Raw genomic sequence first — 72,089 nt, 5'->3', positions numbered from 1 at the left:
ACAGTGTGAATGTAAAGAAAATAGACTGAATATTCTTCTTTGATGAGAATTGAGTGGAATCTGAGTTGAAGGTAGTCTAAAATGCTTTTCAAAATATGATCTAACATTTTAATATTAAATATTCTCACTGTTTTCTTTCTTGATGAATTTAAAGCTTTCATTTTGCCTAATGACTTACAAAGTTATCAATACGCCCAACCTATGGAATTATCTTTCTTTGTAGTTTTACTTTGAGTAGGATTCTCAGAGTGTTCCACAATCTAACTCTAAAGCGCAAGGGATCATCAATTGCAAACCATTGATTGCTACCTCCACCAAGATGAGGAGCAGCCCAAGTTAAAGAATTCATAGTAAACATATGTCTTTCTCTTTATCTTTTAAATCTAAGTAAATTATCCCCTTTTATATCCTCTGTAGAAAAATGGAAGCAATACAAAAACCAAACTTGTGATTACATCATTAGTGTAAAACAAGGGAAGCTAAAGCTAAATAATCTGAAACAGAGGAGACCTGCATGTCTTATTCCTCCTGATTGGACTTAGGGTGAGTTCACAGTTAAGGGGGAAATATACTTTACTTCCGACTGAATCATTGAGTCCTTAGGTAAATCCTTTTGTAGCATTTTCTTTGTTTATTAATTAATTTTCTTGAAATATTTCAAGTTGTAATTATATGCTAGCCAACTAATAGCCCTGTCCACAAAAATAATACTTACATTTAAAACAAGAAGCTTGAAGTCTAAATAATTGCTTACTGTTGATAATGGGTATGGATAGAAAGTATGTGTTGTCATGAATGTCTCTTAGGAACATTAGACCCTGCAGAGCTAACAATCATCAATACAAGATTTAGTAAAATACTGTGAGAACTGAGATGAAATAGAGTGAGTTCTGTGGAGTTTTAATAAGAGATAAGCCAATCTTCATTTAGCTCTTCAGGAAAGTTATCGGTAAACTCTACTCTCTACCCTTTTAACCCCTAATGGACATATGGATCATGATTTGTGTGTAGAGTTAGTATCTAAAAGCTGCCTGGCTCCAGGCCCAGCTTTTCAGCCAGAGCTTCCCAGTGTAATAACTATTAGGCCTTATAATTTACTTGGCTCTTGTCTTCTGCTGCTCCTGGCTGGAATTCCCAATTCAAGTTCAAGAGTGGTGACACATGAACTTTGGAAGATTTGTAGGTTTGGATCAAACTCCAGTGAGATCAGATCCATATCCACAGTTTATTGTAATTTGTATAAAAATATGTATACAATCTCACTTAAAGGACAGGCAAAAAGCTATTAACAATTAATTTGGAAATTAATTTTTTTTATTGTTGGACAAGGGACAAAATATTACTACATTGAAAATGATAAATTTGAAGGAGATTTCTATTTTAGTACCCTGATAACAGTTCACTGCTATAACAAAATATATACTGCGGGTTATAATATTTTATAACTCATATTTACAAATGACCAAGTTTTACAAAATACTTCCTAAATTTGGGTGAAATTATTACAGAGAAAATAAATTTGGAAGTTTCAATTATCTGTCTGACAATTAACAATCAAGATGTGTAAAATATTTTCTAAGGTTTTGGAACAGGAGATTGTTGTCGTATTCATCACTGTTTCTTGGCTTTTAAATTGTAACATCCTGCTCCCTGTGAGCAATCTAGAAATGGAGGCCCCACAATGGCCTTGTAAATGAATTCATGTGAGATCTTTTGAGTGATGGACAAAACAATGAGTCTAGGCAAGACTGAAATCCCCAGTGGGTTTATTATATGGCTACTATTGTACACAATCTGTAGCCTACACTTGAGATCTTATAAGGTGATCTAAACACTAACCAGACATTCTAGCTCTTTTTAATATGCTCTGAGAGAATATGTTTCAAGGAAATTTGCTACTTGGAGAAAAGCCATTTTTCTCCATTTGCACTGCTTGGGTCTATGCTTGCTCATGGTAGTGATTCCAAAGCCTGGAGCACATGCCATTACAACCATACCACTTCTGTTAATCACAGTGGAAGTCAAATTAAAATGTCCTGGGCAAAGTCATGCTCCTCCTGATTTAAAAAACATGTGCCAGTTTAGTTTTGGCCTGGAAGGGTTTTATAAATGAAGTATTGATTAACTTGGTTGAACAATAGTATTGTGAAAGGGATAGAGTGTTGTGCTTTCTTAGCCATGAGATCTGGAAATGGGCTACTGAGTGCATCAGGGAGTTCCACTGTTTTGTATGAAGATGATTCAGAAACAACATGCTTCAATAATGATGAGAATAAAATGAATAACTTTTTCAGAATTATTCCTTATGGTTAATGTTTTCCAAATATTATGCTACCTGACTGTATAAGATTAAATTGACTTTTTTTTATTTATGTCAGTAGTCAAATGGAAGTGATTTTGTTTCACTTCACCAAAGACACTTATGTATTGATCAGAGCAGTATTGATTAAGTATTGATTCATGTAGGTCAGAAAATAAAAATCTTAGTCCCTGTCACATTCAATAAACTAAAAATGTTTACTCTTTCTATTCTGAAACCATGAGGGCTCTAACAGTATTTCACTGGAGAAACCTTAAAAATTTAGTGCAAAAGGCATGTAATCTTAGGATGTATTCTGACTTTTGATGATGCTAGGACACTGGGTTTAAAACGGCATTGAGCAACACCTCATTTTTCTATTCTCCAGGTTGAATTCTAAGTGGTACGATACAGACACTATTAGAAATGAGCCTTACCCCCTTTGTCTCCGTTCCTCCATCCCCCTTGTGCCCTGTTTCTACTTTACTGATCTTTATTTTCACAAGATCCCCCCATTTTTATTTCTTTCTTCTCTCTGGCATCAGCCTACGGGAGAACATATTTGACGCTTGCCTTTCTGAGTTTCACTTAGCATGATGTCCTCCGGTTTCATCCACTTACCAGTAAACAACAGAATTTCATTCTTTTTTTATAATTAAGTATAACTCCATTCTGTAAGGGGGAAGAACTAGGGAATGAAGTTGATTGAATTATGTGCATGTATGAATATATCACAATGGACTACACTTTTATATATAACTATAATATGCCAATTAAAAATAAATGAATGAATAGACGAAAGACTAACATAATAGAGAAAGGGAACCAGAGGAGGAGCAAGAGAAGGGGAAAAAGAAAAACAACTACAGGGGACTGAAATGGAGAAAACTCTGTTCTATGCATTTATGAATATGTCAAAATGAACCCCACTAGGATATATAACTGTATTGCACTTAAAAAGAAAAAAATAGGATTTATTTTCTGAAACACAAAAAAGAGTTGCTTTAAGGAATAACTTGCCACTCCTAATGATTACCCTTCTTTACCCACCCCATAGCAAAGGAACTCTACAGGCACCAGTGGCAATCATCAACTTGAGAAACTGTAAGGATAATTAACTTAATATTTTCTTTTCCCCACTACCCATCTACACCACTACCACTATCACTGAGGTTAGGACTTCACATACCTTTTACAAGAGATCTTTGCTACCCACATAGCCCTTTCAGATTGATGCTGCTTATTCTTTTAACTAATCTTTTCTTCTAGGCACACTTGTCAGATTTCCTTTTCTTCATTCTGTTCTGCCATTCTGAGATAACTGCATTTTTATAAAAATGTCTGTTCATGACCTATTCCATTGGTCTTTGGGCTTCAATTTCTCTCATTCATATTTTGTTCTTTGAAGATATATGAAGATGACATTGGCATTTGATTGATAACTTTTAAATTTTAAATATTATTATCAGCATGGGTATCTATAATATCCCCATGAACAAGTCTTCCAAAAAGCTTCTGAAATTTTTCTGCATTGATGAACCTCACCTTCATTTTCGTATTACTTCCTTAACGTTGATTGTATCTGGACCTTGTAATTTTCAAGTAGTGTTTCGCTTCTCAAATTTCAAATGCCCTCACTTCTATTATTGTGTTCTCTTCTCTCTCTCTCTCTCTCTCTCTCTCTCTCTCTCTCTCGCCTGAAATCGTACTGAACCTATTTTCTTTATTTTTTTAACTTCGTGGTATTGCTTTCTTCTTTGACAGCACAATTATAACAAACCCAAACAAATACAAGATAAATTATATAGGTTGTTTAAATACTTAATACAAATCCATTTAATTTGTCATAAAAGATGACCAGTGGGCTGGGGATCTAGCTCAGTTGGTAGAGTGCTTGCCTTGCACCATCACCAAAAAGAAAAAAAAAAAAAAAATGACCAGTGGACACAGTCAAGGGTCAGAAGCAAAACAAAGGATTACATTTGGCACAGAAATATTCATAACATTTATATGCTATAAAGATTCATATATCAAAGACATAAAAACAATGTTGAAAGTCATATTGAGAAAGCATACCAACCTTACAATATGTAAGCTGGTCAAACTTATCTATATTTCTATGTATTATTTTTCTTTTTATTTGTGTGTGTGTGTTTGTGTGTGCATGTGTATGTGCATGTATAGTCATTTAATTTACTCGATTCATGTTCAGCCCATGCAGCTCACACCATCATTGCTAAGGTTGAACCCCAAATTCCCATGATTGAGGTTGCACAGAGAATACAAGAATTTTGAATCTCTTTCCTGTTCTTGAGAGTTCCAGTCCTCAGGGCCTGGATATCATTTCCTAAACCACTCATATTAGATTCAGTAGCCTTGTTCTCTGTCATTGGTTCCTAATCAATTACTAGTGTGAGTTATTTCAATTATCTTTATTTTTCCTGTTTCCTCTCCTGGGCTGTATTGCTATTAGATAAAATGTTATAACAGCCAACTCCACAATACAACAGACTTATGCATCTACCACAAATGAATTTTCAAGACAATGTGAAACTACCCATTGTTATTATTTTATTCCAGAAAACTATGAATATCTTGGAACTTTTGTGATTTTCCCCTATTACTTAAAAGCTGTGTTTCATTTTTATTTTTGAAAGACAATATCTTTCTTTCTTATTCACAATTTTGTACATTTGTGATTTAATCCCTTTTAATGGATTAAGATAGCTAAAGTTGTTATTTTTTTCCAGAAAAATAAAGGAATTCTAGTTTTGTGTTTCCTCTTTTATTCATATTTATTTTGCTATCATTTCTCCTGCTTTCCTAATATCTTTCTTCAATGTTTCCATACCTTTACTTAGTAATAAAATCACTTAAAGTCAGAGGTTTTCTTTTGTGATACCTATGGCAGCATTGTTTATATTGTCTTATGCCTTGACTTCATAATCAGTGCTTTCTAATTGGGCTAAACATTTATCTTTTATTTCCTATTTATAGAAGGAGTGGTTATGATGTATAAAATTTCAATTGGTTGCTTGTTGAGTGTTTCAACTGTTTACTGATTTCTAGCTTTATTACTCTATGATGAGACAGTGGTTCATATGCAATTTCAGCTTTTCAGTGTGGTATCAAGTTGATGTGCAAGGATTTTAGTTGTACACACCTACCCTTATACTGTACCCATGACCATGCACTCATACGCAAATTCAAATAAAAAGTAGAACTTTTGAAAATAAATTTACGGTCACAAAGTCAATTAAAGGATATTTGTTTGAAACGTTATAGTATGAATTCCTCACAAACTCACTCACAAAAGATAACTATACCCTGAAAAAATCCAAGAGTCTGGTGATAAAACAAAACACAGGTAACTTACAAAAAAGAGCCCAATTTTGGAATGGTAAGTATCAGTATGTGAGTGTTCTGCGTTGCATTTTATTATCTTTTGCTGTGTATCTTCATCACTGAGCAATATATCACAGATGGCTAAAATTCTAGTAGAGACAGGACACCCAGCATCCTCTGGCTAGAGACCCAAGGAGAGGAGTCTGAGCATCCATGGGTACGGGAGAGTGAGGGGTGAACACTAGCAAAGAGAGAGCTGGAGAGGGGGATGCACTAACTCATACATGGAATTTGTTCAGTCTCAGGCTGACCATGGATTCATGTGCCTATGTGGTAGACTGAAAGGCTATGCTGTTTGAACAAAAAGTTGAATTACCAAACAAAAGAGTAGAACAGACTTAAAGTTTGATTCTAGTGAATTTAATTTCTCCTTAAAACAAAAACATAAACAGAATATCACTGCAGGACCCTATGTTCCTCTATCATAACTTATTGGTGGCCATATAAGTTGATATGAAATAACTTGACATGAAGAGGACTGGAAACAAAAACAATGAAATGATAAATGTTTTGTCCTGATTTGAACACCAAAGTATATGTGTGTATGTGTGTGTTGAAACATCACATAATACCCTATTAATGTGTACATTTTTAATGTTTTATCGTATCAGTTAAAAATTTAATTAAAAAGCAGTCAGCACATAGTTTTGGATATATGACATTGGAATCTAACCCAAAGCATAAAATAACTATCCATGAGTCCACACTTACACAAAAAAATCCCCAAAAGTGCTAAACATTCCCAAGGCAGAGACAATCAGCAGATCCAGTTCAAGAGATGATTCAATGTCAATTATCAATCAAGAACTTTATATAAACTCTTACTGTTAAAACCTTATACCCCCCAAAGTTGTTAAAGAACATTTTAACCGAGCTACACTCTATAAGCAGCAAAATGCACTCTTTTGGGGTTATGCAAATACAGACAGTTACATAACCACTATCATGATCAAGATATAGAACAGTTTTGTCATCTGAAACCAAACCAAACCAAAACAAACAAACAAACAAAAAAAAACCCAAACCTCTTCCATACCTTTGTCAAGCACTTTCCCCACAGTAAGTCCTGGCTTTGTTGACTTGTCTTCCATCCTCATAGTTTTGTCTTTCAAGAATGGCACATAAATCTACAGTGAGTAGCCTTCTGAGTAAGGCTTCTTTCAAAGAGCAGACTGCATTTGAGATCAAGCACTGTGTGATGTGTATCAGTAGCTTGTTCTTTTTTTATTGATAAGTAGTATTCCATTGTATGGATGTGCACATTTTATCCATTCACCAGTTGAAGGATGTTTAGATTGTTTTCACTTTGGTGTGTTAATGAATAAAGCTGCAATGAATATTCACCTAGAGATTTTGAAATCAACTTTTATTTCAGAATAAAATTTCTAGTTTAGTACAGAGTTACTATATATCCCATACCAAGTTTCTTCTATTGTTAGCATATTTTATTAGTAGGGGATATTAGTAAGGTTGGTATACATAGTGGTTTTAGAATAATTAACTTGTGAAACTACTGTATTAATTGAAGTTCAATTTTTATGTGTATTTGTTTTTGCCCTTAACCTTACAGTCTCCACTTACATCTAAAGTTACCTAGCTCAGCACGTTCTCCTTACCCATCTTTAGTGAGTACATTCTGTCATATATTTGTAATCAATTGGTATATTATTTTTATCACATTCTATTTTATATCCTGGTATCTTCTGATCTCCTAAATGATTCAAAGTTTTCATTCCTGAAGACTGATACTTTGTGTTGCATGCTTCCATGAAATTTAAAGAACACGTTATATATACATCATTACATACAGAAGAGTTCCATCACCTTAAAAAATTCCTTGTGCTTCATTTATTCAAATATGCCTGCTCTAAAATTTGTGTCAAACCCTTACCTATGTAAAGTGTTGTGCCTCTATATTTTTGTCTCTTTCAGAATGGCATATACATAGAATAATAGGCAGTGTTTTCACATTAACTTGACTTAGCAATGTGGATTTTAAAACTCATCCATGTTTGGTGTGTGTGTGTTATTCAGTGTCACTTTGTGTCACTGTGACCAAAATGTCTGACAAGAGAAAGTAAAATGTAACTTGGGCTTATAGTTTCGGAAGTTCAGTCCACTGTTGGACAATTTCATTACTCTGAGTTTGAAACGCCACAGAACTTCATGGAAGAAGGGCCTGGTAGAGGAAAGTTGCTCACCTCATGGCAGTTGGGAAGCAGAGAGGCAGAGAGAAAGTTCCACAGACAGATAAAATCCAGGCCATGTCCCCCATGGCCTTCCTCCAGCATGCTCCTCCTACCTGTAGTTACCACCCAGGGGTCAATTCAAATGATTAATCTTTCAGATGGGTTTATTCACCCATGAGGTTATAGTTCTCATAATCTACTTATTTTGCCTCTGAACACACGAGCTTTTCCAGGGATTTTAAAGATCCGAACCACAACCAGAGGGCTTGATAACCCATTCCTTCTTTTCAGAAAATAGCATTTCATTGAATGCATGTCTCATTTTGCAGACTCACTTACTAAGGGACAGCCTTATCACTTCCAGTTTTTGGTGACTGTGGAAAATTCCTATGGAGGATTTAATGTGGATATAAGTATCAACAAATCAGTTAGGTAAATACCTAGAAGCACATTTGATGAAATTCATTGTAAAATTATGCCTAACTTCATGTACAATTCTCTGTGTGGGCATAAGTTCTTAAAGCTGTTTTTTAAATATCTCTGCCATACTGCCTTGCCATCAGCAATGTAGGAGTGTTCTAGTTGCCAGCACTTGATTTTCATTTTTTGTGTATTTTAGGCATTCTAGTAGGTATATAGAAATATCTTATTGTTTTCTGAATTTCATTTTTTTGATGATTAATGACTGGGAATCATTCTATGTGCCTATTTGCCATTTATTTATCTTGTTTGCTGATTTACATAGTCAAAATATTTTGCTCATTTTTAATATAAATTTTCTTATAAGTTTTTAGAGTTCTGTACATATTTTGCTACAAATCCTTTGGCAGAATTTTTTTGGGTTTTATTTTAATATAATTTACCAGTTATAAGTATACAATTTAATAATTCCTAGTTAATTTCTGGAATTAAATGACATTATTATTACTTTATATTAAAAAATGCTCAAACATTTTATTTTTATTGGAAATACAACATACAACTGTGCAATGCAAATGGAGCTTTCTTTTTATTCAAAGATACAAATTTTGTATGCTTTTATGTTCTGCTTCTTCTTTTCATAACCTAAAAGATTTTTATTTAAATTATGGTTTTAAACACAAACTATGAGCTTTAACTCCTTATCATTCAGAAAATTTTTAATATTCTCAGTAAGGCACAACTTTTGTATTGACTCTAAGTTTTATAACTTTAATAATGACTATTGTTACTTAATATAATGTTCAACATATTTTTGTTTACAATTCTTTTATATTTTTGACTTGTCATGAATTTGCAAATTACTATCAACTGTTATTAAACATCACAAAGTAAAGGTAGAATAAAGGGAGAGTAAATAATGATTATGAGTGTAGACTCACCTCCATTTAAAAATTCAATTTTATCTTTATTGGAATATAGTCGTTATGTTAGTTGAATAGAAGTCGGTGGAGAGATTCAATAAAATGTTATTTGCAAGTGAACAGTAGAATAAATCGCAAGTTACTTTTACCAGTTTGAGTGACTGAAACACTAAGGTGAAAATTCCTTCTCCAGTATACACTGATCCGAGCACTCTGGAGTGCTGGGCTCAGTTTTGGTTTGCCATTCTTTAAGAGAGACATTGACAAATTGGAGCTAATACATAGGGCAACCAAGATAGTAAAAGGGCTAGACATGGTGTCACATAAGGAATGTTTAGAAAAAACTAGAGTGTTTAGTCTGCAAAAGGAAAGAATGATGGGGCTACAGATTGGTTGGAGGAACACGATAGCCATCTATCTTTAAACATTTACAGGACCAACAAAATAAAATGGATTTTCTTTTTCTTCTTCTTCTTCTTCTTTTTTTTTTTTTTTTTGTTACAGAAGGACTCACTAGTAGTGATAGATTAAGTTCAAAGGGGAGAAGTCTTGACTGATAAAATGAGAACTTTCTTAAATTTAGAAATTCTGAGATAGAATGCATATTCTAATTTAGATGCGAACTTAGCAAAAAATTGGACTCCAAGGTCAATAACATGCATGAATCCTGTTTAAATATCCTTGAGGTGTGCTAATTAAGTTTGTGAATCTTTCTTCCATCAAGCAGTTTTCTCTATGATAACTGACAAATATATGGTTTTTTTAGTAAACCTTATGATGTTGCAGACACTGAATAGAAATCATGCAGCAGACAAGGGTTAAAGAATGATAAAACCAGTCTTAAAAGTGGGAAGCTTTTGAAGGGGCAGAGAAGCAACATTTTAACTGGGAATATATGTATAAGAGAACAGGAAGAAGCATAAATAAATATGTCATTTTCATAGAACACTAAGTAGTCAAATCTGACTGGAAAAAAGTGTACATGTAAATGTTTATGAAATAGTTGTTTGGAAGGAGAGACTGGGCTTATCATTAATAGTCTTCCAAAGTTTAAATTATATGACAAGTCAACAGTCATAATTTTACTTGACGTATTAGCAGCATGGATACAACTGGACACTTCCTCCTCTTTCAAAAAGTTCATTCTTTGGCTTCCACAAACCATGCATACTTCATTTTTCTTTTTCATTTGGGATCCTCCTCCTACTTTCCTTTACTGATTCTTCTGTACACATTTCCAAGGTAGTATAATTTCAATTACATAGATTTATATATTATTTATAAGCTTATATTTCCCAAAATTGTATTTCTACTCTCTACTTTGCAGTATTTCATATTCAGTTATTAAAATATATATGTAACCTATCACCTATTGAATATTTAATGAAACATGTTGCAAACTGAACTTCTGCTATCTACCCATCACCACCACATTGATCTCTTGTAATGTATTTCATCTCATTAAATTTTAGTTATTTTATTACAGTTGCTCAACGGACTAGATTCATTCTTGATTCCCATTTCCCCTCTTTACCACTTAACCAATTTATCAGTAAATCCTGTTGGATCAACCTTCAAAATATATTCAGAATGTAACTGCTTCTTATCTCCTCTACCAGCACCCCTGATTTCAATTTCCTTTCTCTCTTTCTGGGATTACTACATGACCTAATTTGTCTACTTGCTTCCATCTTGCCCACCCAGTGCATTCTCAGCAGAGCAACCTTTAAAATAAATGTCAGATCATATCTCAACTCTTCTCAAAATCTTCAGTGGGTTCTTTCTAATTAAGAGTAAAAGTGGAATGCTTCATGGTGACCATCGAAGCCCTTGTGATCTAGCACATGTCACCTCTCTGACCTCATCTCTTAGTACTCTCCCCTTCCTGTATCACATTGGATATTAAGTCTCCAATGTATGAATGGGGTGGGGTTATGAACATTGAGTCCATAGATGTAGAATTAAGAAATGGTGACTAGTGAGCAAAAACCTGAAGGACATGAGAATACGTGAAATCATATGGATTTTATAGTTACATAAAAGCTGTTATCCCCCCAATTGGAGAATTCCAGCCACATAATTATTTCAGCATTTCTTATTTTTTTCTTTCAGACATGCAGACAAGTTAGCAGAATGGCTCCTTGGGTGGTCTTGGACCAGCTCGATTACCCTATTTCGCTTGTAGTTCTCACGAATAACTGAGATGTCTTAGGAATGGAGCATCTTAAGATGGAACAGCACAGGTGTGTTTAAGTTCTGCCCTAGAACTGGAAGTCCATTGATATTTTAGCCTCGTAAGTTCTACAGCATTGTGGCATAAGACTTTGGGTGGGCTCCTTTCTGGGGTCCCTTACTTTGGTACAAGTGGGGCACATGCCCATGTAGCCTTCCTGAGCCTTGTGGGACCAGCTCACATGAATCTTAGGCTTCTGTTCTCTCTTATTCCTTCTGTGTGTAATAAAACTGCTTCACACAGCTTGGTGTGTATGGGTGTTCTGGCTCACCAGATTCAGACAAATTGGCAATCAGTGCACAGTGAAGAATCTTTTCATTAGGACCTTTGTGATTACTCTGCTCTCTGTACAGTATAACCCTTCCTCTAGATATCCACATGGTATGTGCTCTCCTTTCCTTCATGTTTTTACTCAATAGGCGCCATTTCTACATCTAAGAACTGTTGACGTCCCAATTCTCACTGTGGTTGTATGTGAAGGTGAGACTTTGGGAGGTAATTAGCCATGAGGCCACAGCCCTCATTTATGGAATTGGTGTTCTGATAAAAAGAGACACAGGAGAGATAATATGTCTCTCCGCCATGTGAGAATGTTATCAGGAAGGTGGCCATCACACCAAGCAGAAGACCCTCATCAGATGCAGTCTGGGGGCACCTTGATCTTGCACTTCTCAACCTCCAACAAATTTTTTGCTTATCTCCCTCAGTCTCTGACAGTTGTTACTGCAGTCTGACATAACACCTACCCTGCATAAAATAATATCCCTTCATCTTCACACTCAATATCCCTTGCCTGCTTTATTTTTCATCCTTAGCACTTTGAATATTTACCTTCTAAATATTTTATTACTTTTTCTGGCCTTTGTGTCACCTCTTCACTAGATGCAAACAAGAATTTCTGTGCATTCTCTTTACCGCTGTACTTTGGTGCCTAGAAGAATACATGGCACATAGTAGTTGTTAAAAAATATTTGCTAAATATATTTTTGGATGTTTTTTGAAAGCCTTTCATATTAGACTAGAGATTTAGAATTGTGCTTTTGTGGCCCTGAGAAACCCATGGGATATTTTCTATTGTAAAGTATTATGCTAAGGATATATTATAATAAAATTAATTTTCCAAATTATGATGAATACAGAATGTTGAAGAACTGCAAAGGTTAAGACCATCTAGGAATGTGTTACAGTAATTTACAGAATCTTGTAGTCATGATGAAATAAACCAGAACCAAGAAAATAAAAATTGAGAAAAATTAATGCTCCATGGCTGGTTATTAAGTAAGAATGAGAAGAAGTGAAAATGAATTCAGGAAAGACATTAGGTATTTAGAGGTCAGTAGAATAAACAAAGATAATGAGAAGAACTCACTGAAAGGAAGAAGAAAGAATAATTTGGAATTATTTATAATAATAGTAGCAATAATAATAGTAGTAGGACTGAAAAAGCACTAGTTTTACTACCAGCAAAATGACATAGATTTGCTGTTTTAAAAGTGTCTTAGTTTTCCAAATGTTTCCTTTGAGTTAATGGAGAGAGGAGGTCTTATGAAATAATCCAGTACATTATTTGGAGATATTAAAGAATCATCTTGAAATGAGGACAAGTTGGAGGTGTTGATTTGTTACATCCTTCAGGTACTGTGAGAATTAAACTGCAAGAGGAGAAATATTCTGACAGAAAGACTAGAAAGAGCCACGAGAACAAGGTGGAAGAAAACAAGCAATTGGGCAGGAAAAAATTAAGGGTGTAAACCAAGAGTAGAGATTTTTTCAAGATCCAGTTGCTCAAATATAAAGTTATGAAAAATTGAAAAATAAAGTCATCAATGATGTTTGAAAAATCATTAAACAAATAGAATAGTGAAAGAAGAAATCAGGTTAGAAAGATTAGAATGAAAATGTTGTGGTGGATGATGTAGTGTAACACCTCGATTCCTTGTAGGACCAAAGCTCTTATTTTTTTCAGTTTCATAACATGTTAATGGTTGACAGATCCCAGCCAAGTATTTTTTTCCCCCAGCAGTGCCCTTTACTGAAGAAAATCTGCTCACCCAAGGCCATCCCCCCTTATCTGGGAGCAGACTGCTGCATCTGAGACTCGTCCATGAGAAGGTCCTTGACTTAAGGTGGACAACTCTGGGGAGGCATCTCAACTCCAGTGCCACATTTTGTGTTTGATTCTCCCTCTCAGGGCATTCAGTCTAAGGAAAATAGTTATTTGACATGGGAGAAATATGGAAAAAACTAAAAAATGAGAACCAATAACAATCATGTTTCTGATAAAGAGATACATTGCACAGATTCGAAAATTGATTCACAATTCAGAATGGATTTATCCAACATATAGTGTTTATAGAATACCATACCGTTTTCTATTGAAAGCATAAGAGCAGGATGGACCTTGCCTCTAGACTCATGAGAAATGCATTAAATTTATGAAAGAGCGTTGATTCAGAATGAGAGTGGAATCCTCCCAGATTACAACCCCACTCATGATGAACAGCCTGCAGATGTGTATCGACTTTTGAAAGGCAGCAGGACTGTGAGGGATGTGAGATGATGCTAGTCTGTTCGCAAGGCATTCTTCCAAAGATATTCGCAGCATCTGTAGACTATTTAGCACTTTAACTACCTTAAGCAGGTGTGCATCTGTAGTTTCAGGAACACAAAAAGAATATAATGATATCATCTTGTAATATTATTCCTTCTGACCTTGAATTAAGGCAGTATGTGGATGAGCAACACTTAAGAGAACTCTGAGACATTAGTTAATGGTTCAAAAAAAAAAAAAATGCCGTGATTTTAATGAATTCTAAAAGAAAGAACACTGAATCAATATTTTACCTTCTTAAAAACAACAACAAAAAACTGACTCTCCCCAGCCCCCCACCCATTGTGGGATACCAGAAAGAACTGCTTCTGAACTATGAGATGTTCTACTCTTGCACAATGACATAGCTATTAGGCTATGTCACTGGGTAGTTAAGGATTCTGTAAATTTGGGTTGCAATAACATACTAGCTGCTAAGTTGAGGAGATCTACAGCAAGGAGAGAAATCACAGGAATATATATACATATATATGGGAGGAAACAGCATTTGCTAGCAAAACTGTTGTAAAATACTTAACACAAATAGTTATTCACTATATTCTTAAGCATTTCTCAGGAAGGAAACTCAAAATTTAATAATCTCTGCCATCAGTCTTAAATAAATCCCTCTATGACAATTGAAGTCCATTTCCTGTTTTTATATCTTTAAAGCTCTCTGTGATCTATATACAGCACTCTATAATAAATTTTTCTCACTGAGCAATGATTGAAATTGCTGTGTTTTCTGTCTTCCTTTTCTGTCACCTCATATTCAATGTAGATGACCTAATTGGATTCTGCCATCCAAAATACACATAAAACATTCTCATCTACATCATTTTTATAGTTCTTGCTCTGAAAAAAAAGTCTTCTGTCGCCTGAACAAAGTGCTCCAAATGGTGATGATTGCTTTATTCTTGATTTTTAAACCAGTTATCATCTCATCTTTTGTTTTATACCTGATGTTTTCACCAACAGGAGATAAAAAGAGTTTCTCCTATTTCATGCTTGATTTTCTCATATTAGTAATGTTCAGACAATTTTAAAGCAATGGTTTGTTGTTAATTTCTGAATTAACTTTTTATTTACAAAAAATACCTGCTCTGAGAGTGAGATGGAATCAGTGAGTTTCCTTGGTGAGTAAGCTTATACGGATCATTCCTACCCAGGATCCACTTTTAGAGGGCATATTATCTTAATCAGTATTCACTATGTGTTTGGCTCTGTAGAGTGATATGGGAAGATTCTGCTCTTCCAGGTGAAAATGTACTGACCATGACATTTCAGCAAGGCAGATGCTTCCTTTATTAGGAATGTTAAGAATTGGGCTTATCATGACAAATGTAAACATTTAGCCCAAGCATTAATTTATAACTTTCTTTTGTGCATATAAAAATGCAATCTTGCTGCAAACATCTTATGGTGTATCCAAAAGAGTGATTAATTAAATTCCATTTGAATTTCCTTATATAATGTTAAGTTTTACAGAAATATTTTACAACAAAATCATGGAAACTATGGAATCTTCATGGCCACTCTACTATCTTTCCTAATCCTGTTTGTTTATCCACATGTATTTAGTTAGAGAATGACATATATCTCTTATGTCTGACTCCATAGCTCAGGAAATAAAAATATTCAAATGGTAGTAGTATTGGTGCCCATTCCTAAAGTTTGGATATAAAGTCACTTCTAAAAACACTGCATATCTTTTAGAAAATATGTATCTAAGCTATGTTATAATCAAAAAGTGAGTTGAGTTTGAAAAGATTGCAAAGGTACAAAAGAGTTTCCACTATGTATTAAGTGACCCTTTTATATAACACATACACACACACACACACACACACACACACACACAACATTGCCTTATACATCTATTAAAGTACCTAAAAATCATAAGGCAGAATGTTCACAAAAATATTGAGTTATTGTTTGTGGGGAGAGAATTGAGACATACAATTTGAAGGTGATATTCCTACCAATCTACATAACTCTTTAGTGTTTAAATCGTTTTTGTAAGATGTATGATAAGTGTTTTAATGAGCATAAAATTGTTTTTATAATTTAAAATATATCTAAGAATGAGGTATATCATTTTGCTTTTCAGGAAATGAGGAAATGGTAACTTCTTGACACTTTTAATTTTTATTTTTATTTATTTATTTATTTATTTATTTATTTTTGGTACCAGGGTTTGAGTCCAGGGCACTTAAACACTGAACCACATCCCCAGCCCTTTTATTATATTTTATTAGAGACAGGGTCTCACTGAATTGCTTAGGGCCTTGGAAAGTTACTGGGACTGGGTTTGAACTCATGATCGTCCTGCCTCAGCCTCCCAAGTCACTGGGATTACAGGCCTGGAATTCACCACCTTGCCAGGCTCCTTGATACTCATTTACATTCCTTTATGGGGACATGTTGGCTAGGAGTCAGTTTATAAGACAACCTTTATGTGTAACCTATTGAAGTATTCTTTTTTGTTAATACAGCTTCTACATTGTTTTCCTAGGAATTTAAAATTAAACTTATTGATGTTATCTATTTATTTTGAAATGAAGCTAAGGAGAAGAGTGTCAATATCTACCAGTTTTTTGAATTATAGATTTTTTTATGGTAAAGACTTTAGAAATCTCCCAAGATTAAAAATTAAAATCCATCTAAAACCATTAGAAAACTCATCTGGAAAATAAAATTTTGCTGAATAAAATAGTAATGTTTTCTAAATTATAATCAAAACAAAACATCAACAATGTGTGAGTCAAAATAATTGAAGCCCTTACAGGCCAGCCCATAAAGTGCTATGAATTTTTTACAGCACCAGGTGTGAACATTATGATGTGGGGAACAACTTCGTTTAGAATTTACTTTGTGCTATTTAATAGGCAATAAAAAAAAATCAATCTGCAGTCTCCTCTTTGCAACTTTTACTTGTAACATTTTTTTCTTTCATGAAAATCCTTTCTGCATCTCTAATTTTGTATATAATTCTTCTACTTTAATGGTAACATGTGGTTGATAATATGCCAGTGATTGAAGCAATGACTCTTTAATGACACATTCAGTTATAAACACTTGAATTTTGGTTCAACAACTCCTAATTTTTTGGGCCATTAGGAAAACATAGTTGGTATTAATGGCAGGAATAATTCTATATTCTTGAATCTGCTGAACCTTTGCAGAGATATTTTTACCTGTAACTTGCTTGCAAAGTCCATGAAGAAGAGAGCCACAGAAGATGAAGTCAGAATTACGGAGATTATCACAACTGGGTGTTTGAGGTATCACCTCAAATCCCCAGAAGAGTAATTCTCAAATACTTTCAAATAAATTGAAAAACATTTCTCTCTGGATATAAAGCCATAACATAGCAAAAATTTAAACATACAATAATGAAAAGACATACTATATATAAATGTGCATGGATTTATATATCTGTATATATAATTTTTTTATTTAATAAAATATAAATTGATTCAGACAACTATTGGCTTTGTCTTTTGAAGTGAACAGAAAGAATGTGTGAAGCAATCAGTATGAAATAGTTATTTTTAAAATTGATGAATTATAATTATACATTATAATATACTTCATTGTAATATATTTATGCCTGCATAGAGAAACCCTTGGCTTTCTGAGTCTCACTTACTTCCCTTAGCACAATATTATTCAGTTGCATCCATTTATTGGTAAAGAACATAATTTTTTTAATGGCAGAATAAATATATATCCACTTAATACACACACACATATACACAAACACACACATGTATATATATATGTGTGTATATATATATGTATGTATGTATATATATATATATATATATATATATATATATACCATGTTTTCTTTAACTGTTTGATGACAGACAGCTAGGCTGGTTCCATAACTTGACTATTGTGAATTTACATTTGTGAAAATTTTTGTATAACTTTTTCTCCTATTTATTGAAAAAAGATGGTACTTATTTAATTAGTGCAAGCATAAAACCTTGGCTTTGAATAAAGCATAGTTTCAGACCCTTTTTCAAATTAATTCAATCATCAATATTGATCACCATATTTGTATACCCAACTGCCCACCTGACAACTTGACTTATAATTAAAATCTAAACTTAAATGCAGAATAAAAACAAATAGATCAAAACAAAAAGACTTCTTGTTTTCAAACTCACGGTCCCAAATCCTTCCTCTATTCCAATCAGTAAATGCTACCACAATACACTGTTACTCAATCCAAAATTCCTAACAGTAATCCTAGATTCCTTCTGTTCTTCTTTTTTAACTTTTTAAATTTTTTAATTCGTTCTTTTTACTTCTACATGATAGTAGAATCCATCGTGGTATAATTATACAAGCATGGAATATATTTTATTTAAATTAGCACCACATTCTGTGTACATGGGTGTTCATGATGATGGGATTCACTTAGATATTTTCATATATGTAATAGGAAAATTATGTCAGATTCCTTTCTGTTATCTTATATATCTAGTACATTATTTCCAAACATACACATTCAGCTTCTCTTCATCTCCTCCACTGATACCCAAGTCTGACCTACTTTTATCCTTTGTCTCGATTACTTCAGGAGCATTCTAATAGGTCTCTTAATTGGGGGCTCCATCAAAGCCTATTCTTCATACAGTAGCCAGAGTGATCTTTAAAAAATATAAATCAGATCATATGATCCCTTTTGGAAACCTCTGATGCCTCCTCACTTCACTTAGAATAAGGAAATGAAAACTTACCATTTTTCCTGCAACACCCAACATGATTGATTCCTTGTCTCTCTCATTTCCTACCAACTCTACATTGTTTTCTTAGGTTATACTGGACTTCTTTATAGCACTTGAACACACCCAACTCATGCTTGGAACTTATTCCATAATAGATTGTGAAATGAATGAAGTATGTTTTGATACAGACAGCACCAAGATAATATGTGGATTCTGCTCTCCAGATACTTAACGTTCTAGTAAAAAAGATATACTAAGTCAACCAGAGCAGTGAATCCTCTGGGTGTGATGAAGAAACTATAGATAGCTTTAAGGACTACAAAGAGAAATGGTCAGATTTACTTGCAAAAAGGCAGCTAAATTAGATTTTGAAAGATAACTTGATCAACATTTGCCTGGAGAACTTATATTGGTGAAGGTCACGGAGGCCGGTATCATACTTAGTCATGAGATCACATGATGATTAAGGGGACACAGCTGGCTAGATAAAAGCATTGGATGAAAACAAGGGCCTTTCATTGCATTTTATTGTGAACAATATAGAGAAGTATAAAAATATTCTGTGAGTCAAACACTGTCATTAGATTAGAAGTGTATTTTTTTTTATACCCAGTCTAGATTCTTTTGTTTATTGAATGGTTATTTACCTAGCACCTAAACTTAATATGTGGCTCGGTTCTAACTGCTGGATATAGAGGATTGAACACAACCAACTAAGTTCCTGTTCTCAGAGATCTCACAGTCTACTGTGGGACATAGATAGGAAATAAGCCAAACATTACTTATTTATTATTTCAGACTGTGATGAGTACTACAAAGACAAAAAAGACATAGTAAAGAGATTTGACCCAGTTATCCCATTCTTTGGTATATATCCAAGGAATTTAAGATCAGCAAACTATAGTGATGAAGTCATATCCATGTTTACGTGCACAATTCATGATAGCCAAACTATGGAGCCAACATAGGTGCCCTTCACCAGATGAATGGATAAAGAAAATGTGGTATACATACACAAAGGAGTATTACTCAGCCATAAAGAAGAATGACTTACTGACATTTGCCAGTAAATGGATGGCTATGGAGAATATCATGCTAAGTGAAATAAGCCAACCCCCCAAAACCAGAGGTCAAGTTTTTCACTGATATGGTTCCTATTAATTTTTTTTTATTTTGTTTGTTTTTGTTTTTTAATTTGATTTTGGTAGAACAAAAGGCTAGATGATTATGCCATTTTCTTATATGAAGAGAAAGGTTTGGAGCTGAAAGTCAAAATTTCTACTTTTGCCATATTAAATTGGTGATACCTAATAAATAAGCAAATAGGTATATTCAGCCCAGAAGAGAGGAGATGCTTTGATAAAGTTAAAATAGTCCAGGTAAGCATGAACAGAACTTTGACTTAAACACTGCAGCTGAGTTGTAAGTCTAAGCATTATGGCAAAAACTAAAGCTGAAAAAAAGAAATTAATGTAAAAATCCAAGTACATACGTACATTCAGGCCCAATATTTATAATAAAAAGAGTAAACTAATTTTTGTAGATGTCAAAGCACATATATTCTATTAAATTTGAACAATCGTAAGTATTCTAGCTAGATTTCCCAACACAAAACTCAGTATGCTTTTATCAATGTATGTGTTTTTAAATTCATATTTTAGGGTAATGAAACTAGAACACTAGGGAAAAAAAATATCCAAACCTCAATAATCTTTCATTATTTAAAGACCGAAGAGATTTCGAACTCAAAGCAATTCAAAAGTCAAAACAAACCCCCCAAAACCCTCACAAGAACATAACTTGAATGTAATTTTAGGTGAATTTAAGTAGAATTTTTAATTAATAATCCTAATGCAATAATCAGGATTGAATACCTAATCCTAAATTAATCACTTAATTCTCTCTAAATCATTGTCTTATAAATTAAAAAATAAAGAAATTGAAGATGATTTCTAAAAATAAAACCATAATAGATGTGACCTTGGAATTTTATCCCTTTCTGTTTAATGAATACAATTAATGTTCTGTAGAGGTAATTTATCTGAAACTACTGTACTCATTATGTTAAATTGCCTCTAATTATTATTTTCAGGCAATTTGGCACAAATAGATCAAATTCAAAATTATAATCTTCACGGAATCTATGGTGTTTGATAAACAGAAAGTTATAACTTTATGTATATAATCATGATGTCAAATCAGCAGCCAGTGCAGCAGCTCGATGGGGCTGGTGCTTTCTAGAGCTGCAATTCTGAAAAGGAATTCCGTAGCTGTGCATTTTATTTTCACTGGCCTCCTTTGTGATACGGAGAACTGCTCTCCTCAAAGGGAACCAGCCCTGCTGCTTTACTCATGTAACTACTAAGATTAGATTCAGTTTTGAACTCATTAGCTGAAAGGAAGCACTTTATTGTGTTAGTATAATACAATTGTGTTCAAAACTGGAAAAAAAAAATACAGCCAATGATATAGATGTGTTTTGGTAATGATCAGTCCCATTAGTAACTCTAGCACTACTGAACTTTCAGAGAAGGAAATAAATATTCTCATTGATTATAAAAGCTCTGGTCTGTAACCTTGATTCACACTTGATTTCATTCTTTTCTTTAGAAGTTGTGAGTTACTCACATTGACAGTGGGAACAAGAAGTCTGATAAAATAGACCTCCTAGAAGAGGCCTTGCCTTCTTCATGCTGAAGAGCATCCAAGCCCTCTGAAAGGTCTTCTTATAATAAGAGCTGGTTCAACAAATGCTTTCTGCCCTAGGGGCCTGTCTTACAAATAGTGTTTCAAAAGAAGTACAAGGAACTGACTGACAGGAGGGAAAAGAATTGTGGTTAGGTTCAAGGGAGGTTATGTTTTGTTAAAAAAAAAAAATGCTAGTTTAAGAATTTCCTAACATGCTTTAGAATCTCAAAATGCTGTAATCAACAGCAATTGCAAAAATTTACTTTGACATTTGTTTTACATTTTGTAATCTTGTGGAAATCACATCTCAACCTTTTAAGATGTTTTTTAATGGAATATACTTTGCCAACATCTTTTGGGAATGAATACATTAAAGACATATTACTACAAGAGTCAGAAAGTCAGAAGGTATATACTTATTCCCAACCTCCCCCCCTCAATCAGTATGGAATCTATTGTTCCAAATCATCCTAGAATTAGAAAACATGCATTGTTCATAATTTCTTTCAAAGAATCTCAACCAGGAAATGAATATATTGACCAGGTTAACATCTAGAGCTGAATTCTAACAGTGACACAGATATGAAGCCAAGTAGAATTCTATCCAAAACATTGGATCTTATTCTCAGTACAGCTGGAAATGTTGGCATTTCACACCAATCCCCATCTGACACAATTCCGTAGTCATTTTGCAAGTCAGAGAGACTCTAGTAAAGACGCTTAAATTATACTTGTTCTCCGTGCATATCCTGGCTGAAGATTCTGAAGAGTTTACTTTTTCCTTTGCAGAGCTCCAATCCAGGGCTTTCAGATGGTGGAGAATTCTCAGGATGGATTTGGTCTGTAATTGAACGCTTCTTGTGAAATCATTTCACTGGAGCTATGGTTTTATCTCCCCAGTGATCCTAAGCCTCACCCTGATCTCAGAACCGCTTGTGAAAGCCACCTTGCCTTAGCCACCTGTTTTAGGTTTCTCCTCCTCCCTTTATCTACCTTTTCCACACAACAAGACAATCCAAAGTGTGTGTCATTTAGGTGTCACCAGGTCTATGAGACGTGAAAAGCTCTGCCAGTTAACATAAAACAAAATCCCGGAGGTTTCAGGGAATCACATTTCCCTACTGCAGAGAAAGTTGAGAAGAGGGGCAAGGTAGCTTTGGAGTGGGAGTTTGAATGAGGACACTTTGTCCATGAATGGAAACTCTACATTCTTTGTTATTTTAACAGGCTGTGTCTGTTCTCCTTGAAAGAATTTGTATGAGAGAAGATTGGATTAAGTAGTTTTTATTTTATTTCAAAGCACTTGTACACTTTTCCAAAGATCAACTTACTTAGCCAAGTAATAAACTCTTGTTTTACAATAATACTAGTGTATATTATATCACTCTAGCTTACTACAAAATAGAGAATTAGAGTTGGGAAACAAAACATTTGTTTCTTTGGTGAATGAAGCATATATCATTACCTATTCACTCTGTCAGATATAACTTGAACCTTCTAAGCTATTCAAAGAAATACCAAATAGTTAATCTGCTGTAGGAAGAAAAGAAAAAAATAGCTTTGCATCTACTCAGACTCCTTTAAAATGATCAGCCTTTTGCAGTCCAAAGGAAGTCTAAGTTTATATTTTCTTTGCATTTGTATCTTTTGAAAAGTCAAAAAATGTTTACATACTTTCTGATTTCACTTTTCACCCTTTTTAGAGGGCCTCAGTGTCAGGGAATGGTTAAGTTCATTGGACCAAGAATTTATCTGGATGTTTACCTTCTCATCACACGGAAACCAGAGAATGCAGATTTTCAAATTGTAACTTGTCTCATATTGCAATATAGTTTATTTTTAATACTGCAGACTACTCCAGCAGATGAGTATAACCTGTTTTTAAAAAAGTTGTTGCTATCATCATTTTTGTCTGTTTATATGTATCTAAATGATTGTGTTTATAAGAGTTTTGGACGCTGTCATACAAAGACAAAGCCTATTTTTTTATAATTTCTGTTATTTAGTACTTCCTTGTTTACAGATTAGTCAAATATTTGATCATTTACTTTGTTTTTTACCTTTGTATAATAATCAGATTTGTTGCAGGAAAATAGATAATTTGCATACCTTTTACTAAGTCTTTTTTTTTTTTCAAAATAGACCATATATTTCTCATTAAAGTCATCTTTATTGAATTCTGTTAACTTGCTCACTAACATGATCCTTAATAGATCAATTATTGTGGTCACTAATATTTTGTCTATAAAAAAGAAAAAAAAAGAAAAACCACTGGGTGGTCTTAGCAGATACATGAGTTAACCACTTTGCTCCCATTTACACTAAATGCTCCAGGTTAAGTGAGTGTTTCAGTCACAGGTGACACTTTCAGACATGTTCCTACAGGTGAGGCAACTGAACTAAGCAATTTGCTCAGTCTTCTCTGCATGTTGCTGGCTGCATAATCAAGCCATGTTAAAACTGTCTAAGTCAAAAATGGTAACAACCTGTAAACGATTCCTAGATGAAACTTGGTACTGGTACCAAAATATCCTATCCATCCAAATTGTCCCTTCCTTAAGTCTTCAGAAAATTTGGGGAATTATTGTGGTTTTGAGAAAAGTGGTCACCCACAGGTCTTAACAGCTTGATCTCACTCTTAGTAGACTGTATTTTCTTTCTTCATTCCATTAAGAATTAATGGGGGGTGGGAGAGGTTAGCGTTTGGGTTAGGGTTAGGTTTAGGGTTAGGGATAAGGAGGGTGGTAAGAATGGAGGAAGGAAGGACTGTATAGAGGGAAAAGAGGGGTGGGAGGGGTGGGGGGGAGGGAAAAATAACAGAATGAATCAAACAACATTACCCTATGTAAATTTATGTTTACACAAATGGTATGCCTTTACTCCATGTACAAACAGAGAAACAACATGTATCCCATTTGTTTACAATAAAAAAAAAAAGAAAAGAAAAAAAAACCATGTAATCCTCCCAACAGTTAGTAAATGTGGGCTTAGAGATTAAAAAAAAATTATAATTCTTTTCATCATATTCTGAAGTAACTTTGTATATTTTTGTTTACTCTTGCCTAATTCCCTAAAACTACTGAAGAATAATCTGTTAATCATTGATGGTTCTGCATCAAGTTCTGAATCACATAGCATTTTACTGTAGGTATGATGGGCATTCAGAGGTATTGGGTGCATGTGCTATCATACTGATAGAAAGGCTTCCTTATGAAACATTATCTCTGAAATTAGTGGGTGGTCTCCCATTGGAGTTAGCAGCATTCCTTAAAAGATATTTAATTCCTGGTACCAAAAAAATTATTTAACCTAGTGACTCTCACTCTGTGATATTGTGAAAAAAATTGGATGAATGAGGAGAAGGTAGAAATTGAAGAAAGAGTAAGGTATAATGAAGGAAAAGAGGGCTGGAGATGTAGCTCAGTGGTAGGACACTGGCCTAGCATGCACAAAACCCTGGGCACTGAAAAGGGAAAATAAAAGAAAATGTAAGAAAATAGAAATAGGGATATTAGTATAGGAAAATCTTTCCCTACCAGTAAGTGGTTTTTGAATTAAAAACAAACAGATTTAGAGTCAATATGATTGAATAATTATGATTTAGAGAAACTCAGAAAAACAAAGACAGGGTCTCTCCTAGTTTCTTAGGGCCTCGCTAAATTCTGAGACTGGCCTTGAACTTGCCATTTTCTTGCCTCAGCCTCCAGAATCATTGAGATTACAGGCATGCATAATTTGCACCTGGCTGGCAGGTTTTTAATAATGAAGAAATAGCATGAGGGATTTGGTGCCATTCTGGAACCATTAGAGAGAAGCTGGGGAAGGCACTGGACTGAGAATGTCCTAAAAGATCCTACTCATGACAGCAGAGGAAGGAATGCTTCCCTGAAGGGCAGAGTGAAGTGCTGCCCAGTTTCCCTTTTCTGAAGTTGTGAAGTCATGAAGCATGTGAGTTTCAACAGCAGATTTGAGGTCAAATTTTGTAAAAATATGATTCCTTTCAACGTACCACTGTAGCACAGACCTCAGGGTACAAGTTCATTTTCGAGGTAAATGAGATCAGATTTGGAGAGAGGACTTCTCAAACTATTAATTGTATTTCTTTAATTTTTTAAAATTCCAGAATGATAAAAATTTAAAAATTTAATTTTAGTAATTTTGTATCAACTTCCAAATATCCAAAATAAAATTAAAAGGAGCCATAGACATTTGACCTGATGTTATTATAGAATGTAACACGTTAGGACAATTATATTTTAAAAGTAATCAAACTTTAACAAATATCAGATGCATAAAATCTTTCTGGATTTTTTTTTTCCTTTTAAGTAGTTTTTTTTAATCTTTTGGAAAGTATCATAGTCATAGCAAATTGAGCAGAAAGTAGAGTTCCCACAAGACCACCCAACCCCCTTGCAGCCTCACCAGAGGCACATGTGTTACAAATGAAACCTACATTGACACTTCATAATCACCCAAAGTCCACCACTTACATTTGGGCTACTCGTGGTGCTACATATTCTGTGGGTTTTGATAAATGAAATATGACACCTATGTACCATTGTATGTTGAATAGAGTAGTTCTGTAAACCTAAATGTCCTCTGTGCTTCCTCCATCTATCTCTTTTCCCTCAACCCAGACAAAAACTAGTCTTTGTACTGTGTCCATATGTGCTGTTTCCAGATGTCATATAGCTGAACCATACAGTATGCTGTCTTTTCAGATTGGGTTCTTTTGCTTCATAAAATATTCAAGTTTCTTCCATGTCATTTCACAGCTTGATAGTACATTTCTTTTCAGTTTTGAATAATATTCCACCATCTAGATCTATTAGTTTGTTTATACATTCACTTACTAATGGAGATCTTGGTTGCGTCCAAGTTTGAGCAATTAATGAATGAAGCTGACATAAACAAGGCTTTCTCTTTAAGAATTCTAATGGTTACAAATAACAAATTCAGTGAAATTCTAAATCTTCAATGAAATAAATTTTGTGCAAATATTTCACATCATTTACTTATAGCAAACAAGTCATTTCAAATTTCTTATATATGATATCGATATGATTTTATCATACTATGAAATATATATTAATATAAGGTACTTTTCTAATACAGGGAGTAGGTTGGAGACATTGTGGGTTTCAATCTCGTTTTTAGCACCACCTCATCTACAAGCTCTTTGATCTTGAATTGTAATTAACCAATTTTCTCATCTGTAAACTGTGTGTGTGTAGGGGTGGTGGTGGTGATAATAACCTCATACAATTACATAGGAAACATTCTGTGGTAGGCACACAGTTCTTAAAGCCACACACACACACACACACACACACACACACACACACACAATTTTATTTCTTACATCATATGTATGATATGAAGAATTAACATCATTATTTTCTAGGAGCAAGAGGGGAGACACAGAGATGTGGAATATGTTGCCTAAGCCTACAGTTTGGCTTATGGTTAATTCTGTGAGCTGTTTTTTCTATTGCCACTAGCATGCTCACATGCTATGATAACGTGGAAATTAAATGACATAATCCATGTAACATGATTAGAACAATTTTAGACTTGCAATCAACTCTCAATAAAGAGAAGAATGGATGCAATTATGTGCATGGCATGTAAATAGTTTTAATATTGATTACATAATTTACTCTTCTACAAAACCTCACAAGGTAATTATTGTACCAATGGGAAATTTAAAACTAAAGGAAATTAAATGAATTATCCTTGATCACATAGCAAGGTTTAACTGCCTTGGGAATTAAATCTCTTCTGACTTAAAATCTCCCTAGCTGCTGGTTATAGCTGTCACTCTCTTGCTATTCTTTTTCTTTTCTTTCTTTCTTTTTTCATTTTTTTTTCCTGAGAATAAGCTGGAATTTGGAAGTGAATGGGTGAATAATGCTCCATGTACAGGTATGCTGATTGTTGAAACAAAGTGGCTGGTTTTACTTAAGAAGGAGTCTTGAGGCAAATGCCTCACCAGGAAAATCTTGGAATGATGAATATTGCAATGTTTGGAATCAGGCAGGTTCAAGGTGACTCCCTTCTCCATTTACTAGGCACTTAATCTTGAGTGAGTTCTAAGTATTCTTTAAAATCATATCTTTTCTGTACAATGGGTATAAGAATACTTTGTCAGAATTTAAAGATTTAGGGTATTTAAATGGTAATTTTTATAATTATGCTTTTCCGGTTTCTTGAAGGAGCCCATATTCCATGGCTTGTGACCTCATCCTCAGTCTTAAAGAACTTCTTCTGTCCTTGCGTTGCCTTGTCCTCTTAACTCTGACTCCTGAGTTTTCCTATAAGGACCTCTAGAGTTATACTGGTCCTCCCCAGTAAAGTAGGATAATCTTTCCATCTCAAGATCTTTAGTTTATCATGTCTACAAATTCCCTTTTGTTATATAAGGTAACGTTCACTGATTCTAAAGATTCTGTTATGAACATATCTGGGAGACATTAGTCAGTCTGCTACAAAGGGCTCATGATAGTTCATCCACTATTCATGTTAGTCAAGGGTTGTTTAATATTAACTTCACAGCAGGAACTCACACTGAAAGTGACCCCAAATCCTAGATACTTTCCATGTGCTACCATTCTAATTGTCAAAAATGAGAAAACCAAGGCACCATGGTTGAATAACTTGCTTATGACAGCATCACTATGGATCTAGGTAAGAACTAGGATTCCAAGCCTGGCAGCAGAACCTAGAGACCCTGTTTACAATGCTGCTCTACTGTCTGTGGATGCATGCGCTCTACTTTTCAAGCTGTTGCAATTCTTTTAAAAATGTTAGATTAACAGTCTGTAGATCATTGCATGAGATTCTTTTTGCCAGTGGACTGGTAGCATGTGGTACCTCTATGTTGGGGCCTCTGGGTAAAAATTCTACCTTTTAACAAATTTAAACAAGTGATGTTTGTCCTCAGCCATCTCCAATTCTTCTTTTATAATACCTTCTTTAGCAGAGGTAGTTTGCATCACTAATGCATGGTATTTTCTCAGGAAATTAGTCTCAAAACTTCTTCCTGCTAGAAACAATAAAACTCACCATGTTCACCTTCTTTCTGAGGACTCTGTTTCTGATACACCTGAACTTTACTCCAAACTCTAGCATTAGATGACAGTTATATTAGTGGGAAACAAGTTCCAGAAGACTGTTGAAAGGGAGAGTTGGCCAAGAATGAGCACTCCAGCAATCACTGGATTTTTTTTTTTCAGAACTAGATAATTTATTTAAAATAAATCTGCTCACTTTTGCTCATGATGCTATTTTTCATTTCCTACCAGATCTATATCAACCTACACTAGTCTTCAAGCACAGCTGTATAATGCAGACAACTCACAACTTTAATTACTCCAGGGTACATTCTTCTGCTCCAGCTGGACCAAACTTGTTGCTTATTCTTACTTGGTGAGATTGCTGGGTTCGTGCCTCTCACTCCTGCTTGTAAAACCAGACTTCCTCAAAAGCCAGCAATTTGACTCCTCTCTTGGCTCTTTCTCCTATTATTTGTCTTCCTTGAAAAATGAACTTGGAAGACCCTAGCTGTGTAAACTCTGGGAAAGGTCATAAGGTACACATAATTATATGAACATACCTTATTGGATAACATATCAAAATATTAACTGCCGCAATATTTGAACAACTTTTTGAAGGAAAGATACATAGAGGGCTAGCAAAGGAAAGAAGTAATATCTAACCTATACGGTTCTTATCAATGAAGATGCCAAATTTTTCTTAAGACATTTTCTTAGGTGGCAGTCAAACAGCTGTCTGGTAACTTCAATTCGGCAATTATCATGAACTATATATATATTTATCCCTTTGGTTTAGATTTTGTTGTGGGAGAATTTGATAAAGAGATATTGTTTATCTGTATAGTGAAGCTGTGCATTTCTTGAAGGTAAAGAAATCAAAGTCTTCCTTTGTCTTGTAAGCACATACTTGAGAGAAAAGTACATGTAGGTCCTTGAAAACATTTTGTACATTTCATCCTACAATTTCCATCACCAGGAGAATGATTCTGAACATAGAGATGGATGGGCAGCTACTGGCGACAAGTATCTCCTACACCTATTAATTTCTGGCAATTGATAGATTTGTTCTGCCAATATTAGTCTCATCCAGTTTCATTGATAAACACAAATACTAAGATTATAAATTAAAAATATAATTGAAGAAACAAATAAGCCCATAATTCCTGACACCAAATGTGAATTTGATGGACCCAATGAGAATTACTTTAACTTGTTACTCTCTCATTAATTATATGATTCACTACTGGTTGCAGTAGAAAGCAGAGCCTAGTTTGATCACTTTAAGAGTTACAACTAAGAGCCATATCAAATTATATATTTAGTGAAAGAGTGAAGCCAATTTAGTGCCTACAATCTATCATGGACTTTATGATGACTATATTGGTGATGAAGTTGAAAAATTAGAATAAGCCTTCAAAAGGAAGAATTGTGTAAGAAACAACAATGTACTTTGTCAGTGGTGTACCAAGGAGGAAGGGTCATACACAATGTCCTTCTTGGTGGGAGGAATACTCAGTCACTAAAATTGTTCAGTATTACCAGTATAATGACTCTAAAATCAGATACAGGTAGGCAGCTATAATTCCCACTATCGGATTGAGCAGTTTCTCCTGCTTCTTCTCTGGCCAGTGTTCTACTTGCCCCTTACTTGGAATCTTGGAATACCCAGGTTGGAAAGAGAAATAACAAAGGAGTCCATACTAATTAGCTCAATTTAATATTATTTCTAAATTCTCTATGGACAATGGAAAGCCTTTTTATATAGCGGTCCCAGTAGACTGTTTTCATTTCTCGCCTCTTGGTACATAGCAACATATACATTTTTTTCTTTTAATTATTCACTTTGCTTTTATTCAGTAAGTATGCACTGAACATTTTAGGAACATAAGATATTTCAAGCAGAGATCTTTCCTCAAAGTGCTAAGAGATGTAGGAAAGTTACCCTATCCAACCCAGAAATCACAACCAGAAAGAAATGTCTGAGCACAAGTACACTAAAAATACCGTAAAATCCAAAGGAGAGAAACCTACTTTAAAAGGAAGAATTTTAAGAGGAATTTTCAGCTCTGGGTTTGGAATATGCATTGTACACTCTAATTAATTGTAAAAAGTAAACAAACATGCTGGAATGTGCTTGCGTGTGGTACATAACTATATTTTTATCATCAAATATCTGGAATTTGTGTTTTCCTGAATTTATGCTTTGCCTGCCCATATTCAGTTCCTGAGTGACTCAAATGCCTTTCCTTCTCTTCTCTAGCCATCAGTCTATATCTCCTTATTTGGCTTTATTTCTCTTCATACCATTTGTCACCACAGGTGGTCTCTGATTTACAAAGGTTTAATCTAATATTTTGTTGACTTTATGATGGTGCAAAATATGCATTCAATAGAAAACATACTTCAAACTATGAATTTGGATCCTTTCCAGGGCTCACCATTTGTAATAGGGCAGTTTCTCACAATGCTGGGCAGCAGTAGTGGGAAGATAAACAACTGATGCTCTAATGTGTACTGCAGTACTCAGCCATGATGCTTGCTAGGTTAAATGTATTAAGTGCACTTTTGACTTGTGGTATTTTCAACTTGCAATGGATTTATTGCTACATAATAGAGAATATAAAGCTGACGGTGGCCAAGAGAGGAATACTTGATTCCGTTTGAGGTACAAATACTGAAACATGTAATTATACTGGACTTTGAAAGGCAAAAATTGGGTTTACCTACTGGAGAAGTGAGAGAAGGCCTTCTGGTTTCTGTACTGACCATTTCAGAAGAAAATAACTGGACAAATTCTTGTATGCTCATGTTTTACCTATTGCAGGGAGAGAATTTGCCTTGCACGAGGACATTTGCAGGTGGGAATATGCAGGCTGTATATATGCAGCCAGATAGTGGCTGTAAATATGTAATATGCAGCCAGATAGTGGCTATCCAGGTGATACTGTAGGCAACTTTTTTTTTTTTAATTTTAAGAGAATATTCTGGTACCCCTCAAATTGTTTTCTGCACCTGATTACTTTTCTGACATATACAAAAGTCTGAGCCAGGTTTGGGTTCTCCAATGGAGACATTCCAGTAAAAAGGAGACATGGGGTCACTTCCACTATACCAATAATGTATTTTTAATAGTTGGAAAAAGTTAATGAACTCAGAGTTGCTTAAAAACGTATGCGTTTAGTTTTTGAAAAAGAAATCACCTCAGTTTCCCAGAGGGGTTGTAAAACAGAAGTACTAGAAATGTCAATGCAGGTTGTAAAAAATTAAGGAGCACTGGAAATTATCTACGTAATCCTGGTTTGCAGGATTTCCATTTCAGGAAAATACCTATTAAGGTTCCTCCAACTTGAATCACCAACACTGCATCATCTTTGCAGTGGCCTTTCTCTGTGTCAAGATCTCAGAATGCAGTGTAACCACCAGCTTACTGGGTCCGTTCCACATTTCTCTCCCAAGTCGGGTGGCCAAGGTAAATCAGTATCCATCTGAAGATAATGACTACCAATATCTGATTGACAGAAAGCGAGGTCTTTCAATAGTTTCTTTTTAATTCTTAAACTTTAATTGACAAAAATTGTATATACTCATGGTGGATGATGCGGTATTTTGAAGTATGCATGAATTGTGAATGGAGCTGAATTGAAGTAATTAATATGGACTCATTTATTTGTTTTCTTTCCAACCAGGGGACTCTAAGTAAGCAAACTCAGAACATTGATAGAGAAGTAGCAGGAGAAACTGTTTAACTCCACCCATGTTGTGCAATTTTTCTCTCCAGTTTTGTCTCCTCTCTCAACTGACTTATGTAATTACTACTGGAGGCAAATCCCACACTTTTAATTCCAGAAAGCCTTTGACAAGTGAAATCACTACTTACAGGCACCTCTACAGATTTTACACTATGGTTATGCCTATGGAGATAGTAGTTCTTGTTCTCTACTCGTTTTCTCATCCTCAAATTCAAATTCATTAAGAATTTGTGATACTTACTACAAACAATTGCTTTGTTGATGCACCAGGGAGTAAATGGCTTTTAAACATGTAATTCTATCCAGTATGTTTCAAAATACCATTCAATGAATGGAAAATAAAAATATTTGTTAATCTAGCTTTAAAGAGGAAAGGAAAACCTTTATTCACAAATTGTTTCCCTTCATCTTTTTCTTGTTAAGATTCAGGTATACCCTTTTGGGCACAGCTGGTTTTTGAGTTTTTGAGGAGGCCTTGCCTCAGAAAATAGACATTTTCATCAAACTGCCATTAAACAGGGGATGAAATTTTATTCATTTCAGCCCTGCGTCCCTCTTTGGGATTGGTTTCATTTTTGTTCAAGTGCACAGTTGTCTGGAGCACTCTTCCAAGAGTTGTAGCAGAAAACAAAAATATTTTCCTATTCAGTTGTAGCAACAAAAGAAAAAGGGAAAGAAAATAGGCTTACCTTCTGCTTTCTGAGCATGCAAGTAGCAGTTCCACACTGTCCCCTCATGGGAGTTTGGCCCCAAATAACACTCTGTAGGCTGAATGCCAACCCACTTTGTGTAGAAGCAGCATTGGCAAGAGTTTGCCTTGGCAAAGGATCTGTTTCTTTCTCAACCTCAGGCTATTCCAAGCTTCCTGTCAGATCTGTTCTGTCCAATTCATTGCCAATCATTCTGCTCTGACCAGGGCTCCCTCTTAATCTACTTAATGTATGAGGGGATATAACAAATCTTTCCATTACTTTATCTTATCACAGGCTGTTCTGCCATTTTTTTTCTGCTTTAACAGTCTATTGCTCCAATATTAGAGTTAAGAACTATTTTAAAAATCAGTCATTTGTTCTGTTCACTAATATTTATCTTCCCTGTAAATATTCATGTTTGAATGCCCTGTGTCTCCTAAATCTGCATGAATTCTTCACAAATTTTCAAAGTAAACTTAGATCCTAAGGTTTGGGCATTCTTCTTGGGGTATGTTGGCAAAATTGTATGAATTTACGTGTCCTTATTTGGTAATATTATGATTAAATAATTTTGTTTGAAAAATAGAAAATATCATACATATATCATTGAGATATTTCTCAGTTACTTAATATTGTAATGTATAAGTACCTGTTTGTTGGAATTGGGTATAACTCTTCATTTTTGGCCCTGTAGATGTCTGTAGATTTCTAATCAACTCTGGGCTAATACTCACTTCTATTCAACTGTGTCATCTCTAAAGATGAGGATAAAAATGAAATTTAATGTTACAGTTCACATGAAACATGTAGTACATTATTAGGCAATTTATGCTCAACAAAGATTGTGAAGACGATGATGATAATTAAGTGACTAAATGAGAATAAACCAATTTTCCTTTAGCATAATTATACTTTTGGTTACCATGTGACAGAATCATAGTAAAATATAGCCCTGAATGGAATCTTTTATTACTGACTCATTTACAAATGAGGAAACTAAGTCTTAAATTTGAGAGCCCAAGATTCCTCAATTAGCAACAGTCAAGTGTAAACCTTGATTCTTTATCCAGGTCTCCAAAGGTCTTGTTTTTCACCTCTACTTTGTGATATGACCCTGAGTGATAACTTCCCTTGTCTCTTGTTAAAAACAAATAACAAACAAACAAACATTAAAAGTGGAACCCCCCCCCCCCCCACGGGCATACACAAACAGTGAGAGAGAGAGAGAGAGAGAGGATATTCTCAATTCTTAAATTCATAGCAAGCTCATTAAAATGGAGACCTGTACTGGGAAGTGAGTGGACTGTATGTAACCTGTAAAGACTACTGGTTCCCATTTTAGAAACACTATCATATGGGCTTCTTTACCTTATACCAAAGACTTAGCCTGCTCTGTTTTGCCTTCAATGGCATGCTTGTTAATTCACCACAAGAAAGCCACATCCAATTTCTTTATCTTTTTCCCACTCACCACAGAGACTGGAAATTCATGTAATCTCTTTCTCCGCCTCCTTGAGAGCCAGGCAGGACCAAGTATGACCAATGATGTCTCTACCAGGGAGCTTTTATGATGGATTTTGGTACCTTACACAAGGGAATAATGAGAGCAGAGTTTGTTTCATATGTAGATAGATAGATAGATAGATAGATAGATAGATAGATAGATGAAGAGATAGAGATATATTTAACTTTAACCTTAACTCAATGTCTGGAGCTGAAGCAGCTAATTTCTCCCATGAGACCATAATCATGTGGACAACTGGTCAACAAGTAAAAATGCCAAACTTTCTAGGAAGAAAACAAAAAGCTTGATAATATCATGGGGTTGCTGACCTACTTTTAGAGCATCTCTAGCATCCAGAGTTGTTATTGAGTCCATAGTAAATATTATGTTGTAAGTGGTTTTTAGCTGTATTCCCTATTGCTAATGGAATATATTATTTTCAGTTTTTTTTCTAGCTCTTCCTTTTTTTAAGGTGAGCCTCTCTGCTGTCCAGGTTGGCCTTGAACTCATGAACTCAAGTAAACTCCCATTTTGGCCTTTCTAGCAGCCGGGACTATAGGCATGTATCACCGTGCCTGATTTAGGTTTACAGGGTATTATTTCTAAATGAAACTTCTGGATTAAGAGTGTTAGGCACATGGGTGGCATTTCTAAGTGGAAGAAGGTTCTTTTCTGGGTGTGTGTGGGGGGGTGCCGCTAAAAAACAACAGAACTTGATGTTCTCACAGTTCTTGATGTAGAAGTGCAAAGTCAAGATGCCAGCAGTGCCATGTTCCCTGAGCCCCAGATTCCTTCCTTGCTCTTGGTAACTGCTGGTGGTGCCTGTGGATTCTTGACATCCCTCTGTCTCACTCCAATCCCGGCCTCCATCTTCCCATGGCCTTCTCTCTGTGTTTCTGTGTTCACATGGGTTTCACTCTTCTTTTTTGTCTCCATTAGTGTATATGGTCATACACACTAGTGGGGTTCAGTGTTGCATGTTCATACAGGCATGCGGCATAAACTGCTCTGTTGTATTCTCTAGTACTTGCCCTTTCTTTCCTTTCCTCCTTTCCCTGCATCCCCTTCCTCTGCTCTACTGGTTTAAAAGTTTTTACTTTGCCAGCTTCAGCAAAAGGAAGGAAATACAGAAATCTACAGTGCAATTGTGGAGATGATCTAAAGACGATTCAGAAAGCAAGGGGATTTATTGTTTTCATGTAGTTCTAATTATTAATATTTTTATTGTTTTTTTTAACTTATACATGTAATATGGTCAATTCTATCATTTTACCTTTAGACATAATGCTTCTATAATCTGCTTTTGGGACATAGCTTTGAACATATTGTAAACCATGCAAAAATCTGTGTGGTAGAGTTTCAAGGGACTGTGCATATAAAGGACAGAATCTACTTATTTGTCTTGAAGATATTTCTTAATTTTCTGATACTTTATACCATACTGCATCATATTTTACCATCGTTTACCACTTGACCCTTAAGGAATAGCTCAATAAAGCATATTGAATATATTTTTTAAAATTTTTAATTTATTTTTATTTTTACAGACTGCATTTTGATTCATTATACACAAATGTGGGGCACAACTTTTCATTTCTATGGTTGTACATGATGTAGATTTGCAACATTTGTGTAATCACACATGTACATAGGGTAATGATGTTTGTCGCATTCCACTATCTTTCCTTTTCCTCCTCCCTCCTCTCCCCTGATTTCCCTGTACACAATAAAAAGTTCCTGCATTCTTCTCTTACACCCCCACCTCCCCCACCCCATTATGTATCATCATCCACTTATCAGGGAAAACATTCTGCCTTTGGTTTTTTTGGATTGGCTTATTTCACTTAGCATGATATTCTCCAGCTCCATTCATTTACCAGCAAATGCCATAATTTTATTCTTCTTATGACTGAATAATATTCCATTGTGTATATATACCATAGTTGCTTTAACCATTCATCTATTGAAGGGCATCTAGATTGAATATCTTTGAAGGCTTCTGAAAAGATCTTTCTCTTTTTTCCTTCCTGTCTTCCTTCCTTCCTGTCTTCTTTCTTCCTTTCTCTGTCTCTCCCTCCCTCCCTCCCTCCCTCCCTCCCTCCCTCCCTCCCTCCCTCCCTCCCTCCCTCCCTCCCTCCCTTCCTTCCTTCCTTCCTTCCTTCCTTCCTTCCTTCCTTCCTTCCTTCCTTCCTTCCTTCCTTCCTTCTCTTTCTCTCTCTTTCTTTGTTTCTTCTTTCGAAACAATGGGATCTCACTAAGTTGCTGAAACTGACCTTCAACTTGTGATCCTCCTGCTTCAGCTTCCAGAGTCACTGGAATTACAGGTATGCACTACTACACCCAGCTCCCTGTAACAATTTCTTGCTCCTATTATAGAACAAAAAATGAACTCTTTGGAAAGTTATTTTTCTCCCTTTGATGTAATAAGACTTTGATTTTACCGAGAACTGAATGAACCGAGGATCATGACCAGGAATGTGGGCATGCAGAACAACAGTAACAACAAAAGCAGAATAAGAAAGACATGAGTCAGGGAGTGAGAATAGGGAAAAAGGAAGGGGGAGATTTTATTTTTTCTACTTTCAAATTTTTAAAAATCCAACACAAGGAAGCACACACACACACGCACACACACACACACACACACAAACAACACACTGTTTGTTCTCAAGAAGAAATATAAAAAGAGAATGATCAAATAGTACTTATTTAATTCACTGCTACTTCCAGGAATGTAGAGTCAAGTCTTTCCCCTTGACTTTGAGCTGTACTGGGTGGATTCTTTGAACAGAATAAAAGAGCACAGGTGGTGTTCCGGGGCCTCCAAGTTTGGGTCATATAACACAGCTTCCAGGCACAGCCTCCCTCTGGGACTTTTAGAAAATTTGAGTATTCTGACTCGCCTAGGTAGAAGCCCACCCACACTAAACTGCCATGCTGAGGAAGTTACATGTGGGCATTCCTGCTGAGAGCCTGCCGAGCCCAACTTTCTAGGAATGCTTATGAAGTTGCCAGGTGTCAAAGGGAAGCAGCCCGGACCCTGTACCAGTAAACTGGACTCTGAATACCCCTGAGTGACTTCCATTCATGGCAAATGACTCAGAAGATTCAGACATGAATTCTTGACACAAAACCCTGGGATAAAATAAATTTTTATTTTAATTTGCTAAATTTGGTGGTAATTCCCTATGCAGAAATAACTAGATATATGAGAGAATACCCACTGAAATACTATCTGTAAAAAGTAAATCACTGTAATTTTATTAATAAGGGCTACCAAAGAAATTGGCAGTGAATTTATACAAGAAACTACCATGTATCTGGCTGATTGAGATTAGTATGTATTTATATGAAATGATGCTCATGATACATGAAGTCAATAACATGAAGGCATTTACAAGTTGAAAAGCATGAGGTACCATAGTATGAATTCACACACACGGTTGTTTAGAATGGAAAATGTGAGTGTGTATCATAAACACATACATACAAGTCCATAGATAATTGTTCCTGGTTTCAGTATCGAAGGAAATATCCCCCCCCCCCCACCAATTTTTCCCAGTTTGTTTAGGTCATAGTGTCCAGATACTTTTGCTGTCATTTCTATTTATACTGTTTAGGCAGTATATATGCATTATGTTCAAGGGGAAAAAAGGTAGAAAGAAAATGCTGTAATTCTATTATCCAAATAGAATAGGTTTTTATATGCATATAAAAACCTTCATTATTAGAGAGGTTAAAATATTTCATTGTTTTATATCCTGTATGCATTTGTTTTTTCTAGAGTTAACATAATATTATCTGCAAATAATTATTTTGTTTTTTCCTTTCCAAGTTATACCAGCTAGATTTAAGACAATGTTCAATAGCAATGGTGTCCTCCTGTGACTTTGGTAAGTGCTCCATTGTCTCATAGACTGAGATTGATGCTTTTGAGGAAGTGTCTTTATCTCAGTATGTTAAAAACTTACACTAGTTAATGGTTTTTGGATTTTGTTGTAGCCGTTTTGGGGGATCCAATGGAAAATATTATATAATTTTTCTTATTTAACTTGTCTATGTCACACATTTTATTAGTAGACTTCATAATGATTAATAGTTTAATTCTTAGACCAAAATTCAACTTGTAATCTGTTTAAAATGTTGTGTGTCTATAGTAATAAAGAATTGGATACACAGATTTCCTTTCTGTATATCTTTGTCAACTTTTATTTTCAAAGTAGTTATTGCTTTACAAAGTGAATTTGGCAACATTCCTTTTTACCATCTATGTTTTTCAGTAATTTTTATAGCACAGACATTACTGGTGTCTTAAAAATTTAGAGTAAGTCAATTGTAAAATCATCTGTCTATGGAGAGTCCTGTTTATGCTGTTTTTGACAGTTTCAAGTTTTCGATTTTTTTTTCTTAAATCTTTGTTAAATCAGTTTTGGCTACTTATATGCTTTTTTTTAGAAAAGTATCCATTTTTTGGAAATTATTACATATATTACCACCAACTGTTCTTAGAATAATTTTATTTTTAAATATATTATATAACCGTTATACATTTCTTATTTTTTATTTTTCGGTAACTGGGAATTGAACTCGGGGCACTCGACCCTTGAGCCATATCCCAAGCCATATCTTGTATGGCTTGGGACAAGATCTCACTGAGTTGCTTAGTGCCTCACTTTTACTGAGACTTTCTTTGCGATCCTTCTGCCTCAGTCTCCTGAACCACTGGGTTTACAGACATGTGCCACCATGCCCAGCCACTTTCTTAGTTTTGAAATACATTGAATATCTTTTTATATACATATTTATAAGTTTCTTATCAATCATTTCCATTGTTCTGCTATAGAATTATTTCTGCTTGATGCATCATTATTTATTTCCTTCTAAATTATTTAGATCTTAGTTATTTTTCTTCCCATATCCAGTAAATCCTTTAACTATATTCCATGTATTTAAAAATACAGAAAAAGACTTTACTCTGAATATGGCTTTTTGTATATCTCATCAGTCTCACACGAGTGTATTTTTCCTATTCATTCTGTCACTGTTCACCAAATTTTCTTTTTGGCTGAAAGCTAATTAACAAGGGTGTATATAAAAATTTCCAATTGTTTTGGCTCCATTGATGTTGTTTTCTTTAAACTTTGCCATCTTAAATACCTTGAAATATGACCATCTAGTTAAGTCCTTACATGTCATATTAAAGTGCAAAAATTTCCTTAAGCCAATTTATGCAGGTTTACCCACCTTTACACCTTTGCTCCAATTCAGTAACCTTGAATTCTACTTAATTAATTAAACTTAGAGATAAATTTCACAATTTTTTTTGTGTTAGGAAATAAAATATTGCAGAAAGCATTTGCCAGGTTTTTTTCTTATTTTACAAGTACCTGACTGGTGTATATTTGTGTTCAGACACATCTGAGAATATTTTGCATTTCTTTCATTCAAGAATTGCAGTGTGGCTGGGTATAGATATAAAACGTGTTACTATTAGCATTCTATAGTGGTTACTCCATATTATGAAGGTGTAATTGATGAATAGAAATTGTATGTATTTATGGTGTGCAATGAGACGTTTTAGTATATGGAGACATCATTGAAAAATGTTTTCCATTTTCTTACTCTATTTAATATGGACCAAAACTTGGAAGCCAACCTGAGAGTTTTCTATATTGTGTGCATAGTCATGTCCTTTTTGTTGAGAATCTAAGCTATTTATAAAGCTACAGTTTTAACTTTAAAATTTAAACATTTAATTAGGTTAGTATGAAGTGGTGATCTCTTTTCTCAATTTTGACCTCATTGTGATAAGCATGCAAAAGTTTATTAATCTGTTATCTCAGTTTTTCTTTGAAAATTAGATCAGTGGATTTTCTTTATATTTTTAGATTGATGATTTATTTCTTAGGTGTTCTCTTAATTTTTTTAATTTTTAAATTTGTTCTAATTAGTTGTACGTGACAGTAGAACACATTGATACATTATGTTCTCTTTATTTTTAATGATATTATTATTTGCATTACTGAGGCTCAAACTCACATGCTAGGTAAGTACTCCACAGCTCAGTTACAACCCCAGCTATACACATTTATTGTTGTTATTTAATTAAAACATTTTACCAAAGCATCCTTTAAATATTTTAATATAAATATTAACTAATTATGTCTATGGAGACAGTATTTCCAAATAAGATCACATTGTGAGGTTTCAAGTGAACATAAATTTTGGTAAACACCATTCAACCAGTATAATGCCTTAGAGATTATGAAAATTAATGATATAAAATGAGTGTGATTTTAAATATTTAGTTCATTCTTAGTTTGAATTACTTCACATTCATTTAAAAGATCTTAAGTTTGGCATGATACTGGATTCAGTGTTTAATCTATTGAACAACTAACGGTAAGGCTTTAAGGGAGTAGTTAATATCAAAGTTTCTTTTTGTCTAATTATTAAAAGTGATGAATGGGTTAATTGAATGCCAAGGACTCTTTTGCAGTCCTATATTCTTTGATTTTGAGATAGAGACACACCTTATGGAAATGACTTATTCAGCAATTTCAGTTACATTTAATGAAATTTAAAAATAAATCTAATATGATAAGGTTGTTAATATTAAACCCCAATTAAACTCTGTTCCAAATATAAATTCTGAGTATAAGTCAGATGATCATCTGTAATATATCATATTCTATACTTGATTTGATACCTGAGTTTTTTGTCTGCTTTTACTTTTCCTCATGATTTTGAAGTTTATCAGAGCCCTGAAAAATGAACTAACATCGATATAATTGTATTTTAATATTGTATTATTAATACAGAAGAAGGCTTATGTTTTCATTGCTAATATTAATTAATCTCCTATTTGAATTGTTATTCCCTAATAGGTGTTTTATCTGGAAAAATAAAACATTGTTTTAGTTTATATTCAAACCAGAAGATTCAAGCTATTCCACAGATGTGACTAAAATATTATCAGTATTCATAAGGAGAATAATATGGAGTTTGTCTTGATTTAGCAAAAAGGACTTCCATGTTCATATTTTTGATTTATTTATTTTATAAATATGGTGTCTTCAAAAAGGTAAGATATATATTCAAGATTTGTCTTTAAATTTTGTTCCCAGATTTGGTAATCAAGCTGTGAGTAAGATAATAGACAAATCAGTAATTTTTAAGTCTGTACCCCTTTCATTGGAGGAGGTAAATTCCTTGCTGTAAGTAAGCATTGAGCCTAGTGACTGAGAACACAGTCTGGAAACAGTCCAAGTAGCTCACTTACTGACTGTGTGACTTCACTTTTAAGGAATTTTAAAATCCTTTATACCTGCCACATATTGAAATAGATAAATACATGCATACATTTTACTTCTGACTTTAGTAGATCAAGGATCGTTTTGTGGGGTGTTCTTGGAACTAGGCACAAATTAATATTTGAAAAAAGAAGATGGGAATGTGAAGTAGTTGGAAAGCATTTATACCAGAAAGAAAAAGTTAGGTGACTTTTTGAAAAATAATCTAGTTTCACTGAAGATAATCATATGTAGAAATATCCAATTTCTGGGAAGGATTTAAGATTTAGGCTAAGGACAAGAGTATGTTTGAAGTAGAGTGGGCACCATTGTACAGATGACGAAAGTCCAAGGAATGTTTTAAGTGATGAATTCCTTTTTGGGAATTCAAAAGGGTATGTGAATATGTCTGATGATGTCAAATACACAAATGTAATAGAATAAATGAAGTATTTATTTTATGCCAAAAAAAAAAAAAAGAAAGAAAGAAAAGAAAAGAATGAAGGGCCCAAATGTGAAGGCACATGCCCTAGAGTTCTGGAGACTGAGACAGGAGGATTCTAAGTCAACCTCAGCAACTTAGTGAAGCCCTGCACAACTAAGAGACCTATCTCTAAATAAAGACCCTATCTCTAAATAAAATATATAAAAACAGGGCTGGGTATCTGACTCAGAAAGGAAAGGAGGGAGGATGGGCAAGACAGTGAAATGAATCTGACATAACTTTCCCATTTACATATTAGAATATACCACAGTGAATCACACCATCTTGTATATCCACAAGAAATCTATTTTTAAAAAAGATCATTAGAGTAGAGAGAAAGGAGCAGGAGGTGGGAGGAGGGGGGAAGGAGAGGTACTAGTTTTTGAATTAGAACAAGATATATTTCATGCTCTCATAATCATGTCAAAATGGGTTCTATTGTCATGTATAACTAAAAAGAACCAATAAAAATAAATGTTAAAAGAATATAAACTATGGCCAAGTGCTTAATTTTCAACCTAATATTTTAATTGTCGCATTAATATGTTCATCTTCACAGGGAATGCAAGGGTGTGAGGCATGAATCTGTATATTGAAATGAAAAAAGTATAATCGTAATGTATAGATAATGAGATGAAATTGCTATCAAGAAAAATAAAGATATAAAGGAAGAAGTGTTCAAGGGGAAAATGCAATGCGAATAAGCTGATGTTAATGTCCTGCAAAAAATTTGTGATTAACCAAAAATTTGGCTTTGAGTGATTTCTTTGGACAGAGCAAGAAAAGAAACATGCTCTTTTCCCACTGCCCAAACACATGAACATGAAACAGTTTCCTCTGTGTGTGTGTGTGTGTGAGAGAGAGAGAGAGAGAGAGATGGGAGTCTCCTCTACCTTAGCTTATTTTAGCAACTTTTTTTCTCGTTTTTTTCCAGAGACAATTGTGTTAGAACCAATTTTAAGGACTAACATTTATTGAATGATTTCTATGTGACCAGTCAAATTTCAATAGTCTGTGTATTAACACTGTTCAAATCCCAACTCTTGTTGGTGGGTGTTAACTCATTTTGAAGTTAAAAGGTTGGATATATTGGCATAGGACACAGACATAAATAGCATGACTGGGACATACGGAAATCTGAAATATTCCAGAGCAAGTGAGCAAGACTAAGTTTATGAAGTACAGATTGTACAAAACTGGAAAGATTGCATTGATGCTTCAACATAGGGAAGAAAAATGAATCAGAGATAGATCTTAATGTATAAACTTGAGTGGTGAAAAACAAAATTTTGAACCTGTGTACTCTGAAGTGCTCTCTCTATTAACATGACTGAATGAAAATGACAAAACAATGGTCACATCAGTAACATCAGACTTCACATCTAGCGTGCTGCAGAGCCGAGAGGCACTAGGAAAAAAATATTTTTCTTCTAAAAGCAGATTAAGATGATAAACTTGGAATGGAGAGAAGGAATATAAGAAAACAATAGTTTGGAAGTTGGAAAAAGGTTTGAAAATGTTAGAACTCTGCTCCTTGTTAAAACAGAAAAAATATAAATGAAATAAATAGAAGACCTCTTTTATGTAAAAAAATAATATGTACCATATGATTATAATAATACTCTAATTTTAACAGAAAATCAGGAATATAGAAAAAGTCTAAAGTAAAAAAGCTATGTGTAATCTTACCATCTAGCAATAGCCTTTTAATATTTTGTTGTGATTCCTTTTGTCCTTTTCCATATACATGCACACACACACTTTTTTTTTTTAATTTGAAAGTATGTATTACAAATTTAACTCCTGCTTTTTGTACCTTGTGCTTTGGTAGGTTTGTTTCACTTCATCACCACTTTCATTTGAAAACACTAAAAAAAATTTTTTTAAGTATCATTGAATGTGTGCTATATTTGTTTTAAAAACTAGAAATGTTAGCTCTTTTTAGTCTCCTTTTTGATATTTTAAACAGAATTTTTCTTTTTCTTTTTTGGCAGTGCTGGGGATTTGAACCCAGGGCCTTGTGCTTGCAAGGCAAACACTCTACCAACTGAGCTATATCCCCAGTCCTTGAACAGAATTTTTAATAACATCTCCATATCTTTGTACATGTCTAACTGGGGTACTCAAAGTCCAGATTTCTAGAAGGGATTACATGGGATAAAAGTTATTAATTTTAATGTTCTTTTACACATATAAGAAAATCACTTTCTACAAACATTACCACAGTGTGTGGCCTTATCTGAGGATGCCCATGTGCTTGTGTACCACACAGATTCAAATGCAACTACTAAAAATTTTGCTATCCTTGTCCCCTAGACCATATGTGCCAATCTTACAATTAGGAAAAGCATGCAGAACTTTTTATTCAGTATAATATTCACAGAAAAGTAATAGTATTTTGGATCATATAGTTATGCATTACTGGAGCAACAAAACAATTTTAAGCACCTGTTCTAGAGTTAAAATGTATATGGACAATTACAAATACAATGTATATTCTTGATGATTTTTTTGTATAGCAACCAAATTTTGTATTTTACCCAAATTCTTCAGTTAATTTAAGGATCTGGGGGTGTTTCTTTGTGACAGATACTTGCCTAGCATGTGCAGGACCCTGGGTTTGATTATTGTCAATACACATACACACACAAAGTTTAAACTTATATAAGTACAATTGGCTTTCATTCTGCCAAGGATGCACATCCACTTAGCTCATTTTTTCATCTTATTTTTTAAAAGAAATGAAATGGTACACATTCTTTTTAATTCTTTTGATTTTTGATTTTATACTATATATAAGTAAGTTATAGGAATTTCTCAGATACCATATGACATAAATTTGATAATCAAAGGGATAATATTTTCTTCCTTTTGTTTAATTAACTAAATAAATTTGGGGCAAATAAAGTTAGGGAAACTGACTTTTTTTGTATATTCTTTATAATTAGCCAGAAATTTCTCTTAAATATTTAGCTTGTTAATTAGATGCTTAAAATACACTTTTTTCATCACTGGATACCAAGAAAAAAATCTTTTGAATCAATCATAGAATAATAAAGTTGCTAAAATCCCAGGGCCATTTTAAAATCAAACAAAGACACTTAAATATGTACGTAAAGACCGGATATTGTTACATTCTGCTCCCTACTTTCTCTCTCTGTCTGAGAGAGGGGTGGAGAACATCCGAATATATTAGTTATATACTTTTGGAAGTATTTTTTCTGACAGTTAAAAGTTTATCAAGACTATTTCTGTTTTGTTGAGGAGTGAAGGTAATGTAACTAGTAACAAAAACCTATAACGCAGTACAATTTTGAAAATTGACACCAGCAGTATTAAAACATTGTGTTTCCTTCCTTTCGTCACTAAACATCCCTTATAGAAGACTGGAAAGTCACTGATTTGATTATGAGACTTGGGGCATTCTTTCGTCATGTAGGGAGATATTGTAAGAATTTTTTCCTCAGTATCAATTCAAGTATATTTTTTTCTGTATGGTGTGTACATCTCCATAGTTATTAACAATCACTGATATCATCAGAATTTCTTCTCCACCGAGAGATGAACTTAAAGTTAAAAAAAAAATTCCAAGTGTTATACTTCTAGACATGAAATATTCATATAACGGATTTAAATCACAAGTTCAGGGTGGTTAAATAAGGAAAATAAATGCCCCTAAAAAAGCACAGATGAGCTATTTTTTACTGATTTGTTTTGCATATAAATTAGTTTGTTATAGTATTTTTTCCCTGGGAGGCAATTCAATAATCAGGAATTGTCAATTTTACATAATATTCTAATATGGAATTTGGGACTTGTTACTTAAATTTGGGGGTTTTACTTTGATAATTTGTAAAAAAAAAAAGGACAAAAACACATCTTTTTTAAAGGAATAATACAATTACACATAAAAAATACTTCACATATATTAGGTATTCAATAAATGGTACCTACTCTCAAAGATTTAGGTACTTGGGGATTTTCTCAAAATGCATGTGAAAAAAGCCCTAAAAAATTTTCCAAGAATAGTTGCTCATAAACATAAAAATGTCAAGAATTGGGTCTAACTGCAAGCACATACATACTAACTTATTTTAAAAATAAAAATTGCTAGAAATATAATAGTTCCTTTCATGTGTGAAAAAAATTACATCTTAATTTCATTTTAAGATTGATTGATTTTATTTGTGAAATAGTAAAATTATATGGTTCAAAGTCCCACCTTTAAATGAGTATAATTGAAATATCACCAACTGATGTTCACTTAAAGCAGTTTTCTCCAAATGCCTGATCATGGAAGTCAGGCAAAGGACATTGTTTGGAAACACGGTGCTGCACTCTACTTTAGACTTGCTGAATAAAAATATTGAGAATAGAAATATTGGCTCTGGATTATGAAATTTTAGAGGGGTATGTATTTTTAAAATGTTTTAAGATTAGGAAAGTTGGGGGAAATTGAGTTAAAAAAAAAAAGCATAAATAACATGACCATAGAAATGAATTAATGATTTTAAAGGATTTTAAAAATAGATATCAGAAATAGCAAGAACTCTTATCTTAAATAACTATTCTATGTCATACACTTGTCCTGCTATTTTGGGTCACATTTCAAAGCTAGGCGGTCCATCAAAGGTCTTTAAAGCAGATATTCCATATAGCACAACTGAGATTTTCTTTTTTTTACAAGTAACAGGGTGATGTCAGCACATGTCCTAAAAATTGTCCAAGTGAATGACAGTTTGGGATTTCAATGGAGAACTTGTCTGGGCAGTTGAAAAAAGAAACCTTGGCAGAACTAGTGACCTTGCCAATAAGTATAAACTATGACCTTCTAGCACAGTGAGAACAAGGATTAGAACTTCTAAAACGAAATGTTGGCTCTCTCACCTTCTTGTATTATATCAAAGTAGTTCATATATTCTCAATCAATAATATAGAACTATAGCATTACTTTTCCTGGGTCAGGAATTATAACTGATAACACAATCTCACACAACATGGATAGAAACAATATGCTGTTCATCCACTTCTCTGAAGAGCATTTAGTACAAGTCTATGGCACATAGTATTCCAAGATGTGGTTCTCAGCCCTACGTGGAAGAGCTAACCAGGAGTGGGAGATAGTTAGAGAAGCATCTATTTATTGTGAGGGCATCTAGTCTTTGTAGTTAAGTAAATACCATCTAGAAGATGAAGAAATCAGAGTAGTTAGTCATATCAAAGTCAGATCAGGTCAGGTCACCCACAGAAAAAGATATGTTCAGAGGTCAGTATGAAATGCATCTTATTCATATATTTCTGTTATGTGAATTGATTTTGTTTATCTATACCAACTAGGTTATAAAGGGTACTGGTATGTAATGAAGTGTTGAAAAAATATCTACTTTACTTTAATACTTGAGACATTGACATTTCTAGAAATTTAATTAACCAGAAATTACCAACATGATCAAAATCAATATTAAATGTTAAAAATTGAAAATAGCATTCTCAAGTTTCTAAATTATACTTTATGCCAGTTTCTTCAGAATTATTCATTTCTCATTTAATTTTTTAAAATTTAATTCTTATTCTTTAAAATAAAAGTAAATTATAATTTTTATCCCCAAGTTAATCAGAGGAAAAACTTAAGCTCTGTAATCTTGCCATATCTTCCATTCATTCTTTTATCCTTTTATAATAATATAACTCTAATGAATTTCCATTATCACCATAGAATTTATTCTAGACTAATGCTATTCATTCTGGTGTGGAATCTATTACAATGACTGACCACCTTTCTGTCAGACTTTACCATACAGCTTAATTTTTCCCATTTGTCACTAGGTCTTATGCACACTGATTTAGACCTTAGGCATAATAAACCTGGATACACAGTGGACTAGTTGTTCTCTCCTCTATCCTTTTTCTGTATTCATTTTTCATCCTCTCTGAGTCCTTGCACATGCAAGTGGGCTTCTACTTGGGCTGGGTAGTGTAGATTGGAAGATAGGCCTCTAGAGAGATCAGGATCCTTCTTCCCTGCTATTTCCCTGTGGGTACTGCTTTTCTGATCACAGGTAGCTCCGAAGATTTCTTGTTCCTTGGCTCTAACTTTGTTGCATTCTGATAAAATCATTCCATCAGCACTGGCAGTATTAATGTCATCTGATTGCTAATAGTTTCTGTTCCTTGTTTTACTGTTAATCTTGCTCTTTATTACATCTCTTTATTTAAACTATCTAAGGAATATTGTGATTCCAACAGGGCTCAGAAATTATACAACTTCAAAAATTCAAGGGGCTGGGGCCGTAGCTGTTTCAGAATGCTTGCTTCCACATGTGAAGCACTGGGTTCAATCCTTAGCAGCGCCACATAAAAATAAATAAAATAAAAGTATTCGTCCATCTACAACAACAACAACAAATTCAGCAACTCTAAAACTTATGAGAATGTCTAAAAATATTAAGGATTTGTGCATTGTGTTTCATTTTCAAACTCAATTTACAATATATGAAAGTACCCACAAAAATTTCTGCAGCATATTGGCTTATGTGGATAATGTGCACTTTCTCACATTGGGTGAGAGATGAGAAAATAATGGCAATGTAAGGAGTCAATCACAGATGAACACTTCATAGATTTCTATTTTCACTTTCACCTTGGCTCTGTTTAGATACCACTTTTCACAGAACGAGAACGAATAGCTGCTGATATTAAGGGCAACAATTTGTTCCCCAGGTTTTCGGGTGGGGTATCATAAAAACTTTACTCTTTTGATTCACAAATTGCTGAGTCAAAATTTTAAAGTTAAATTGAGCAAAAAAAGATTTAAATACAGGGAGAACCTTTGTATGTAATAATTTGAGGTATTAATTTGAACATCGCCTACAGAAGTAAATGAGAGATGTTAGTTATCCTGATTTGTTCATTAAATATCATGTATGTGTAGATTAAACAAAACTATGTACCCCATAATTGTTCACAATTATGATGTATCAGTGTTGAAAACTGAAGATTTTTTGAGGATTGATGACATTATTTATAATTCATCAAAAATATTTAGAATCCCTGAACCAAAGACTTAGAGGTTAAAGATTAAGAATCCTATTGAAATAAGATTTAAAAAAGAGATTAAATAAAATAATGAATGTATCCATGTTATTAACCAGTGCCATCTAATAGACGTAGAAAATCAGCAACAACAACAACAAAAGTGTTGACCTGAATGTAGAATAGTAATTACTAGAGGTTGGGAAGGATGGCTGGCAAGGCAGATACTTGGAATGTATGCAGAATGCACATATTGAAATATCACACTGAACCCATTAACATGTACAATTAATACATGTTAACAAAAAATAAATTAAAAAAAGTATACCATGAATGAGAACTATTTGTGTAAATTTAAAATGTAAAGAAGTCACATTACAAAGTAAAAAAGAAACTGTTGAATTTAATTTTACTATATTTTAACTAACACAATATACCTGAAGTATTATATTAACAGGTACTAAACTTTAAGATTACTCATGAAATTTGTACATTCTTTCCTTTTTCCACACTATGGCTTTGAAATCCAGCGTGTATTTTATACTTGAAGTGTATCTCAGTGCAGAAAACTACATATTCAGGTTTCAAGAGCTGCATATGGTTGGAGGCTATCATATCGAACAGCACAGCTATCAACATTCTCAGTGCATACAACTCTAGGACAGAAACAAGGAGAATTGCTTTCTGAGACCCCTCCCATGCCCCTCCACACGCTGCTGCTGCTTCATTCTCCCACCTACTTCATGTGGCCCTGAAGCTTCTGTGTCTTCCAAAGCCTGATATCCAAGCTCTTCTGTTATGTTTCAATAAGGATCTGCAGAATGGATCTCTTTGTATAGACAACAAAAAAGTGCTGTTCCTGATACCTCCTACTAAATAGTTAGTAATCAGAGTCTGTAAGGCTCTTGCTATCACTGATCCTGCCTGGCAACAGGTGGTAGATGAGACATTAAATGGCACTTCCCTTCAGACCACAACATTGAAAGAACCAGTCCTGAGCTGAGATGGGTGCTTTAGCTGTGAACCCTGGTCCCCCATCCCCATCCCCTGTCACTCATGCCACTCTTCTGACACCAGGATGAACTGTTGCATGAAGTGTAGTAGATTGGTTCACACATTTGATTCAGACATTTGGCTGTAATTCCACTACTGTAACACACCATTCTGCATTTACCACTTGAGAGTTGCTCAGGACTGGTCATCAGTCGACTCACACAATTTGTGCATTTAACCTTGAACAATGTTTTAGTGAATAACAGTTTTTACCTTTATTTATCCACTTTTACAAACGGTTTTTACTTTTACTCTGACCATCTTGTGACTTGGTTTATGATGATAGTTCCTAATTGTATAATGATAAATCTAACAGAAGAAAGAAAGGAAGTCATGTTGCTAGAATAAAACTGCATGTGTATTTATTTGAGTGTTGTATGCTCTCAATAAATAATTATTTAATTTTGGTCAGGGTATCCTAAAACTAACAGGAAATTACTGAAGGATTAATATTAAATTAGGATTGTGTTCAGTCTATCATATTGTATAGTCCTCATCCCAATTGCCAACTTCCAAAACATATTAAGTGTGTGAATTTGGTAGTTTTTTCCTAATTCTATAAATCTCAATTTTCCTGACCACAACATGGGAATAATTATAATTATTTTAACTTATAGTTGTAAAAGTCAATCTGATAATCACTTCAATGTATTTAAAAATGCCTGGCAAACAGTAAAGTGTAGAAGTATTAGTTATAATTATCATTTAAATTTTTTATCATATAGCCATTGTTGGTGGATTTCTGAACTAAATAAATGTTCACTAATTTGTTCATTCACTTAATATTTACTAAATAACTACTATATGTTGAGCTGTTCTAAACAGTGAAAGTATGAGTGAACAGCACAGGCACTGCTCCTACTCTCCTGGGTCCTTGACAAATAGGGGATACAGATACATTCTTAAATGAGCATGGCAAGGTGCCTTCAGAGAGTATGCACAGGTGCAATGGTGAAACCTCAAACCTCGATTGTGAGGGTGGGAGTGGAAATCAAAAAAGTTTCCTGATGAAGCACATGAACTTGTGGACTGAGTCAAATGTGTGAATGTTGATAGCTGTGCTGTTCGATATGATCAGGGGAGAGAAGTGCCCATTTTCCAGTTCCAGGAAATGGCAAATGCCTGGACTGTACAAGGGTGATACATTGCAGGAAAAGAAGAGAGTTCAGTGAAGCTGAAGGAGAAGAGCAAAGAGCAGGATAGCAAGGTTTGATTCTACCAAAATAAGCAACTGCTCCTTTGTATTAAAAAGACAAACTTGGGGGCTTGACGGAGGAGTGACCTCTTCTCTGTGCTTCTAGGGGCTGTGATTTTGTGACTGCTTTTCTCCTCTGAGCTATCACTGACACACATTTGATCCCAGGTTTCCTACCTTGTGGGAATTCCTGCTGCCCTTCCTTGCATGTACAATGATGAAGGGCATCATTTAGGTCTGAAAGCAGATGACGGCATCTCTTTCTTTAATTCTTTTCTTAATCTAAAAAACACCTTTCGATGTCATTTGTCTAAGTTGGATACCACATAAGTATTTCTTGTGAGCAGGTGTGGGTCTGGTGTTTCTGGGACCTGACTCAAGTATGAGTATGAGTTGATCCTGAACTGACAGGGAGATTTAGGAAAGCAGCCAATTGAAACCTGACTGATCAGATGTAGAAAGGACAATTTCACAGGGGGTTTATTGTCATGGTGGAAAGAACTCCCAGAATTTATGATTTAATAGGCCTTTCCACTCTTCCAGGAGTACATGGAGTGGAATTGCTTAGAAATACAGAAATTCAAACCTTTTAATTTTGCATGAATTGTGATTTGAGGATAGGAAGGGTAGGGGTGAAGTGTATCATAAGATTTTTTACTTCTTACATTTACTGTTCATTTACCATGTATTCAACTTCCCTTGATGCTATGATCCTTAAAATTACCTAAATTTGTTTTGCCTCAAGATAAAAAAATAGCATCTATCTTCCTTTTCTTTCTTCCTCTTTTTTCATTCATCATGAGACTAAGTGTTCATTATTAATCTATGTATGGGTATTACAAGAAGCCTTGCAGGACTATGAGTGACCGATAGTATGGATCATCTACTGCAGCGTGCAGCATATATATACCTACTTGTAGTGATGTTTTACTAGGGTGGAAGCTGAATGTAAAAGATGAGCAGCTTTACCACTTATGGTATTTGATCAATTTCTTTCTCTTGTTTCTCACCTTCCTTGACCTTTGTAATTCTTTGCTGATTTGATATTCTAGGCCTAGAAAACTTATTTCTCTCCCATTCACAACCAATTTGTCCTTCTTCAGATATGTGTCAAAATCATCCTCTCCAAAGTCTTTTCTCTTACTTCATGCAAAAACTCCAAATGTTTGGTATCATACATAGATATTTTGTATTCTCTTGCTTTGTGTGTGTGTGTGTGTGTGTGTGAAGTCATGGAGTACATTCTATTTTTCACAGGTCACTAGCACAGAGAATATTACATAAAATTTTGCTAAATGGATATATTAACTAGGATATTATTCTTAAATACAGTAGCTATTTGCTATTTGAAATTGGAAATACTAATTTATATATCCATATTTGGTTTTGCATCCATACGAAGTAAAACTTGCCAATTACATTCCAGATAAAATTCTTCTTCAATATTCCCAATATGATTATTCAATATAGTTTTCTTTAACTGTCAATTTTTACTTGAAATCTGCCTTGACTGAGAAATCTCTAATTTCCATCAAAGCTCATTCTTATCTTTGAAGAATTCTGATTGCTATGAGGGTATGCACCCATGTGTACATTCTGCATACTTCTTTTATATCCATCCTTTGTGTCCAGTTTGACCAAATGAGGGTATTACACCACCAGTCCAATTCTCCTTCCTTTTGACAATACCACATTGATGGGAAGTTGATAATCATTTGGCTTCAAGCACCAACTGATTTTTTTTTTTTTGCTATCTTCAAAATTAATTTTCCATTATGATCACTGCTCCTAGACATTACCTAGTGTTTCAATACTTCTTAAAGAGTTTGATACTTAGGACTGGATAACTAGTTCAGGGTGATATTGCAAATGCAGGTTCAACTGACTATTTTAGAAGCCTCTTATATTTTTGATTCATGCTGGTTTCCTAGTACACTAAAATGTCCAAGTCTTTCCACTTTCAAATCTGTGTAGATACTTGTGGTTTTCCTTTCCACTTTAATATGAAAGGCTGGATCAAAAAGCAAAGTTAATGTACATTCTCATTGAGTGCACTTTTAAAATGTTGAATAGACAATATTGAGGGTAGAATCTTGGACAATATCACCCCAAAATAATAAAAATGTCTGTAAATAAGAACTCTTTGGGTGCTTATTGTCTTACTTTCAACTTTCTAAGTGGTCTATCACTCAGGCCACATACATGGCTCATGACCACTAAGATACCATCTGAGATTTTGTCAAATGTACCATAAGACTACTGATACATTGTCTGCAGAAATCTTCTCTACCTGAATATTAGCTATATATAAAATGAAATGTACTCCTACCTACTTATTTGCCATCTGCACTCCTGGCTGTTTTAGCACTCTATGTTTAGAAAAGAAGATTTTAAAATCCAGTACAGAATTTCTCTATAAATCCTAAGGACACATATCTGTGGTTCAAGATATGTGTCATTATTTTCATAGAAACTTTAAAAGATTTCCAAAAACAAATGTACCCTCTAAGTTCTCTCCATGAGCACTAAAATTGTTCTAAAGTGCTACCAGCATCATTGATTTACAAAAATCACCTAAATTTTCTTTTGCTTTACCATTTAAAAATCAATACAATTTTATATTTAAAGGCTATGTTCCTATTAATAGCTCACTTATTTTAATAGAAAGAAACCAGAAAGAGGGAAATGCATATATGTACAACTATCTAAATTAATTACCATTTTATTTGGCCCTATATTTGACCATGATATACATATTTTTTGTATGTATACATACAAAAAAATACATGTTTTGTATTTTTAATTTCCCATTTTGGATATGAATCCTTCTGTAGACATTATTTATGTTTTCCCAGAATTATGAGCATCTAACTCACTGTAGAGACAAGGAAATACTGTCTTTTGAACACCTTTATATCTATTAAATGAGAATATGTTGAGAGAGAGAGAGAGAGAGAGAGAGAGAGAGAGAGAGAGAGAGAGAGAGAGATAGAGAGAGAGAGAGAGAGAGAGAGAGAGAGAGAGAGAATGAACAAAGACTTAGATAAGGTCTATTAACTTTTTGAAATAAAATATTAAAAGTAGACAATAATTTTCATAAGACAGCCCTCTTCAATTATATTTAATAAGAGCTGTTTTCTTCTTGATTTTTCTTGGTCAAAAATGTTTATTGAGTATTTACTATATAGCACACTCTGTTAGGAATGTAAACATAACCAAAATCTGGTACTTTTAAATTTTTTTTCTTTTTTCTAATTAGTTATACATAGCATAGAATGCATTTACGCATTTTGATAACTCATACATAAATTAGCATGATTTCTCATTTTTCTGATTGTACATGTTGCAGGATCACATCGGTCATGCAGTCATATATGTACATAAGGTAATAATGTCTGTTTAATTCTACTATACTTCCTACCCTAAACCCCCTCCCCTCCCTTCAGTACCCTCTAACTAATCTACAGCAACTCTATTCTTCCCTATCACCGCCCCTCTACCACCTCTTATTGTGAATTAGCATCTGTGTATCAGAGAAAACATTCGACCTTTGGTTTTTTAGGATTGGCTTATTTCACTTAGCATGATATTCTTCAATGAAATGAATGTATGATTATATATGATATACCACATTTTCTTTATCCATTCATCTGTTGAAGGACACCTAGATTGGTTCCATAGTTTAGGTATTGTGAATTGATCTGCTATAAACATTGATGTGGTTCTGAACTGCGGATCACTCATAGTTCAAAAGGGAAAGGGCTAGTAAAAAAGCAGTACAGAGCTTTATATCAGTCTGCGTGTTACCACGAAGGCAAGCATGAGAACAAAATAATGGGAGAAAAAGGAGGATCACTGAATCCACATAAGGATTGAGAATAAGCCAGGAAACAGTTCTAGAGAAGATGACATATAAGATAAAAACCTAAAGACAGAAAGAAACTAGCCAGATATTGGTAGAGGGGTTGGGAGATAGGCGCAGAGCATGTTAGGGCTAGGAAGGAAATAAGTTGAGGAAGGGAAGTCTCTGAGGAGACTGAGCTGAAAATTCCGAGTTCAGATGCGATCTGTGTGTTTAGGGAACTCCAAGTGCTTAGAATGACCAAAGAAAAGAGTTTGTCTGATGTGTGTGGGCTGGGGTTATGGTGAGAGGTGGAGTGAGATGATTGCCAGTGCCCTGATAATGGACGAAATTCTCTGCCATGTTTCATCATAAGATATTAAGAGGGAGAATGACACGAAGAGTTGCGTGTATTAGAAAAAAGCAAATTTGTACCATTACTCGGGATGCAAGGCACGTATCTGAGAAAGCTGAAGACCCTGGCTTGCTTCACCCACTCAGGATCAGTTGTTATCACTCAATATGGATATTATACAAACTTATTCACAGAGACTGCCAAATCCCAAGGTTAAAGGACTTTCTAAGCAGCAGACGTAAAACCTAAAAGCTCAGCAGAATATTATATCATTCATGTGTGCTTTATAGGCATAGTTTTAAAGATTTATTTTTTGTTCCATCCTATGTTGACACAGTCAACTGACCTATTGTGAAGAATTGCATAAACATAAATCTCCAAACTGTCTGGATGATCTCCACATGCTGTGAGTTTTTGCCAATTTCCTTTCCCCAAAACACACTCTGGAAAGCATATCTATGAGCATCAGATAGCTTACAAAGTTGTTTATCCTTTTCTACAAATATAATAGGAAAAAAATGCTTGCTATTAGGAATACACAGTGAAATGTCATTTGGGCAAGTGATTTTCATAAAATTAAACCAAAACAAGTAGATACAATTTGCTTCACTGGGGGCTTTCATCTAGTATACTTGCCTATCTGGAACACAGCTAAGATGTTACAGAAAAGAAAAGAAATGTCTCCTGCAGAGCCAAATAAATCTCTGAATTCTCCAAAACAAATTTTGTGTAGTTGCATACAGGATGTCCTCACATAAATGCCCATTAGATCTTATGATCTTGTATTTTTCCAACAATTCAAACAAGTTTGGTGCTTTTGATTTTCTAATCTATAGCTGATTGTGAATAGTCATAATTGTGTATAGGGGCATGTGTGCTTTGGAGTTTTACTGAGCTGACTTTTGGAGGTTTACACACTGAACAATACTAATGATTGATGGCTAGGAAGAATGACAGATGAACAAAAATATTCTTAAAAAATCCTTTCATAGGCTGTGATTATAGCTCAGTTGGTAGAGTGCTTGCCTTGCACGCACAAGGCCCTCGGTTCAATCCCCAGCACCACGAACAACAACAACAAAAAATACTTTCATCTGGCAATAGTTCATTGTCATTTATGATATCATTTTTACAAGCCTCCAAACAGTCACTCCAATTCATTATGTTGGCTTGTTAACCATAAATATGTGAAAAAGTGAAATTTTAAAAGTATTTTTCACACCAAATGACAAAAAGACATTACAAATATTAAAATATAATCTTCAACCGTACCCACATTGAGCTGAATACCCACATTGAGCATCTACTCCCAGATGCTGAAGGGGTAAATAAAGTTCTGCAAGTTTTGCCTAAATTTTCATTGTTAAATTTTACTTTAAATTAACATACTCACTAAACATCAATTATTGTTGCATTTCCCAAAGAACTTTCTGTAATAAGAATCATTAATTCTAATAAGTGACAGGTAACCTAAAGCTAAACAGTACAACGTTGACTATTTTCTGAGTGTTTACAGTTTTCTGTTTCATATTACACATACATGGTTTTATTTACTATTTATATAATAACCTTAGGAGTCAATATTGTTATTATTCATAATTTACAGATATGGAGACCAAGGTTTCAGAGCTTGGCCTAAAGTTACAAAGCTAGCTAAGTAACTCAAGTCAATTTCCAAACCTAAGTTTGTGTTGCTAAGCACTGTCTTGTCTTTCACTGCTTGCTGGTGGATCTCAAGGCTCCTGGATTCCATTGATTGGCGGCCTACAGACGACCCACTGAAGCTCTTTAGGGAATCTGTATCAGGTTGCAATAGGCTGCTTCTGCCAAGCATCCAGTTATCTAGTTGAGTGCCAAGCTGCTTTATCTTTTATCTTTTTAACACTTTCCATTGTCAGAGTGTCTGTAATTGCTGCCTGGCACTGGTTGGGATAAGAAACAGGGGTTGCTGTTGCTGCCACCAACACTATTGTAAATCACTTCCATTGTGGTAAGAGCTACCACTACTGTTTCTCATCTCTAGCACTTACTCTACCAATTGGCCACTCTTCCCCTTCTTGAACTTCTGTCTACTGTTTAACTTTTAAACCACCTAAGGCAAGGCTTCACATGATTCCATAAAAATAAAGATGACAGTTTATAAAATCTAACCCCTATTTTTTACCACTTTTGAAATGTAAATTATTGACGATATTAGGACTACTCTACTCTTTAAGACTCTTTTTAGGCTGTTATCATGAAATACTAGTCTGGAAACCTGAGGGTTTCTCAGAGTTAGACAGCAAGGGGTGCTGTGTGTGTGTGTGTGTGTGTGTGTGTGTGTGTGTGTAGGAATGAGGAAATTCAGGGGTTCAAGGACAAAGCAATTCAAGTTTTAATTAATTAAGTTGATTAAGTACAAGGAAACTATTTACACTTTAATTCACAAGGTACATTTAAACACAGTTTAATTACCAATAGTTTATAAAGCAATGCTGTGATTGTTAAACAAGATATAGGTAAGCCCAAACTAGTTCATCAACAGAATCTGAAGCTACTAATGGATAGTTAGGACCATTTGAAAGTGTGACAGAGTAGGTAAACAGAGAAATATCTCTTCTGACTATTAAGGAACATTCTTGGAGGAAGGTTTCAACCTACATGGTGTTCTATTTCTCAGAGCCAAGACACTCTATAATTCTCTCCTAATAAATGGGGCCAGATATACATTGTCAGGCCTCTTTTGCATAATTTTGGGGACAGGAAAAAAAGGCAGGGTTTTTGGAAAAAAGCATAACTCAAGTTTAGACAAAGGTATCTGCAGACTTTGAGACAAGGATTCCTTCTGTTAGATGTGCTGTTCCCTGAGGTAAGAATCAGGGCAATAGGAACTAAGTATAATTTCCTTAAAGCAGAACGTGAAGAAGCACCAGTGTTAGATACAAAAGAGGTCAGGGAAGGGGAGGTGGTATAAACAATTTCTCATTCCTATTAGGTTAGGTTTTCACCAACACTTCAATGAGCAAATATTAAAAATTAACTCCTAAAATCACACTGTGGTGACATCATTTTAGTTTATATATTTACTGTCTTTGCAGGACACTTCTTCAAGCATGTTCCTAATTCTTACAAAATTTTAACATTTTTGTAATGGCTTGACTCAAGTCCCACTTTTTCTGAAGACTTTAGTACGCGTTCCAGGACAGTGATTTCTATTTTTCTTACAGATTTATGATCCTCACTAATTGTTTTAAACCTTGATTATATGTTTTCTAATATGTGGTATCTTCAGAAGCTTTCTATGATCAGGAGGGAGCAACTGGAGGCAGAGACTATTTTAAAACCAATGGTGCTAAGTGCTTAATAAAGAGAACTGGAAGTAGAGAGGGAAAAGAGCAGCTATGAGAATTCCTGATATTCATGAAGTACAGTAATTAAACTATGCCTTTAAGTTCTTTCAAAACTGTCTTCAATAATGCTTTCTAGGGCTGGAATGTAGCTCAGTGGCAAAGTGTTTGCCTCACACTTGCAAAGCCTTGGGTTCAATCTCCAGTTCCAAAAAAAAAAAATAATAATAATAATTTCTATAATAAGATTGAGTCCTTGCAGAAACGTTTGTACTTTATATTTCCTAAGAAGGTTACAATTATCTGCCCTGTGACCTAATGTTTGGTATTTTCCCTCCAATAATTTCATGTGTGCATGACTTATCTCTTGCAAGATATAGACTTTGTCATCTATTAATAAAATAGAACAGAGTTTTCCAACTTGAGTTTCTTCAAATAAAACTTACAAGTCATATGACTTTGAGAAAATTTGTTGATGAGCATCTAAACATATTTGATAATCTCTAATATAATAATATGCATAATTTAAAACTACATCCAAATGTAACTAAAGACTACTTTTCATTGAAAAAAATTAATTCAGAGTTCTTGATATTTCACATTGTTTGTAAATCTCACTGTCTATAAGACATATCACAATTAACAATGTTTTTAAGGGAAGAATTTAGTGTCATCGCAACTTTAAATATAACCCATAGAGATATCCTGTTATCACCAGTGCAACCAGTTCCCTTCCCCTATCTCTCCATTTCTTTAATCACTTTAGGAAAGCAAATCCCAATGGTGGCATGCCATTACAAAAGATGATAACAAAACCGCTCAAGTACAGAGTGCTCAGCTTTTCTTGCTCTAATCATTTTGCAGTCCACTGACAAAATGGAGCTAAAATAACTGGTCAATTCACAGGGAAGGAATGCATCATTTTAATTAAAATTAAAAAAAAAATTGGAGTATTTGTGCTCAGCACAAGTAGCTTGAAAGAGATATTCAGTAAGTCTCAGAATACAATGTCCTTCTCTCCCTCCCCTCATTTAAAATTTATTACAATGAAAGGATATTGTCATTTCCAAAATATATTAAAGACAAATTGACAATGTGGGCATATTTTGCCTCAGGTCTCTACTTTCAACAGAACTATGTGAGTGCAACTCTGTCAGTAGGTGTGGACTTGTGTATACGTCTTGGGTGTGGCCACAGAATGTTACATTTCAAAAATAGTGAGAAGTATGAGACAAAGGAAAAATGGTTTTAAAAGCATATTAATTAAAACCTATTGAAATCATGTCCTGTGGTTCTCAGTACAATTTGAAGTTTGACAGTTTTACCTCTTCTACTCTCTCATTTACCCTTTTGTATCTTCTAATTTAACTGTATTCTGGAGTATTAGTACAATGCTTTCCAGTGACTGGGACTTTTTCAATTTCAAGTACAGGGCAATGTACTTGAAAGTGGGGGAACATGTCTTCATTGGACTTTGGGAGGAACTTTAAAGATTCTGGATAGGACAAGATAAAATGATGGAACAGGGAAAGATGGGTTAGAAAAATGCTTTTTAGGACTTTATTACCTTTAATGTACAAAATAAGTTTCTAGATATGTTTAAATGCAGTAAAATAAAAGAATATGAAATAACATTTAAAATTTTTCTAAATTTAAGCACAAGCAGGTATCCAACTCTTAAATATACTTTGGTATCCCTCATGCCTCTTAAAACCCAAGGTCAGGGCTGTGCTGGTACAAAGTACAGTTTTTGCTCCACTTGCAGTGAAAGGCCACATTGCTAACCTGGATTGTTCTAATTCATTGCTCATTAAAACCTCTGGCACAGTGATGCTCTCAGGAACTCCGTGTGTCTTCCATTCTTAACACTTTACTCTTAGAGGAGTAAACAGGGTTGACTGTATCTTTTTTTCCTATCTACACCAACCCTTCCCAGAGAAATGTTTTATGTAATACATTTTACAAAAAATTATACAAAATGATAATAAACCATTAGTATATTTCACTTCAATGTAATTTAATCGTTTAAAATTTTTGATTATGACACACTGCACTCTCATTTAATAAGAGAGAAAGAGCTACCAAATTTAAAGTCAACATTGAGAAAAATGACTAATTTGCCACAGTTTTATGTGACTGGTATTTTAAAAGCCAGATGATCTAAGAATACACACATTTTACTTATCTTACAAAGACATAATCACACTGTCATCCATTTTTGAACCACAAAAGATGGATAGTATAACATGTGCTTAAAATGGATTCATTCATTATCAAAATAGATAAGTGTTTCATCAGGTATATACAGCTCTGATAATATTTATCTTTTCTCATAGGAAGAAAAGATTAAAGTAATTCTTCTACACATATTGGGAAGAAAAAAGCCTGCTCTACTGAGACTTTCATAATGTGACACTAGATAATATACTTTGCTACAGATGGCAAAGTTGAACAAACACAGATACACACTACTTGCTTCATGATCAACTGGGGCAGCTGAATTCTGGAGGAAAGTGAGTCATTCTCGCCATAAATCCTGCATGGCATTTATTTTGTTTCTTCATAATTCTTCATAATTTACAATATTACAGTAACTTTGAGAGATTTTAGTTCATCTGACATGTCCTTTAGAAACTGCATAACATTGATACAGGGGGTTGTCAATAACCACAGAGAGTAAGGTGCAGCACAGCTGATCTCAGTGGCAGACATTATAAGGTAAAGTATTGATTTATAAGGGAGGGCCTCATCAACTGATGCCTACTGATGCTTCCTGTGTGTTCAGGTTGACAGATTAAAAATAAACTATTTTCTCATTTTTCCAAACATTTAAAGGTGAATGAAAATATCAGTTTATTTTTTTATCAAAATTTTTGCTTCTGTGTCAAAAAGTGTTTGACTTTTCAAAAATTGCATCAATTTAAGTATGTGGAAGTACACCTACTTTTCTTTAATACTCTTCTGTAATTATTGATAGTAATCATCAGCAAGAATTAATTTTGGGTGAAATGGAAGTGAAGTCTATTTTCCACTCAAAAACAGTGTTTAACAATGCATGATCATAAATATATTTCATATGGATTCCATGCTCATTGATAAAGTATATTTCATTAGCTGTCACATGAGTAGCCTTCAGTCACTGACTGTGGATCAGTGCTTGCCTCTACGTTGTGTTGCTACGTATTTCACACGGTTGAATCAAGGAGTGCCCAGATCACATGACCACATGTGTGTAATCCTTTTTCAAATCCCTTTACTTTGGGACTCAGCATATTTAAAAATGTGTTCTAACATGCTAAAATAAATTTTATGTACAAGAATTCTATGATTCTTTTTATGCATTTTGAATTTGGTTTGTCTTTTGTGATATACTGTAAAATATTATATTAAATTTGTTCCTGCCATTTGTTAACTGTAAATGATTTTTAATACAAGTTCTCTATAGAAATGTTCTCTGTGATAGCTGAACAAATATTTGTTTTTGCCCATTAGTTTTTAAATATCTGATGAATGCAACATTTGTGTGCTTGTGGCATTCAGTTTAACTATATTATCTCACTGTCAGATTTATACTTATGAAATTCTATGCAATCAAGCAAGTTCTTTAAACCTAATGTATATTGTGATATTGATCATGCCAAACATTTTGGATTGTAACACCATTGACTAGATAACATACTGTTCGCACATGCACTCATTGAATAATGTATTGCTGTTTAGGGCAGAGACACATGAAATAACTCAGTTGTTAGTAAACTACTTAAATGCACTTTGCCAATCTGAGTGAAACAAATGTGTAGGGATATTAAAAGGAGAATACTAGAAATGAAACTAGTCAGATTTGTGTGTTGTTTAATTTTAACTGCACTCACCTAGCAGAATTTGAATTTGCCCTTTTGAATCATTATCAATTTACTTGAAGACTCATGTAAACATTGATAAAGGGCTCCAGGGAAATATAAATGGCAAGAATGCTCAGAACAGGAATAGAGACTAAGACCACTGTTTGGGAAACACAAAGCTTTCCTCGCAAAGACTGTGCTGTCAGTATGTTCTTCTAAAGATTTTTAATAATGTTTTAATAGCATTAAAAAACAGGCAAATTAAATAGGATAAAGAGAGGCAGTTAATCTATTGCTTATTCTGCTAAAGCTGAGATATTTAATAATATTTTCTTACAGTTATAGGACTTTAAGTGCATAACTGTTACTGCCACTAGAAACACACTTACTCAAAGACAGAAGAATTTTTGAACTATTCCACAGATAAACAGATATGTGTTATTCAATTCTCAAATCTTACTTAAACTGAAATTACTCATAGTATACCCACCCAACAGTATTGTCAATGTCAGACTAAGCTTAACTGAAAATGCTCAAAAGCTGATTTTGTGAAAAGTGTTTAGAAGGCCATTTTAAAATAATTTTCATATAAAATAATAAATATGAATTCATAAAACAGTAAAAATAAAATTACTTTGGAAATAATCTTTCTAAAACATTGAAACTTCATTTCCTTTTAAACATGAGCTTATATTAAATATTTTTATCTGTGTGCACTTAGTTAAATATTTTAGCACTAATTCAAGGGTTAACTTGCATAATAAGGTGGTGAAGATTTATAAGATGTGGAGAGTCATTTTATTGATTAAAATGAATATTTTTTCCACAGCAAGTATATCCCTTCACTCTAAAAGTCAATGTAAATAATACACTAGTACTAAATTCACTAATTCTGTTAGACTGAGCTTGCAGCAGACTTGAGTGACAGCAGTTTTTCTGAATCTCTCTCCTGTGCTTCACTCCAGATTAGAACTGGCACCTTCCCCTATGCAAATGAACAGCTAATTAGAGACACCTCCCAGTCAATAAGCCACTTTCTTATCACCAATTATATTACCTGACAAGCCCTTTCTCTCCAGTCCTGGCCCACCAAGAATCTTCATTCATTTTCTCTTCTTCTTCTCTGCAAAGTGAACTGATCCCGCATAATCCCTGGAATAATGTAGTTTCTCTTGTGGAAGAGCAGCTTCCCTCTCCCCCTTTTACATCAAGCTAATGGAGCCAGTAGGTATCCTATTGATCTTTTCTCTATATGGTTTCCACAAGGATTTGACAGACTTCCTTACAGGTTAAACATCCAGGCTTTCTGAAGTGGTTATAAAGCTTTGTTTTTGATTTCTCTAACTTTTTTTTGAAACCCTTGCTCATCTGTAATCTTTAAAAGCTCAGTTGATGCCATGCAGAGCAAAGCCTTATTTCTTTGCAGAACTAATCTAGACACTGTCTAGTGTTGAGTACAGTTGTCTGATTCAAATCTTCTGTTACAAAGCAGATGACATCTAGCTAGATGTCATGAGAAGAGTCTAACAATGACAATTCACTTATCCCTTAGAAAGAATCAATTCTCCCACAATGCATCTGTCAGAGAACTCTCACTCAGTAAAAGCAATTTTTCTAGCTGTCTGACACTGTAATTGCTCTTAAATTTTCAATGAACGTTTTACAAGGACTCCCCTGAACCATGATGAAAAACTTAACTTTTTTCTAAAAATGAGAGGCTGACAGGATGAAAGAGGTCTTTCTCTTTAAAGCCTTGCTTGCTTGAGTAGGAATTCTTTCATATCATCAACAAGCTGTTGAATAGAGGATAGATTACTTTCCATTTATTTCATCAATCAGATTAAAGGCTCTCCTTCACAATGCCCTTTAAACAAGAGCTGTTTATACGATGTCCTCCCAGGTTTGACTTTAATGTAGTTTTAAATCACTATGGACAGTGGAGTCAGTAGAGAATATAAATATGATGAATATCTGACAACATTTAAGTATTGCATATATTTCAGTCATTATCTTCATTCTTGTCATAAAAGAGAGGTAAACAAGGAGAAAAACAACTATAGATTTGCTATTCTTTATTCTGAAAAAAATCCAACACAGTTTCCTTTTATGGATCAGCAAGCAGAAATGCCAAGCACAGCACTGATTTTTTTCCTTTCAGACCAGCAATTTAAAAAAAAAAATTAAACAAAGAAAGAAGTAGGTATTTCTTTCCTTTCTCTTCTAAATATATTGACAAGCTTTAAAAATAAAACTGAGTGCATCCTTCTTTCTGAATTCAGACTCTAAGACTACAGGTACTATGGATAATGCCCTATTTTAATATTTTCCAAAAGTAAAACAGGACTGAAGAGCTATTTATTATTTTATTAGTAATATAACAGTCTTTTCAGAATGAGAGGGGTATGAGTCAAATAGTTTAATATGACTCTTTTAATATGTGTGTATGTATGTGTATGTAAATATGTGTATTTGGTGAGTAAATGATAAAAAATTTGAATGCATAAAAATTCCTTCATCTAAATATATAATGCACCTGTGATAAAACCTTCTATTTTAAAAGCAAGGTGATATCATAACTATATTCAAATCAATATGTAATTAAAATTTCTAACTCTAATACAAATTTCTTCAAATGAGAGGAACAATTTGCTGTATTTGTAGAGTAAAAAAATATTAAACTGTGGAAGGGGGTCTCACAATCATCTTGACCTATCACTCAGAAAATAGAGCAGCTCTACTGTTTTTCCCATCTACTGCTGAAATCCCTTCAACAACTAGGATCTCATAACACTCCTAGACTCTCTCTCTCTCTCTCTCTCTCTCTCTCTCTGTCTATATATATTATATATATATATGAGAAAATATATATATATTTCACTGAATATATATATATTGTATATATGTATGTATATACATGTATATTGAATATGTATGTATACATATATACTGAATATAGTATATATTCACACAATTTCATTTGTCAATATTTCTAATATTGAGCCCAAGTATTCATTCTGTGATATGTCATCTATTATTTTGTAAGTCATTATATTTATGCAGAATAAATTTAGAAATATATAAATTGAAAAGTATTCAAATACTAAAAACTTTTGAAAATAGTTCTCTTGTTCTTTCCTCTCTCTCTCTTTCCCTCTCTGAAGCTAATAATTTCCCACAAGAGTTTCCATGCTTTCATTGCAACAATTTAATATGAACTAGTCACCTAGGCATGTGATGTATATAATCTCATTGAATCTTCAGTTGAGATATCTGTGATAGACATGTTCTTTATTCAGAGAAGAAAAATGAGGCACAGAATCCTTATGTAAACTGAACAAGTCACAGTTCAAGCTCACATTTATCAGCATCTGTACCTGATTCTACTCTGTTGCTCTTTCTTTTTATGTCACCTTCCTATTTCTGTTTACCTTCTGAGTTTACTTTTCTCTAAGTCAGGAAACATAAAAGTGGAAGCAGGAAAACAGTTAAGGTGGTGGTGTGATTCAGATAAGAACTATGAGAGTTACCATTAGGACCAGTGGACACGAAGCCTGAACATAGTGAACAGATTTATGTCTATCTCTATTTATGAATACCTTCTATTTCCCCTTTTTCTTCTCTCGCTCCCTCTATCCTCCCTCCCTCTCTCTTTCCTCTCATTTCTTTCTTACACACATTCATATTCACTTTCGTTAACTTTCTCTTAACACCATAAATGTGCTATATATGATGACATCCAAGTCATTGATAAAGTTTGCAATGGGTAGATTTGAAAGCTGCACATGTCAATATTCCACAAAGAATTTCTTTCTGGCAAGTATCAGTCATTAATTGGTAATCCTTCTCTCAGTGACCAACTTCTCTGGACAAATCTGGTCATCAAGTTCACTTTTCCTCAACTCGTCAACAACAATTTCAATAAAGTTTTATATCAAATGTCTGTATTTCATATATTTTGTCTCTGTCATTATCCTAATCATTGCTCTTCAGACCATATCAGAAAGGATCCCTACTTTTGTGACTTTAATGAGAAAACTTTTGTTTTTCATCATTTCTCTTATTTTAGGCATAACTTGTACAGATATGAGCCATTTATTCTTATGGAACTTTACTGAATCTTATGACTTGTATTGTCTGCACATGTTTTATGAAAAAAAAATCTGAGTTGAACTCAGAGACTCTTTGGCATTGATTTCTTTATGGGATATCAGGACAAGAAAAATAAATTTTAGCCACACCCCAATTAGAATGGCGATTATCAAGAATATGAGCAACAACAGGTGTTGGCGAGGATGTGGGGAGAAACGTACACTCATACATTGCTGGTGGGGCTGCAAATTAGTGCAGCCACTCTGGAAAGCAGTGTGGAGATTCCTTAGAAAACTTGGAATGGACCCTCCATTTGACCCAGCTATCCCACTCCTTGGCCTATACCCAAAGGAGAATTTTCTTCTTGAAATCCCCCTTAATTTCTCGGGATATCTTTCGGCTTAGTGCCTCATTTCATAGATTGACATGTTAATTTCCTTGTTTTATTTTACTTTGGGTTTTGGCCAGGCTTGGATAAAGCACTTGGGAAAGAGAATCTGATTTGATTTCATTTTCCTTCAATCAATCTATTCTGCTTATCACTGCTTCCAATTTGATTAAGAAAACTGAGTTTCGGTCAGGATGTCCCTGTTTCTTCTGCCAATATCTAACAACTTAGTATACTTTCCATTTCTGAGACTCATTCTGCCTTCTTCAGCTATGGCCTCCATGACTCTTTATCCTTTGAATTATTTGTTTCAGTAATTATTCTCTTTCCTATGTCTGTAAACTTCTGCTTGCTACATTCTTCTTAGCAAATAAGCATGCTTATTTTTTTACCATTGAACATATGAAACCTGCACAATAAAAAGTCCTCTCCCTCCAGTTAGTCTTATTTTCCTCTCTACCTTGTTACACTCAAGATTCTTGAAACATAGTGATCTCAAAATCAACTTTATGTTTCTCTTCTTGTCAACATTGACAAGAAGATGCTATTAGAACCCAACTTCATCTCTATTTCACCAAAATTTCCCTGTTAGGATTACTGCTGTAGTTTGTATCTTATATAACCCCCAAAGACTCTTGTGCTAAAGGTTTGATCTCCAGTCCATGGCACTGTTGGGATGTGGTAGAAACTTTAGTGGGGGCTGGGGGATGTCTGTGGAAGTTTTTAGGTCCTTGGACATGTCCTCTAAAAGAAGAATATGGGACTCTGATCTCTTCTCTCATTTTTCATCCTGGACATGATGTGAATTTGTTCCACACATGTTTCTGCCTTATGTGCCAAAATAATGTCAAAATAAAGCCCCAAAGCAACAAGGTCGGTCACTCAGTCATGGACTGTAACCCTCAAAGTTGTGAGACCAAAGAAACCTTTTCTCTTATAAGTTGACTATCACAGATATTTGTTGTCATAACAGAAAGCTGACCAACAACATTACTAATGATATTTCTATTGCCATATCCTAATCTCCTATTATCTTAGCTAATGTTTGATTGATATTTATTACGGTTTGAATGTGAGGTGTCTCCCAAAAGCTCACGTGTGGGATAAAGCAAGGTTTGGAAGAGAAATGATTGGGTTATAGTCTTAACCTAACCAGCAAATTAATCCCTAATATGATTAACCGAATGGTAACTGGAGGCAGGTGGGGTGTGGCTGGAGGAAGTGGTTCCTTGAAGGTGTGGCTATGGGGTATGTATTTTGTATCCGGAGAGTGGAGACTTCTGCTTTCTGCTTTCTGATCACCATGTGTCCCTCTGCCACACTATTAAGGAATGGCACCTGCTGTCTATGGATGGAGACCTCTGAAACCGTGAGCCCTTAAATGAACTATTCTTCCTCTATAGTTGTTCTGGTTGGGTCTTTTAGTCACAGCAATGAAAAAGTTGACTAAAACAGTATGTAAGCCTATATCATGGTATGTTAGATTCTGAGATTTTAATATTTTGGTTACTTGCTATAAATTTAAATTTCTGCTTGCACTTGAAATATTTTCCTTAAAGTTTCCTTTCCAGTTCTTAACTTTTAAAAAAAATGTTATATTTCTTTCCTAGATGAACTCATTCAAATCTGAGACTTTAACCACTGATGATGAAGTTTTCATCTGTACCTTGGCTCCTCTTTGAGCTCTAGGTTCAAATATCTAACTCTATGTACTTACAATTTCACTGATGTCTCACTACCCAAAAGAATAAAGGTGATAATTCTTTTCCCACTTGATTTCATGCTCCTGTTTTCGTCTGAGTGTGAAGCCAAAGGAGAATGACTGATATCTAATGCGCAGACAGAAAATTCCTCTTGAGGGGCTGGGATTGTGGCTCAGTGGTAGAGTGCTTGCCTAGCATGTGTGAGGCGCTGGGTTTGATTCTCAGCACCACATAAAAATAAATGAATAAAATAAAGGTCCATCAACATCTAAAAAAATATTTAGAAAATGAAAATTCCTCTTGAAATTAAACCAAAGTTTCCCATTCATGGGACATAGAGTCAGTATAAATAAACAGACAGAACTCATTCACCCCCAAGGCTACCCCAAGTTGGCCCAAGTTGGTAGTTTACCTACCAACTTACCTGAATCTGCCACATTCTCTGCCTTCCATACTGTTCCCATGGCTTTGTGGAGGGTTTGTGTCAGCTCCTTTCCAAAGCAGTCACTTTCCTTGCCATTGGATATCATCTGTCCTCACCTTCCCAACAAATTAGTTCCTTCCACTATTTCCTTCCTTCTGCATCAACACCCCCACAGAAATATTTACATAAGCCTATTCACCTTCTTTAGTGCCTCCCAACTTTAGAAAGGATTACCTTTGCTTTCTATCCTTCTCTAACAAAATTTTTTATACTTTGTGATTTTTCAAAGGTAATATAGAAGAGATTTTCCTATTACTGCGATTTCTATTTTTTTTTTATTTTGAAACTTCTCCTCAACACTCTTCATCTGAAACTGCTTCATGTTCTGAAACTGCTTCTGTTATGCTTTAGATGTGGTGTACCCCAAAAGCTCACGTGTGAGACAATGCAAGAAGTGTTGGAGATTGGGTTATGGCCTTAACCTCATCAGTGAATTAATCCCTGATGGGATTAATTAAGGGGTAACTGGAGACGGGTGGGTTGTGGCTGGAGGAAGTGGTTCATTGAGGGGGTGGCTATGGGCAAATATTTTGTATTTGGAGAGTGGAGACTCTCTCTGCTTCCTGATCATCATGTGAGCTGTTCCTCTCTGCCAGATTCTTCTGCCATGTTGTTCTGCCTCACCTGAAGTCCTGAGGAAAGGAGCCGGCCTTCTATGCACTAAGACCTCTGAAGACATGAGCCTCTTAATAACCTTTTCTTCTCTACAGTCGTACTGGTTGGTTCATTTAGTCACAGCTGCAAAAAAGCTGAGTTAAACAGCTCCTGCCACCATGGATTTTCTCAGATTCAGAAGTCACTCTCTGTTCTCGGGTTTTCCTTTTAATCTTTCCTCAGCCTTTGACAAAGGTGATTACCTCCTATCTTGACCACTTTATTTAAATTGTAACCACTTTTCCTGTGACTCCCAACACTCTAGTTCCTTGGTAACAAGCTTTACTTCTGAAGTTTCTTTTGTTTCCCTCCAGAGGAAAAGACATTCTCTGTGTTATGTATTTCTAATTTTCTATATTTATCATTTATTATCTGTCTTTCCCAGTTTAATACAATATATAAAAGAAGATAAAGTTTTACTTGAATAAAAGAAGGAATTGCTTTCTGGATGCTTATTGGTTTTTAGCTTTTACTATATTCTGTTGGTTTTGTTTCTACCTTGCCTCTTAGTCACTTCTCTATTTTATGATGCCCAAGGACAGAATTCTAAGCTATTTCTCTTCTTTAGCCACAGTTTCTCCTAGATAATCTCATCCAGATCTGTGGATCTACCTCTCTCTATCCCATGGACTTCCTAATTTATAAATCCTGCCCTGTCCTTTTCCCTGAGCTTTACTGATGTATACCAGGTGGCCTACTTGACATCCAGGAAAACACACACACACACATACACACACCTCTTAATCTTAATATGTTCACAACAGAAACTCTTAATTTCTGTCTCAGGTTTACTCATCCCAGGATTTTATCTATCTCATATTTATCATCTCATAATTGCTCAACTATAAACATAAACTTTGCACCAATTTATCTGATTTTCTTATCTCGAATCAGAAACTTTGCCTGTTTACCCTGCCCAGTGAACATTAAGCTTTGTGTTTTTAGTTTTTCCCTCTGTAACATGCATTTCTCTTATAGTGATCTTTCAAAAGACTAAATCCTGGCATGGAATGGTATGACATACATGGTATGTACTTCTGCCACTTAAAACCCTTTGGTGCCTTCCTGTTTCACTTAGAATATAAGTCCCAGCCCCTGACCTAACCCAGGGTGAGCTGGTTCCCTCACTACCTATCTCAGTCCCTTTAACTCATTGCTCTCCAGCCATATGTATGCTCTTTCTGTTCCTAAAGCACATGAAGCTTCTTTCTTCTTTAAGACCTTCTTGTTATCTGTTACCTCTTTCTAAATCACTCTACCATCATAGCCACAGATCCACTCTGCCCTGTCTTTAAATGTCAGTTGCAGCATCTCCTACTTCAGAGACCCTTCCAGATTATTGAGAACAGCAGCAGCTGGCTACTGTTTCTATCGCTTTATATTAGTTTCATCAAAAGTGCTTGAAAAATAAATATTTGAAATTTTTAGCTCAGTGTTTGTTTTTCATGTCTAGAATGTAAGTATAAGTGTCATGAAATCAGTAACCCGGTCTTTCTTGTTCACTATTGTATCTCCAAAGCCTACAGCAATGGCACATGGATATTCAATAACTATTTTTTATGAAATAAAGAACTAAACATACAAATGGTCAACAAATACATAAAAAAGGCTCAATTTCATTAATCATCAGAGAAAGGCAAATCAAAGCCATGAGGTATCATTTCCCACCAGTTAGAATGGCTATTGTCAAAAAGACAAGAAACAACAGATGCTGGTGTGGATGTAGAGAAAACGAAGCCCTTATACACTTTTGGTATGAATGTAAATTAGTAGAGTCATTAAGGAGAACAGTATGGAGATTCCTCAAAAATCTAAAAATAGAACTACTGCATGATCCAGCAATCCCACAGTATATACTCAAA

Source organism: Sciurus vulgaris, assembly GCF_902686455.1.
Source record: "Sciurus vulgaris genome assembly, chromosome: 6".
In the NCBI taxonomy this organism is placed as follows: Eukaryota; Metazoa; Chordata; class Mammalia; order Rodentia; family Sciuridae; genus Sciurus; species Sciurus vulgaris.
The sequence above is the reverse complement of the archived record's forward strand: the minus strand, read 5'-3'. Positions refer to the sequence as shown.